The sequence below is a fragment of the Humulus lupulus genome, chromosome 7 (assembly GCF_963169125.1).
Source record: "Humulus lupulus chromosome 7, drHumLupu1.1, whole genome shotgun sequence".
NCBI lineage: Eukaryota > Viridiplantae > Streptophyta > Magnoliopsida > Rosales > Cannabaceae > Humulus > Humulus lupulus.
Window position 1 is genome coordinate 33073042 of NC_084799.1, and position 72089 is coordinate 33145130.

At 39.6% G+C, this 72089-nt stretch overlaps 2 protein-coding genes across 8 annotated transcripts; both read right to left on the reverse strand.

Annotated features, from left to right (window-relative positions):
- Positions 1–33859: 33859 nt before the first annotated feature.
- On the reverse strand, positions 33860–35598 carry LOC133791115 (zinc transporter 1). The gene is made up of 2 exons (XM_062229012.1): positions 34924–35598; positions 33860–34406 (listed from the first exon to the last, which is right to left on the reverse strand). Exons 1-2 carry the CDS (start codon positions 35582–35584, stop codon positions 34015–34017), a joined length of 1053 nt encoding a protein of 350 aa, XP_062084996.1. The 5' UTR covers positions 35585–35598; the 3' UTR covers positions 33860–34014.
- Positions 35599–36050: 452 nt separating this feature from the next.
- Positions 36051–42000, reverse strand: LOC133791117 (E3 ubiquitin-protein ligase SDIR1-like). Of its 7 annotated transcripts, XM_062229014.1 has the most exons (11): positions 41803–42000; positions 40872–40939; positions 40141–40204; positions 39860–40044; positions 39692–39746; positions 39547–39602; positions 39240–39468; positions 38981–39095; positions 38193–38241; positions 36660–36776; positions 36051–36556 (listed from the first exon to the last, which is right to left on the reverse strand). In XM_062229014.1, the coding sequence occupies exons 4-11, from the start codon at positions 39935–39937 to the stop codon at positions 36431–36433; spliced, it is 825 nt and encodes a 274-aa protein (XP_062084998.1). In that variant the 5' UTR covers positions 39938–40044; positions 40141–40204; positions 40872–40939; positions 41803–42000; the 3' UTR covers positions 36051–36430. The 7 variants fall into 7 exon arrangements, with proteins under 7 accessions (XP_062084998.1, XP_062084997.1, XP_062084999.1 ...); XM_062229013.1 differs by lacking the exon at positions 40141–40204; XM_062229015.1 differs by lacking the exon at positions 40141–40204 and having other exon boundaries at positions 40842–40939.
- Between the last annotated feature and the right edge of the window lie 30089 nt (positions 42001–72089).

Below are 72089 nucleotides of genomic sequence, written 5' to 3' on the forward strand. Positions count from 1 at the left end.
TGAACACGATCCGTCACCCGAGCCCTAGCTTTAACCTAGTAACAACCAAGATAAGGGATTCCATTAATATTCGAATAAAGGTTTATGGGTAAAGTTCTAGCTTCCAGGACATCGAATTCCACCAAGCACGGTGGTGGAATCGATCCCGAGCACCCTAGGTTAGGTTCCCACGCTTAAAACCTCCAAATAACCAAAAATGCCCTTAAGGGCCGCGGCCCTAAAGACATGCACCGCAGCCCGCCCCCTAAAACAGAGGGTAGGCCTCTCTGACCACAGACACGCGCCGCGGCTTTGCCCCGTGGTGCCGCAGCGCTCCCCTACTGCAGAGCCTCTTTGGCTCTTCTTTGCTTCGCAGGGCCCCGGCTCTGTTCTAGCCCTCGTGCCTAGAAAATCCACCATCCCTAACATCCCAACCTTGCTCAAAACCACCCCAAAGCACCCTAATTCCAAAATCCATTGATCACAAAACTTCTAACATGATTCTAGCAACAAAATCCAGCAGAAACCTAGCTTAAAATCTCATTGAAATCCCACTTTAATTTCTGAAACCCAGAAACTCAAGAACATAAAAACTAGCAATGAAACACCAGAATTCAACCATTAGATCATGGATTCAAGCTTACCTCCACTGCAGAATCAACTCCCTTACGATTTCTAAGCTAAAACTCAAGCTTTCTAGCTTCAATTCAGTCCTTAAATTTCAAATCCATAAACACTTTAAAGCCCAGCCAAAACACAAAATTCTAATGATCAAGAGTATGATTCAGTGCTGGTTGAATCCCTTAGTTAAGACTGAGCTAATCCCTCAAAACTTCAGCTCAAATCACAGAATTACAGTTGAATCTCCTTAGGTTTCAGTAGTTTTCTTGAGAGAGAGAAGAGAAGAAAGAAAGGAACAAAAATGGTCGGTTTTGGTTTTTGTTCTACTGTTTTCTATTTTAATTAGTCTAACCTTAGTTAATTAAGTCAATCCTGAGGCTCGGGGTACCGGAAACATCCTCGAGGGAAAAATGGTAAAATTTTCCAATATTCCCGCCTAAGCTTCATAACCTCAAATATATCTCCAATTATTTATTTTCATAACCCGATAACTCAAATAATCATCTAATACCTGAAATATCCCTTGTCTTGCCCCAAGTCAAGTATTAAGCCCCGTTGTGACTTTCCCGCTAACTAGCTCCCTAGGATTGCCTCAAGTCGCATGCTGCAGATTTACCCACATAATAATGTGGTTCTCACAAATATAACATATAATCACATTTACATTCATATAGCCATACAAGCATACTTATCTTATAATCACACCTTAAATTAATAAATACACACACATAAGCCACTTATGCCCTCCCGGCACACTAATCAAGGCCCTTAAGCCATATTAGTGATTTTGGGTCGTTACAAAGAGGGTCGACAACGACCAGTAGCTGATGGCCTTGCAAGATTTCATCTATTTAGGATCCCCGTTATGGGATGACCACCAGCGGAGAGGGTGTCGTAGGCTCGATGACATCATTCGTTGAGCACAAGAATATATTAACTGGGAAGATGCCCAGATCAGAGCATTTGGTGGACCTGCCACCTTTCACGCTCTAAAGACACCAAGCCCTGTAGCTTCGGGGACCCAATATCTGCCTTACAATCCTTTCCAACCGAGTGTGGCGGGTGCCTAGTTCAGTCCAATTTTCCTGCGAGCTGGATTTAGTGTAGTGCCAACCGCTGGTTTTAGTGACGCTCCGACAGGATATGAAGCAACACCCACTGGATACATTGCTTATTAGCCTGAATTCAGTGCTGGAGTTATTGCACCAACCCAGTCAGACCCCTAGCAGCAATAGACGTTAGGGCAGGGGCAAGGGCAGAAAGCCCAAAGGAAATGGGACAGTGCAGATAGGACAGGGAGTTGCCCCCGACGAGAAGTATGTCTCGCAGTACTCTGAGTACACTAACTTAGTGGACTCTCACGAAAACATCTTTTTTCCCACAGAACAACACATCCATTACCGGAAGCCACAGTCCATGCGGAGAGATAGGTAAAGGCGAGATCCTAGCAAATTTTTCCGTTTTCATAACGATGTGGGGCACCACACAAATGAGTGCCGCCAGCTAAAGGATGAGATCGAAAACCTCATCAAACTGGGACACCACCACCAATATGCTCGGGTTAGAGCACGCCAAGCTCAATCCCCGGCTGTGGGAGCACCCACATAGCCCGCAGCTCCCCATGCTCCGGTTATAATGTCCGCAGCTCCACAACAGCAGATCATCTACAGACCTCCCCCGTTGAATGGGCGAGTGGGGACTGTCTCTAGAAGACCCCACTTGGGGGGCATGTAACGCCCTGGATAGCCAAGACCATTACACTATGTATTTCAAATAGTGTTGGACTTGCTAATCAATTCATTTGGATATAAACGTGTAACTAAGCGTAACTGACGAATTAGGGTTTAAAATTTTGATCATAGGAATAGTGATTTTCATTTAAAAGTTTGAGTCTGTACATGGGATCCCTAAATAAGTGTTTACAAGGCATTTACAACTCTAAAAGTAATTACAACATAAGCTGGCCTAAGTGGAAAAACTAAAGTTTGGATATAGTCCTTGTTGAATCCTCGGTCATGGCAGTCGAGCGGCTGCAAATGTACAGGCCACCCCTAAAGTTCTCCAACTCATGGCTGGTCTAGTTTCCCCTTTCCCTTACATGCACCACATAGCACCCGTGAGCCAAGGCTCAGCAAGAAAAATTAAATCAACAAATTCAAATAAGTACCAGAATATAAACAACAAGTTTAGCAGTGGCAACCCTGCTCAAACAAACATGTAACGTCCCAAATTTCCTAATAAGACTTAGGGACTTGATTAGGGGGCCAGAACGACAATTTATGGAAATTATATGTTTATGTGATATATATATATATATGCGTGTAAGTATGTGATTATGTGAGTTATATGATAATATAACTAGATATTCATGTTTAGGTGTATTAAATATGCATGTGGGCTTGTTTCTTATTAGAAGGGAAATTTTTGTAATTTGGCATGTTATGGGTATATTTGGAATATATGTGCATATATATGATATATGTGTGAGACCACATTATTATGTGGATACATTTGGGTTACTTGGCACGAGGCGATCCTAGGGAGCAAGTTAGCGGCAAAGTCACAACGGGACTTAATACCCGACTCGGGGTGAGTCAATGAGTATTTTAGGAATCTAGTAAATTTCCGGGTTATCGGGTAATGGGAATAAATATTCGAGAATATATTTGGAGTTAGTGAAATTAGGAGGGAATATCAGAGATTTTGACCATTTTGCCCTTGAGGACGTTTTTGGTACCCCGAGCCTCGGGATTTGCTTAAGTTTACTTGAACCTTAAGTAAACCACACAAAATACAAACACTCAACTCTCTCTTTCTCTCCCAACTAAATCTCTCTATCTCTCTCTAAACTTTTGGTGTGGATTTCTTGAGGAAACTAAGGGGATTAAAGGCTGAAAACTTGGGAAATTGAAGGCTTGAATCTAGGATTGGATTGTTGCAGCTAGGAGATCATTTAAACACAGATGAGGTAAGCTTTAGTCCCCATTTAGTTGAATTCTGTCATGATTTTCTAGAGTTCTTGAGGTGTTCTTGAGCTTTGTGGCTCAATTGGTTGATTGTGAGTTTCAGTGAGTTTTTAGTCAAGTTTTAGGTTGGGTTTTGTTGCTGGTATTATGTTGATGTTGTTCTGGGGATGGTTTTGGTAGAATTTGGCTAAGGAGAAAACTGAGAATTCTGGTTTCATAGGGTCGTTCTGCGGCCCTGTTCTTGGGGCATCGTGACCCGTGTGAACCCAGGGCCCAGGAGGAGTTTATGTTTCATAGGCACGCCGCGACTATCATGAGCAAGTTGCGGCCCATGTCTCAAATTCCAGACAGGGGGCTTTTCTATTTTGGGAGGCGCACCACAACCCTTAGGGTCAAGTCGTGGCCCGCCTGGGAAACTTTGGCCAGGTTAGGTTTTGAGTAATGGGAACTCAAACCTAAGCGCTCGGGATCGATTCTACTACCCAGTTTAGTAGAATTCGAGGTCCCAAAGGCTAGGACTCAGTACAGAAGCCTTTATTTACTCGATATTGATGAATATCATTTATTTGGTTATGACTAGGGTACCGCTAGGGCTCGAGAAAGGATCATCCTCGATGTTCGTTCTTATTATTACATTGTACTTGGACCCGAGGTAAGAAAATTGCACCCAATACGTGATATATGTGACTAGGGCTTGGCCAGATTGTTGATTATAACTATCAATAGGGCTCGGCCCCTGAGAATGAACATGATTTAGATTATTCTTGAATGCTTTGTATCTGGATAATTATTTAATGAATGCTTGCCTTGTTTGCATAGGTAGGGCTCAGCCCCGTTAAGGAACATGGTTATTACTGTGTTTGTGTTTGATTGGTTAAGATACCATGATTTATATGTATGCATACTTGTATTGTCAGAAGTATGCTTATTTGTATCTGCATTTTTTTATCTGGTTATCTAAATGTCTGATCAAAGCCTTGACTTATTAGTCAAGGGCAGAAATAGCGCTGGTGCTGGTCGAGAGGCTTACGCCCAATCAGGGACGTACTATTACGTTGGCAGACCCTATGTTCGTTGGAAAACAAAAGCGCTTGGCTAGCTCTATGGCTAGTTACTCAGAGCTAAGGGCAAGGGCCCCAGGTGACTCTATGGTCACACAGCTAGGTCATAGGGCCCCTGGTTGACTCTATGGTCATCTATTCAGAGCAGCGGGCCCTAAAATGATCCAATGATCATTTATTTGTAATTGTATGCACGCATGAGTAGGTTATTACTGTTGCGCATGCTAGATATATATTTTGGAAATATGTATTTACTGTTCATGCACATGTTTAAGTTTTCTTGCTGAGCCTTGGCTCACGAGTGCTATGTAGTGCAGGTAAGGGGAAAGGAAAGCTAGACCAGCCATGAGATGGGGAGCTTCGGTGGTGGTGTGTACATATGCAGCTGCTCGTCCACCATGACCGAGGATATCTCAGAGGAACTAGGGTTGTACCCCTTATTTTGCCGCTTAGGTCGGGCTGGTTGTAACTTTTGATTTGCATTTACCCTTTTAAACATTTGTTTGTAACATTTTACGATCCCATGTATGTATGAAACTATTAAATGAAAAGTCAATGTTCCTTGACCAAATTTTTTAACCCTAACCCTTGACATTAACCTTAGTTACACGTTTATAACAAAACGACTTGATTAGCAAGTCTAACACTATTTAAAGTACACAGTGTAACGATCCAGGATTAGGAGGACATTACAAAACATATAGCTCAACATAAACAAGCAACGAGTTAGAAAAGTGCAGTAAGCACTTCTAATTATTTAGGTGGCATTCGAGCTAGCTAAGTACATATCGCACTCCCAAGTTGCCCTAACCAAATGGCCTGGTTCCGCATGCTTATTGTCGTCCCCGACGCCCTTAGATCAAGCTTTCAGATTAGATATAATTAAATATATAGATTTCATAACGCACAATCATATGGAGCATATACAAGGATGCCTAACCAGATAATCACAAGTACAATCATAGTCATATTCATTAATAGGGACCGAGCCATGATTACAACCAGGGTGCAGTTTTCTTACCTCGAGTACCGAGTAGATAATGTATGGCGATCCCAAGCGCGATCCCTACTTTTGAGGTATAACCTAGTCACAACGCAATAACGGTAATCATCAAGATCTAAAGTAATTAAAGCTTCGAAATTACTTACTAGCCTCCGGGATCTCGAATTCTACGAAAACGGGTAATAGAAATGTAACGCCCTGATTACTCCAAGACTGTTACTGTGGACTTTAAATTGTGCTTAACTCTCTAAACGATTCGTTAGGTTATAATCATTCATCTAGGTGTTATTAACAGGCCCGAGTAAAAATCTCGGTCAAAAGGAATGGATATATTTTAATTAAAAGCGTTAAACTGTACATGGGCCCATAAAAGTATTTACGAAGTTATTTACAATCCAAAATGGTCATTATAGTATAAAAGTTACAACCCGCAGACCTCAGCGGCCAAAATAGGGTTAAACCTTAGTTCCCCTGAGAAACACCTTGGTAGTGGTGGTCAAGCGACCGCATATGTACACATCACCACCTAAGCTCTCCACTCAAGGCTGGGTGAGCTTTTCTTTTCCTTCACCTGCACCACATAGCACCCGTGAGCCAAAGCTTAGCAAGAAAACTTATTATTGCATGTATGTAATATTTAATAAATGATCACGTAATCATTTTGGGGCTTGCAACCTTATTCAGATAGGTGACTAATGAGTCACACTCTGGATAGGTGACTAATGAGTCACACTCTGGGATCTGCACCCTAAGCCATGTGACGTTTCAGTCATCTGAGCCTTTTGGCCCCGCCTCTAAGTAACTAACCTTTATACTAGACCAGCGCTTTAGTTTACTTCGACCTATAGGTTAGTCAAGCATTTCATGCTCACTTTGATTAGATCTAATCATTTTGACCTGCGTTTAACACATTAATTCCTCTCTTGACTCATAAGCCAATACCATACGACCAGTGCTCAGTACTACTGCCGATCATGACTGATAAATCAATACTTCACGACCAGTACTAACACCAATGTCGTTTCTGACAAATAAGTAAGTACCATTCACAAATAAGCAAAGTTGCTAAGCATTTACAACGCAATCAATGTCCATATATAGAGCACTCAACATGCCTCATCAATAACCATGCATGTCACATACTGGGTGCAATTTTCTTACCTCAGGCTCGAGCGTAAAATTATTTAAGAACGACCCTTGAGTGTGGTCCTGACCTCAGGCACTTAGCGGTAACCTAATCATAACCAAATACAATAATCTCATAATATGCAATCCTTAAAAATAAACTCTGAGACCTATTCAAAGGAATGACTAAGAATAGAGCACGAAGTTATCAAGGAAAAAAAATAAAAAAGAGAATGGTCGGGAAGATACTCACCAACCCTGGAGAAGTCGAGGATCAAGGTCGTATTACGGGTTGAAAACCCGTTCGTGAAAAAGAAGGCATCCTTTGTTGGGGTTTCATGCCCTAATTAAAAGTCAATTTGTTTGTAATCTCATTTTAATTATCAATAAAAGAATAGAAATCATTTTTGACTTGGTAAATCACTTTGCTAACATGTTTTATTTTCATGATTATTTGTTTAATATAAACTTCTATTAATCATATAGCTAATCATATTTATAGTGATGTAATCACAGTGAAATATAAATATGATTATATGTTCAAAATAAGTTAGTCCTAAGATTAGTCAATGCAGAGGATTTACACTGACTTGTCAATCTACGATATGATCTACTTACACATTGCAATGTTATGTTCTTTCCAGAACATTAGCAAAGTAGATAAGATCATATGTATTTGTTACATAGGACTGGACCAATATTGACAGTATATAGAATAAGTAAACATACCATTATTATATATTCTAGTCATATCATATAGTTGACCATAGATCAATTCAATCTCAATTCTGAGTGGTTAGTATTCTAACTGATTGTATTATTTGAGTTCTTTGACTTGTTCGTTACCAGCATACCCTACGGACTAGCCCATACTTACATCGTGGGAACTCGGTAGTATAATTGAGTAGGAGTGTTAACCATAGATATTAACATCTATAGCTTCTGATGAAAAAGTAAAATGATGGTTTCCTTTTAGTTTGGTTCAAGGTGCTAAATGATAGAGAACTCATTTTAGTAATTAATATTAGTTTACTGGAATATCATTTACAAGGAACTAAGTGTTTTAAGGATAAAATACAATGAAGGGTAAAACGATATTTTAGTCTACTCTCATTGTAGACCGTCTATAGAGGATTGAGTGACAATTATGGTTGTAAGAATGGATAATTAATAACATATCTATATTTGTTATAGAGTGTTCTATGAATTCAATAGTGCAATTCTGAGTCTTTAGTGGAGTCACGATGAATTAATAAGTTAGTAAATTTATTTGTTAAAATTATGATAACTTATTGGAGCTTGATTTCATAGGCCCATGTTCCCCACTGTACCTTGGATAAAATCATCTAGATAGTCTCAATTAATTTATTTAAATATCAATTAGAATTATCAAAGTTGACCAGATCAATTTTGAATAGTTTCACAAAATTATAAAATTTAGAGAAGAAAAGAGATTTTAGGGCAGATTTACTAATTAAGACAAGTTGGTGTCTAAATTAATAAATAAGTTTGAATCATGGTTCAAATTATAAATGATTAATTTGATAAAGGATTTAATTAATTAATCAATAGAAAATAATACAAGCCTTTATTTTAAGTCCAATGGGCTTATAATTAAATGGGAAATTTCACGGGCCTAAAGTATTGGGGTTTTATGCCCTAATTAAAGCTCAAATTCTTTGTAATCTCATTTTATTATCAATAAAAGAATAGAAATCATTTTTTCACTTGGTTAATCACTTTGCTCACATGTTTTATTTTCATGATTATTTGTTTAATATAAACTTCTATTAAATCTCAATCATATAGCTAATCTTATTTATAGTGACGTAATCACAGTGGAATATAAATATTATTATATGTTCAAAATAAGTTAGTCCTAAGATTAGTCAGTGCATACGATTTACACTGACTTGCCAATCTATGATATGATCTACTTACACATTATAGTGTTATGTTCTTTCCAGAACATTAGCAAAGTAGATAAGATCAGATGTATTTGTTACATCAGACAGGACCGATATTGACAGTTGATAAGATAAGTAAACATATCGTTATTATCTATTCTAGTCATATCATATAGTTGACCATAGGTCAATTCAATCTCAATTCTGAGTGGTTAGTATTCTAACTGATTGTATTATTTGAGTTTTTTGACTTGTTCGTTACCAGCTTAACCTACGGACTAGCCCATACTTACATCTTGGGAATTCGGTAGTATAATTTAGTGGGAGTGCTAATCATAGATATGAACATCTATAGCTTCTGATGAAGAAGTAAAATGATGGTTTCCTTTTAGTTTGGTTCAAGGTGTTAAATGATAGAGATCTCATTTCAGTAATTAAATTAGTTTACTGAAATCTCATTTACAAGGAACTAAGTGTTTTAAGGATAAAATACGATGAGGGGTAAAACGGTATTTTAGTCCTATCTCATTGTAGACCGTCGATAGAGGATTGAGTAACAATTATGGTTGTAACACTGGATAATTAATAGCGTATCTATATTTGTTATAGAGCGTTCTATGAATTCAAGAGTGCAATTCCGAGTCTATAGTGGAGTCACGAGGAATTGATAAGTTAGTAAATTTATTTGTTAGATTTATGATAACTTATTGGAGCTTGACTTCATAGGCCCATGGTCCCCATTGTACCTTGGATAAAATCATCTAGATAGTCTCAATTAATTGATTTAATTATCAATTAGAATTATCAAAGTTGACCAGGTCAATTTTTGATAGTTTCACATAGTTGTGTAATTTTGAGAAGAAAAGAGAAATTATGACAGATTTATTAATTAAGATAAATTGGTATCTAAATTAATAAATAAGTTTAAATCAAGGTTCAAATTATAAATAATTAATTTGATAAAGGATTTAAATAATTATTTAATTAATTAAATCAATAGAAAATAATACATGCCTTGATTTTAAGTCCAATGGGCTTATCATCAAATGTGAAATTTCACAGGCCTAAAGCCCATGATAATTTTGACCTAGGGCTTCAAAATTGATATTATTTTATTGATTTTTTAATTAAATTAAATGGCCTAATTGAGTCTATAAAAGGGGTGCTTGGAGAGAAGTCAAAACATAAGTTTAATCACTGGTTTTCTGATAGTTTTAGATTCTATCTAAACACAAGTCTTTTTCTAAGCCTCTTTGTTATTTTCTCTTCTTCTCTCTATATCTATCTCATGTGTTGAGAATTGCCTACACTAGTCTAGGTGGTTCTAAGGATACATTGGAAGATTGTGAAGAAAATATAAGATCGGTTCAGTTTCTTGATAATACTTTGCAACAGAGAGGATACAAGAGTTAGAGAAACTAAAGGAATGACTCTTTAATTCCGCTGCGTATACTGTAAGTATTCTATTCTTTGTTTCTCTTTGAATTCAATTTTAGAAACATGTTTTAGGCTATCTCGTATTAATTTGTTTAATATTAGATATACATGAAAATAAATAAAGATCCTGTATAAGTTTCCCTAAAATAAAGCCCATGAGAATTTCGACCTAATGGCTGATATTATCTATTATTTTATTGATTTTTCATTTATTAAAATAAATGGCCTAAATGAGTCTATAAAATGAATGCTAAGTGAGAGTTGAAAACATATGATTGAGACAATCAGAATATCTATTTTGATGCTTTAGGGTTTTAGATTCTCTCTACAGCATAAGTCATTTTCTAAGCCTCAATATTCTCTTCTATTCTTCTTCTTTTTGTATCTATCTCATGTGTTTAGAATTGTCCACTCTAGTCTAGGTGATTCTAAGGATATTTTGGAAGACTGTGAAGAAATTTGAAGATCGGTTCAGTTTCTTGGTGATACCATGCAACAGAAAGGATTCAAGGGTTAGAGAAACTGAAGGAATGACTAATACATTCTGCGGTGTATAATGTAAGTGTTCTTATCATTATTTCAGTTTGAATTCAATTATAGAAACATGTTCTAGTTTGTCTTATATTAATGTGTTTAATATATGATTTATATGAAAATAAACAAGATCATGTATAAGTTTTCCCAACATCCTTGTAGTCCCGAGAATAATACTCGTTGTGGTGGGGAGCCTTGTAGTCGAGGGATGAATTGGCGTACTTTATCAAAGCGTAGTACCCACCATGATTGGCCTTCTTCCTCGGGGTGGTACAGAAGTTGTAGAAGTATAGGATCTCCACCGGAGAAGGTGCATGCCAGTTCCTCCTCCAATACAGAATGTACATCCCTGCAAGCACCTGATAGCCGTTGGGGGAGAGTTGAAAGGGATCTATCCCTACTAACTTTATGAAGTCCACAAAATATTGATGCAGGGGCAAGGTGGCCCCAGCCATCAGGTGGGCTTGGCTCCAGGCACAAAGACCATTCACTCTGCGGTGCGCTCTCTCAGATTCCCGACAAAGGCGCACTAGACTTATTTCCCTGATTGCGTAATGCATCATGATTGCCTCCAAGGCCTCGGAGTATCGAAGCAAGGTACAGTACTCCTCTGCTTCAAACCCATCAGCCTCATACAGTTGGGTGGGGTGTGGAACAGGGGCTCAGTTGACTTCGTCCCGCTCAACCCCCTTTGAACTGGTAGTGTTGGTCTCTCCGCTACCAAGCCACCAACATGGACAACCAGTGTCCTAGATGGTTCTCAGGCCTCTACCCTCGCGCCATCTTATTGTATGCAGTGTTTTGGGGACATGTTGAAGATATCCTAATTGAAGTGGTAAAAACCTTGTTCGTGTAGTAGTCATAGTTCCTCGGACATCTGAGACGAAAACCAAGCAGTTGGTATTTTGATCGAAGAAAAGAGGGCCAAAACACGAGAAACCCTAAGACTACTGCTCGGGGAGAAGAGAAGAGAATTTCTAAGGACTTTGGGTGTCCTCAGGGCCAAGAATTCGGCGTTAGAGAACACCACTAGAGATTGTGAACATTTTCGGAACCTGGGAATTTTTCAGATTCCAATCGATTGCCCATAAAGGAAAAAGTTGCATAAGGTGTGCAGTAAGCCATTTTGGCCACTTCTAACGTCAAAATATGCCTAGGAAGACCTATAGAAGGTCAAAATAGCCCCTCCAGTACCACAAAAGCACGTCCCTAAGCATGTACCTAAACTCTCAAACGAAACTCCACGCAAATGTAAAGCCAAACACAAAACCAATAAATACTTACTCGAGATATAGTGTCAGTAAGTGTTGAAGTCCAAACTTTGAAGAATCGCTTGCCGTTCACCCATAAAAAGACGATTCTCGCCAATCTTCCAGAATTGCAGAGAAACCCCAGAAATGGTTGAAGGTTTGGGAAGATTAAGAAAGAAGAGGGGGTTTTTGAGTTTGGAGATTTTGAATTTCGAATAGGTAAGGTGAATACTGAGGCGATTCTCGAGTTTTTATACTCATAGAACTTGGGGGGGGGGGGGGGGGGGTGAAGCAACCCCACTTCGATCGTAAACTCGCCTACAACATGGGTACTTGAGAACGATCCAGCAGTCAGGATTCAAAATGCATTAGCATTGGTAAATGACGCCTCAGGTACGGGGAGAAGGGACGCCTAGACTACGGAGTGGACGTTTTTGGTCATGGAGTTGACCCCTCATTAATTGCATGAATCGATGGCCCAGAAATAGGGGGTCAACACATGGTGTGACTTTCCATAGTGACGTCAGTGGAAGCCCAAACATCTCCCCCCGAAAACCTTTCAAATTACTCATCTCAATCTAAGTCTCCACAGCCAGAGGACGAGCGAAGACTTGGGGGGAAATTTTGTCCATATTTTCACCACAAGACACATGGCAATTAGGAGTAATTAAAGACAAGATAAGTCTTGAGTAGCTCGGAGTGTGAACTCCTCCAGGAAACCCAAACCGGCCAAGGCATGGATGTTTCCCGGTGAGGCCACACCTCGAGGTCTTTCCTCGAGGCGAGGATGTCTCACGGCGAGGCCACATCCCGAGGAGCTCTCTTCACTCGCCCATCTCCTAGGTTTAGTATTCTGGTCCTCGAACCAGAAGTAGCTGCCAGGTGTCAGTCACTGTAGGTATGGGCCACCACAAGATCATCTGACAACTTTTGGTAAGCCTCGGTTAGTGGTGTCGAGTTCGTACCCTCGACAATCACCATTTCTCACAACGTCGTCTGACATAGGCGAACGTGCACCAAACCCTGACAGTCAGAGACATGTTCCCCATAAATTTGGTATACAACTTTCTGCAATGGACCCCACGCAATCCGCCTAGGGCGTAGTCTCTATTTAGTGCAGCCCTTTTTGTATTAATTCAACATTAATACCCCATAATGGGAGAGTTTGTATTAATGATAGAAGATTAACATTAATGACCACAACCTCTATAAATAGGGTTGGGGTATCTCCTTGTAGAGGGTTGAAATTATAGAGAGATAAACTCTGTAACTTAGGGCAATATATACGCTGCCTGAGAACCACCATTGAAGTTTGCTCAAACAAGTTTCAAGCTCACTAAATACCAGAGACTTGTGGACTAGGGCTCCTTTATATCTTAAACTACTTAAATCCTTGTGTTATTTTCTATTATTTTCTTTAAACTCTCGGATTAGGTTGATAGCAAAAAAGGCAGTCAACGGTACTGTTTTTTTAAAATAGTGGGTCTCACCTGAAATAAATTTGATTGGTTAAATGAAACTGCCACGTCAATTGGTGTAATGTTTTGGTGCACATATCATACTCTTTCAAAATATATGATAAATGAGTCATTGTGGATGCTTTTAGAATTAAATTTTGTTATTATTTTTTGGTCTAACAAATTTTTTACTAATTGTTTTTTCTTACCCTTTATTTTTTACTTCAAGTTATTTTTCGAGCTAATTGTGGTTTTATTACTGGCATTTTATAATCTTGTATTTTATTTTAGCATCATTTTGTACCATTTATGTCGTTTAAATATCACTAGTTCACATGCTTCATGTTGTTTCCCAAAGTCCTTTTTCTTTTTCTTTTTTTCACAGTGAATGAACTTTCTTTGTCACTCGTATTGATCCGATGACCTCTTTTTTTTTTATAACTATTCAATTTGGGAAATTTGAGTTTTTATCCATATTGTGGACTCTAAAATCCAAAAAGTGCTACTATTCTAACATTACAAAATAATGTTATTATTTGCTTAGTTTCCAAAAATGTCCATTCTATTTTTTTAGCCTCTCTTTTCCTCTATCTTCTCTCTTCTTCATCTCTCTCTTGGTTCAGTCTCTCTTTCTCTTCGGAGAGCCACAGCAGTCACCACCACACCATCATCACCACCAAATTTCTTTAAAAAAAAAATCCACAACTTCGGCACCCTTTTCTATTTTTATTTTTCTCTCTTTCGTTTTCTCTCTTAAATTCTCCATGGAGACTAAAAAAAGTACCCCATGATAGATTTTTATGATTTAAAACTTAAACCCAATAAAATTTCAATTATGACACTAATTTATGTATTTTGAATAGATATGGACATGCCTTTTATTTTATTTTATTGCAAATATTTTAGTTTTTTTTTTCTCTCAATTTTCCATATCTGAAACGTAATAATTTGCAGAAAATTCGATGCACCTCAATGTGCATTGATGCCCAACTCAATGGACCCTTGAAAATCATGATTTTCATGAAGAAAAAAATGACCTGCCTCAATGAAATTCGATGCACCTCGATGCACATCGATGAAACTCGATGCAATTTCATTAAAAATGCATAACTTTTTATTCGGGTGTCCGTTTGAGCATAACTTTTTTAAGATGTGAACATACAAATTTAAAAAGTTTAAAGCTTGAAAATACCCCAAAGTTCAAAATAATATTCCAATTTTTTCAAAGTTGGGTATGGTCTTAACCTTTAAACTTTCCAAATGTGTATGTAGATATCTTAAATGTGTAGATATCAAAAACATATTCAAATTTTAAAAAAAAATCACCTCAAACGAACATCCAAGTGAAAAGTTAAGCATTTTCAATGAATTGCATCAAGGTGCATCGAGGTGTATCGAGGTGCATCGAGGCTTAGCTCGATGGGGCCTTAAATACATGATTTTCATGATAAAACTCGAAACACATTGATGTACCTCGATGTCCAGCTCAATGGGCCCTTAAAAATCATGATTTTCATGAAGAAAAAAAATGATATGTCTCGATGAAATTTGATGCACCTCGATACACATTGATGCACCTGGATGAAACTCGATGCAATCAATTAAAAATGAATAACTTTTCACTTTGGTGTCCGTTTGAAGTGATTTTTTTTAGATCTACACATTTGAGAAGTTTAAAGCTTGAAAACACCCCAAAGTTTAAAATAATATCCCAATTTTTACGAAGTTGGGTATGGTTTTAACATTTAAACTTCCCAAATGTGTATGTATACTTCTTAAATGTGTAGATCTCGAAAAAAAATAATCATATTAAAAAAAACTACCTCAAACAGACACTCAAGTGAAAAGTTATGAATTTTTAATGAATTGCATTGAGTTTCATCAAGATGCGTCAAATTTCATCGAGAAATATCATTTTTTCATTAAAATCATGATTTTTAAGGACCCATCGAGCTGGGTATCGAGGTGCATCAAGGTGCAATGAGTTTTATGCAAAATTTTACGTTTTAGATCTGAAAAATAAAATAAAAATCTAGAAATTTTTTTGCAAAAAAACTAAAAAAATCATGACTGGATCTCTTGGAAATGCATAAATTGGTGTCTTAATTGAACTTTTAGTGGATTTAAGTTTTAAATTATCATCATGGGGTATTTTTTTTAGTCTCCATGGATAATTTAAGAGAAAAAATAAAAATGGAGAATGGTGTCGAAGTTCTGGATGTTTTTTTCAAAGAAATTTGGTGGTGATGATGGTGTGGTGGTGGCTACCGTGGCTCTCCCAAGAGAAAGAGAGAGTGAACTAAGAGAGAGATGGAGAAGAGAAAAGATAGAGGAAGGGGTGTAGGAAATACATAATATATGATCTTTGTTTATTTTCATGCAACTTACATATTATCAAACAAACATGCAAATTCTTAGAACATGCTCCTATAAAATTGATACAAATACAAGGTAAAGTAAAAACTTACATTACGCAACGGAACTGAAACAACTTCTTCCTTCAATCTCTCTAACCATATTCCTTTCTGTAGCATAGTATTATCAAGAGATTGAACTACATCAGCAATACAATATTCCTCACCAAGCCTTTGATCAACTAGAACTAGTGTGGGCTAGTTCTCAACACATGAGATAGAGAAGAAGAAGAAGAAGAAGAAGAAAGTGAGTGGCTAAGAAAGGATTAGACTATCTAGGTTTTTACTTACCCTATGAATCAACTGAGACTAACTTGTGTAAACCCTAGATATCATATTCCTTATATAGGTAACTTAATGGGCTTTATTTAAACTTAAATTTAAATTTAAATTAATTAAAATTAATAAACAAAAAATAAAAGTCTTAGGCTCCCAAAAATAGACTTTGGCCCAATCTTTTTTTTTAATTTAAATCACAATTGGGCCTAAATTCAAAATATATATTTTTTTAATTAATGAATTAAATCCTTATTCAAATTAACTAATTATAATTTGAAACTTGATTTAATATTATTTATTTATATTGACACCAATTTATCAATATTAATAAATTTACCCAAAGATTCTCTTTTATTCTCTAAATCTCATATCTCTGTAAATTTTCCAAAATTGACCTAGTCAACTTTAAAAATCCTAATTGATAATTAAATCAATTAATTGAGACATTCTAGATAATTTACTCAAAGGTGATGCCGAGACCATGGATCCATGAAATCAAGCTCCTATAAGTTACCGTGAATTTATTTACAAATAATTTCACTACCTTATTAATTCCTCGTGACTCCACTATAGACTCGAAATTGAACTCTTGAATTCATAGAACGTATTTTCCAAACCATAAATACATTATCCATTGTTATAACCATTACAGTCAGTCAAACATCTATCGATGACTTACTAACGAGCTCGATGCAAATCACTGTTTTACCCCTCATTAGTATTTTATCCTTAACTTCCACTAAGATCCGTATAAATGATATTTTCGTGAATTTAATCACATAAATTATATCTCAATCATTTAACATTTTGAACAAAGCAATTAAGGAAATCATATTTTCACTTCTCATACAGAAGTTATAGATTTCATATCTATGAATAATACTTCTACTCAATTACACTACTAAATCTCTAAGATGTAAGTATGGGCTAAACTGTAGGGTAAGCTGGTAACGAACAAGTCAAAAGATTTAAATAATATAATTAGCAAAATATTATCACTCAGAATTAAGATCGACTTAACCTATGATCAATGTTGTGACATTGATTAGATTCGATAACAACGATACTTATTTATCAATCAATATTCAATATCGATCCTAGTCCGATGTACCCATATACATCCGATCTTATCTACTTGGTCAATGCCTTGGATAAGACATCACACCCCGAATGTGTAAGTAGATCATATCGTAGATTACCAGATCAGTGAAAATCCAATGCGGTGACTTAATCTTAGGACATGTTCTTTTGAACATATAATTACAACTATAATCCACTGTGACCTAGTCACTATAATTGTAACTATCCATGTGTTCGGGATTTTATAAATGTTTGTATTATTTCAACAATCATGTAATAAAAAAAGCAAGCAATACGGTTGTCAAACTAAATGAATTCTACTACTATTATTGACAATATAAAATCGAGTTACATGTTCAACATGGTTTTATAAGGGCATAAAAGCCAACAAGGGTGGTCTAAAAATGTAGAAGGGGCATTTTTGGAAGCTAAGCAAATAATAGCATTATTTTGTAATGTTAGAATAGGGTGACACTTTTTGGATTTAAGAATCCACAATATGAATAAAAACTCAAATTTCCTTTCAATTTTTCGATAGAAACATAATTAACAACGTTATCCATTTGCTATATATATATGTGGAAGACTTCTCCATGGTTACTACCCATAAATGGGTACTAACAATTATGATGATGTGGCAACATAGTGACTTGGTATAGCAAGTCACCAATAGGTAAATATTTTTTTCTACATTAATTTCGAATTTTGTTATTTTTTGCCATAATTAATTACAACCAATGAGAGACACTATAGAAATTGACATGCATTTGAAAAATGAAAAGTTTACAATATTATATTTTCATAATAAATACACGTTTTTCATCAGGTGACCCTTCCAAAAATTTGAAAAAATCAAAATTTATTTTTAGATTAACAACTATAAATATGAATCATTGATCTTAATCCAATGGTTAATATTAAAGTAACTATCCATGAGTAGTATCCATTAAGAGTGCACCCATATATATATTGTTATCCAAAAAATTAGCATTGATGACGTGGCAAGTGATCCCTGGACACGTGGCTGACACCTGGAAAAGTTCTGCTAAAGTATCGACCAGAAGACGCATTAGGAGCAGTAAGCAGCCTAGTCTTACCTGCGACCAGTCTGGTCGATAGTTCCGCATACAAAGCAACACTAATGAGAAGATCTTTGTAAATCCCAAATTTAACTCACGCAATCTCCTGAGTATCCGATTATTCAGGAAAGAATATCTGTAACAATCTTTTGTAATCCCCCTTGAGCCTATAAATAGCAAGAGATAGCTCAAGGAAGGGACTTTTGGCTTTTGAATCATTAGAGACCATAGTAATTCTCCTAGTGAAATTGTATTGTTCTTGAGAGGTTAGTGAAACTCATTGAACCCTTGTTCTTTGATCACTCCTTTGGTTCTCATATCAATAACAATCTAAGTGGACGTAGGTTATTACCAGATCCTGGGGCCGAACCACTATAAAAATATCGTGTTGTTATTATTTTTCGTCATTACGTTCTTCTCTACACATTCATTCATATCAAGCATATTCTGACTCCGTGTCAGTTGGCCAAATCCTGGGTCAACATTCTGGTGCTCTCGTTGAGAGCTTGATTAATCATTGCTGAGAAAACTAATGGCGAAAACTGGAAGGAAAGCTGGACAGGCGGCCGCTGCTGTGCCATCAAATCCACCTCCTCCTCCCCCTGCAAGCGTGGTGGAGGATGAGCCACATCTGGACTTTGAGGAGGAAGAAATGGATGATGCAATGCTGAAGAGTACCCTGGGCGCATTGCAGGAAGAGCTGGCTAACCTGAGAGCCAGTCAGGAGACTGCTGCCAGAGTTGTGGCACGGTAGCAGCAGAAGATTGAACGGCAACGCGCGGAACTAAGCGAAAGGCAGGCGGAGATGGACTGCCACCAGAGTGAATCCATGGCAGCCCTCGAGGCGGCCTTGCAGCTGGCAAGGAGTCAGGCCGCACCTGTTTTGCAACCTGACCAACCTGCGAATGGGCCACCCCAAAGGGGTCCTAATCCAAGCCCACCGATCCAGCCTTCAAGTCCACAGAGGCCCGAGCAGCCTCAAGCGCCCCATGACGACGTCCCGCTGGACCCTGAGGCGCAACCACCATCCCAAGCTGCTCGGGGTATTCCCCCGCAACAGAGGCAGAATAGGGCCGAGCATCAGCCTCGCAGTCCTAGGCGCCGTAGGGATGATGGGCCATGTAATGCCCCGAATTTCCTAATAAGGTCTGGGACCTTGATTAGGAGGCCGGGAGGGCCATAATTTATTTATTATAATATTTAATGATTATATGCATGTTTACGTGAATTATATTATTATAAGATGGTGAATGCATGCATATGGGCTCATATGTTAATTATGAGGGTAATTTGGTAATTCGGCCACTGTGGGCGTAATTGTATATTTTGGGTGCATGATTGTGATTGACTAATATAGCCACATTATAAGGTGGATTGGTTCGAGCTTTTCGACATGAGACGATCATGAGATGTAAGTGTTCGGTCTAGTCATAACGGGTTTAAGTTCGGGGCTCGGGGTGAGTCTCGGGGTGGATTTAATGATTAGGGCATTACCGGGAATTAAAGGGATAATGGGATATGATTTATTGGTATTTGGGAATATTGAGAATAGCGGGAATTGGAGAGCGTTAATTATGATTAACGGTATGGGTTGTAAAGGACGATTTTACCCTTGGGAGTGCTTAGAAGCCTTTAAATGACCTAGGGGCATTTAGGTCATTTGGATTTGATATACATGAGGTTTAGTAGGCTGTAGATTGATATTTAAAAAAAAAAAAACAGAGCCTATCCTCTCTTTCTCTCTTCCATCCCGTACAAGCTTTCTCCCTCACCTTTCTTTGAGTTTTGAGAGCTCAAATGGAGGTGTTGAGCTAGGGGATTAAAGGTGGCAGCTAGGGAACCTGTAACAATCATCAAAGGGGATTCAAAGCTGTGTTTGAGGTGAGTTTTAGCCTTTGAACTCAGGTGATACTCTGTTTTCTTCTTTGGTTTTGCAGCTTTGATTTCTTGTTGGAAGTTTGGATTCAAAGGGGTTTTGATGGGTGGTTAGATTGGGTTTTGATGAGGGGAGGTTATGGGTGGTGTCTAGAGGTTTGAATGAGTGTTTGGAAGGGGTTTTGGGCTAATTTGAGGGGCTGGCTCTAAGGGAAAACGCAGGGGCAAATTCTGAGTTCGCGTGCTGGTTTTTGCCTGGTCTGGGCTGGGTGCCGCGGCACAGCTTTAGCGTGCCGCGGCCCATGCGCGTGATGAAAATGGGGGCCTCTCTGTTTGGGGGCGTGCCGCGGCACAGCTTTTTGGGGCCGCGGCCCTTAAGGCCAATTTTGCTGAAAAGTGGTTTTTAGCTTAGGGATTCAAACCATAGGCCTCGGGGTTGGACCTAGTACCCGGTTGGGTAGTATTTGAGGTCTCGGGGGCTGGGATTTGGTTTGGGAACCCTCAGTTATCATTTTTATTAATGATACCTTATATTTGGTTATGACTAGGTGACCGCCAAAGGACTAAAAGTTGATTGTTCTCAATGGTCGTTCTTTTAATCGTTCTAGCTCGGCTTTGAGGTAAGAAAACTGCACCCTGTGTATATGGGACATGCATGGTTATTATTGGTGCATGTCGGTTGATTAATATGTATGACATGCATGGTTATTATGATGCATGTTGGTTGATTATTATGTATGACATGCATGGCTATTCTTGATGCATGTTGATTGACTGTTAAATGTGACATGCATGGCTGTTATTGGTGCATGTTGGATTACTGGATATATTGCATATGATGCATGAGAAACATGTGATTAGGACATGCTTTGTATACTGGGTGTGATATCGTTCAGAGCTTGAGCCTCTGTGTTTATGCATAGTCCTAATTGTACTAATACCTGTTAAGTAAGCATGCTGAATACCTTGTTTATGGATAATAGACATGTGATATATGTTTGGTGGCATGGCTTACCTGTGTATGGCGCTGACTATTTAGTCAGAATCGACAATGGTGTCAGATCCGTCTGTGAAGCTGTGACTTATTAGTTAAGTTCACCACGGGCTGGGCACTGGTCGTGTTTCACCGACTCAAGAGTCAGAGGTGGCAGTGCGTTGTGAACGCCGGGCCAAATAAAGATTGGATCCAATCAAGGTCGGCATTGAATGACTCATATGGGGTATTAATGCTGGACCGACCGGAAGGTCAAAGAGAACTATAAGCGCTTGCCTGGTCTACGACCAGATGACTATAGCCAAGGTATATGACCCCGGTGACCGTTTGTCACATGGTTAAGGGACGTTGTCCATAGTTTCGACTCTAGAGTCGTGAGGAAGGTTATGTTGGTGACTAATCACCATGCACCTGTCCTAATCAAACTTATGAAAGGATCACTTGTCAGTTAAGCCCTGGTGACCCTATCGTCACATGGCTAGAAGGAGCGATGCTCATTATTGTGACTTTTGGCTATTGTCACCTATTTGCTTGGACTGATAGTCCTGAATGGTTACTATGGTTATTGTTGATGTTATATCATGATATATTACGTTTTCTTGCTGGGCTTCGGTTCACGGGTGCTACGTGGTGCAGGTAAAGGCAAGAGGAAGTTGGACCATCCTTGAGTTGGAGAGCTTAGGTGATGACGTGTACATATGCAGCTGCTCGTCCGCCACGGCCGAGGTTTAAAGTGGAACTAGGGTTGAACCCTGTTTTGCCGCTTAGAACGGCCTGTTGTATATATTTTCTGTAATAAACTCTGAAACTTTATTTTCGAGATCCCAATGTGTATATATTAAACGTTCTAGTGAAACGTTACAACTTATCCAAAATGTTTAATCCCTAAATCGCTAATCATACTTAGTTCACAATTTTGGCCAAATGACTCGATTAGCGAGTTTAGCACTGTTTACAAGGCACACCGTAACAGTCCCTGGAGTTGGGGCGTTACAGGCCAAACCTACCGAACAGAGGTCAGTACCCTCCTGGTAACAGGAAGGACTCAGAGTTAGGTTCTGCGGTCCGGGGTCCCCCACGGCATGATGACGCACGGGGACACCACGACCAGCGCAGGCCGCCCTCTAGCGCTCGGGACGTTTCAGCCAGGAATGGAAATCGAGGGAACATTCGATCCCACCATAGCCAGTCGAGGTTCAGAGATGGCCATGGATATAATGAGGCTGACTCAGGCAAGGGGAATGCTGGCCGAAGGAATGAAGTAAGAGGTAAAGGCAGGAGCCAGGTACCTCAAGATGACCAACCCAATAGATGGGATGCCGGGGGACAGCCCAAACAAAATAATGTCTTCAACAGTCTCGGGGGTAGCGAGCAGCGGAGAAGAGATGAGGATTTGCGTGACGTACTCAACGATCGTCGTGAGCGGCATGGTGAGAACGTCCCCCCGCCAATAGAGGCCACAGCGATTCCTGCCGCTGTACAGGCCTAGATAGACGCCCTCAACCAGGCAGTGCAACAGCTGGTCGGGGGAAGGACATCTTACATCGACCACGATAGGAGGAAAGGCACTCCTTTCGTACAGAGGATAGCTAATGCCGAAACTCCAAGCAAGTTCAAAATGCCTACACTCCCAAACTTTGACGGGTATGGAGACCCAGTGTCTCATGTCAACAAGTTTGAAATTCAAATGGACATTCAGAAAGTGTCCGAAGACGCTCGGTGCAGGATCTTCCCTGCAACACTTTCTGAAGCTGCGCAGGAATGGTTTTTTAAGTTCCCTCCTGCAAGCATAGTCTCTTGGGAAATGTTCGTAAGGGAGTTTTACGGACAGTTCTATGCAGGTCGTGTACATCCAACCGAAGCAAACCAGCTGGTCGAAATTCACCAGCAGGATGGGGAGTCAGTAAAGGACTACATCCAACGCTTTATGCGAGCGGCGACTGGAGCAAAAACGGTGGGGGACGAAGGAAAAATGATGGCCATTACCGCAGGGGTAAAACGCCGTTCTCCCCTCTGGAAAAGTCTCCAAAAGGAAGGAGTGAGAACTACCCAAGAATTTTTAGACCGAGCTGATCGCTACATCAAGCTCGAAGAAGCCATTGTTGATGATGGAAAGCCCTCAAGCAAGGATAAGAAGGCTTCCGAACCCGCCAAAGCCGCCAATGGTTCCAAACCCAATGGCAACGGCAAAGGCAACGAAAACGGTAACGGCAATGGCAAGAATGGTGGAAAACGGCCGTATAACGAGCCTTCCACCTCCGACAACAAACGAGCCAAGGGTAATCGTTATGAACCTCAGTTCACTAACTACACTGCCCTCATTGAGTCTCGGGGAGAGGTTTATCAGGCCACAAGTTCTAGTGCCTTACAAAAAACGTGACCCCATTCGGAAGGATATTTCGAAGAGAGACACTACCAAGTTCTGTCGTTATCATAACGACTACGGACATGACACAAATGAATGCAACCAGTTGAAAGACGAAATCGAGTTCCTTATTAGACAAGGACACTTGAGAAGATACGTACGGGCCTCGGGAAATTCCCAACGAGAAGCTCCGGGTGGCAACGAGCAAGCGCCCACACGCCAACACTCGCCACCCTTACAGCCTGCCCCCGTGACTGGCACACTCTTAACCATCTGTGGAGGCCCGCACCTCGCGGGAAATAGCGGAAAGGCCAGGGAACGATATGCTCAGACTCTGCGCCATGACCAGGACATCGAGATGATGACTGTGGAGGACTGTGCACCAAAAAAGGCTCGATCAGAGGAAGGTGAGATAACCTTCTCTGATGGCGACGCCCAACACGTCAGGTTCCCACATTCCGATCCGCTGGTCGTAGACATCCAGATGGCCAACATGATGGTGAAGAGAGTAATGGTCGATACAAGAAGTTCAGTGAATATCCTGTATAAATCAACACTGGAACGCATGAAATTGTACGTTAAGGACTTGGAGTCCTGCAACCAAACGATATACGGCTTCTCTGGAGAAGGACTCGCCCCCGCCGGATTGATCAAACTCCCAGTAACGAAGGGTACAGCGCCTGCAACAAGGACATTACTCGCCACCTTTGTAGTGGTCGATTGTCCCTCGGCGTACAATGCCGTTATTGGAAGGCCCGTAATGGTTGACCTGCGGGCCGTCATCTCTATGTGGCACTTGGCCATGAAGTTCCCAACAGACGCGGGGGTAGGACGCGTGTTGGGAAACCAGAGGGAAGCCAGGGAGTGCTACAACGCCTCAACCACAAAGGCGAGGAGTGGAACGTCGAAGAGCGCTACTTCAAATAGGTCGCAGATAGCAGTTGATACACAAGCCCAATCCGGTGATGAAGTCACCAAATAGGGTGTTGCCCAAAGTGACGATAGAGATTTGGATCCTCGCTTTGGGGATTTTGAAGAGAATGTTGGACCCGTCGAGGACCTGGAGGAGGTCCAACTCGACAAAGAAGACCCGACCAGAGTCGTAAAAGTTGGGAAAAACTTAGAGCCTACCACGAAGAACGCACTGGTAGAATTTTTACGAAAGAACTAGGAGGTTTTCGCCTGGTCGCATAAAGACATGGCTGGGATAGATCCCGCAGTTATCAGCCATGTCCTGAATATAGACAAGACCTTTCCACCCGTGCAACAAAAGAGAAGGCTGCTCGATAAAGATCGATCAAGAGCCTTAAAAGAAGAATTCGAGAGACTAAAGGAGAATGGGTTCATAAGGGTGGCATTTTATCCATCGTGGGTCTCCAATCCAGTGCTGGTTCCCAAGCCTAACGGCAAGTGGCGGACCTGTGTGGATTTTACAAACCTCAATAAAGCCTGCCCAAAAGACTGCTTCCCACTCCCAAGAATCGACCAACTAGTCGATGCAACTGCAGGACACGAGATCCTCTCGTTCATGGATGCATATTCGGGCTACAACCAGATTAGCATGCACCCCCCTAACGAGGATCACACCAGCTTTCGGACTGATACAGGCTTATACTGTTACAAAGTGATGCCCTTCGGACTGAAAAACGCAGGTGCGACTTACCAACGGCTAGTCAACCACATGTTTAAGGAACTAATCGGAGTAAACATGGAGGTATACGTGGACGACATGCTGGTAAAGTCTAAGAGGGAAGAAGGACATGTGGGGATTTACAAGAGTGCTTTAGTGTATTGAACAAATACCAGATGAAGTTAAACCCCCTCAAATGTTCCTTCGGAGTTGGATCAGGGAAGTTTTTGGGGTTCATTTTAAATTCAAGAGGAATCGAGGCCAACCCTGACAAGATAAAAGCCCTGATCGACATGAAGTCGCCAGAAAGGATCAAGAATGTACAAAGTTTAACCGGAAGAATCGCAGCCCTAAGTAGATTCATTTCAAAATCAACAGACAAGTGTGTCCCTTTTTTCAATCTACTTAGAGGAAATAAGAAGTTTGAATGGACGGGAGACTGCGAGCAAGCATTCCAGGCCTTGAAAGCCCATATGGCACAGCCTCCCATCTTATCAAAGCCAATTGAAGGAGAAAATTTGTTTATTTACCTGGCGATTACTGGAGTTGCTGCTAGCGCGGTACTAGTGCGAGAGGAGGAAGGCATACAAAAGGCAGTCTACTATGTTAGCAAAAGGTTGATCGGGGCAGAATTAAGATATCCACCAATCGAGAGGCTAGCATATTGCTTAATCCTAGCCTCTAGAAAATTGTGCCCCTACTTTCAAGCCCATCCTATTACAGTTCTAACTGACCAGCCCCTTCGGCAAGTCCTCCAAAAACCAGAAGCGGCTGGACGATTATTAAAATGGGCAGTCGAACTGGGGCAGTTCGATATAACCTATTCACCGTGAGCAGCAGTCAAGGGACAAGTCTTGGCCGACCTTATTGCAGAGTTCACCGAACTCCCAGACAACGAGCAGTGCGAACAGCCTGAAGCACCTGAGCCTCAAGACAAAGCTCCTTCGTGGAAGTTATTCACGGATGGTCCTCCAATGAATCCCACGCTGGAGCGGGAGTGATATTGATAACGCCGGAAGGGCATCGATTTCACTGCGCCATCAGGTTCGACTTCACCACGTCAAATAATGAAGCAGAATACGAAGCACTCCTCGCTGGATTGAGGATGGCAAAGGATATGAGCATAAAGACGCTTGATATCTATAGTGACTCACAGCTGGTGGTGAATCAGGTCCTAGGACAATATCAAGCGCGAGGCTTGAAAATGATGGCCTGCTTAAATAAAACAAAAGACCTGCTAGCCCAGTTCACGAAGTACACCCTCCAGCAAATCCCGCGAGATCAGAATTCAAACGCAGATGCCTTAGCCAAACTCGCGAGCGCAAAGGATGCTGACACCTTGAACATTGTGCCAGTAGAAAGACTGAGTAAGCCGAGCATACAAGCAGCTGAATCTAGTATGGAGATACGGATGGAAGATACATGGATGGCACCTTATTTGGAGTATCAGACAAATGGTATGCTACCAACAGATAGAAACAAAGCCAGAACTCTACAAAGGCGAGCTGCTAGGTACATACTGGTCGATGGTGTTATGTACCGAAGAGGATATTCAATGCCACTACTCAGGTGTGTTACACCAGAAAAAGCTAAGGAACTCATGAAAGAGGTGCATGAAGGCTTCTGCGGGGATCACGCTGGGGGGCAGAGTTTGGCAAAGAAGATTCTAAGGCAAGGCTACTTCTGGCCAACTATGAACGAGGATTCGATGGAGTTTGTACGAAGATGTGATAAATGTCAAAGATTCTCCAAGATTCCACGAGCAGCTTCAAACGAATTAAAACAGATGCAAAGTCTGTGGCCTTTTGCAGTATGGGGAATAGATTTGATTGGATCCCTACCTACAGGGAAAGGCGGAGTAAAGTACGCAGTCGTAGCAGTCGATTACTTCACCAAATGGGCCGAAGTTGAACTGCTCGCTACCATCACGACCAAGAAAATCCTTGATTTCGTTATCAAGAACATTGTCTGTCGATATGGTTTTCCTAGGAAGATAGTTTCAGACAACGGAACCCAGTTTGACAGCGACTTATTCACCGATTTCTGTGAAAGACATGGAGTCATTAAAAGCTTTTCTTCAGTTGCACACCCCCAGGCGAATGGGCAGGTCGAAGCCGTGAATAAAACTCTTAAAGACACCCTGAAGAAGAGGCTCGAAGAAGCTAAGGGAGCGTGGCCAGAGCAATTGCCTGAAGTCCTTTGGTCATATAGGACGTCTCACCGAACAGAGATAGGACATACCCCATTTTCCTTAGCCTATGGATATGAAGCGATGTTGCCTGTCGAATTAGATCCCCCCTCACATCGACGTCTAACATACGACCAGGACCAGAACAGCCAACTGATGATGGAATCCCTAGACTCGATTGATGAAATATGGGAGAAGGCTCAACTCCGAGTTGCTGCATACCAACAAAAAGTCGCTCGGTACTTTAACTCCAAAGTTAAAGAAAGAAAATTCAACGTCGGAGACTTGGTGCTACGACGAATTTTCTTAAATACCCGCGACCCTACTGCTGGAGTGCTCGGACCTAATTGGGAAGGACCTTACAAAATTGAAGAAGTCCTTCATCCGGGCACCTACAAACTTGCACGCTTAAACGGAGATCTCGTTCCGCGTTATTGGAATGGAGAACACCTCCGCAAGTATTATCAGTGAACAGTTCTTCTTAAAGGACTGGCTTGTATTAATTTTTCTTTTTACAAGTTTAGCAAAGAGGGTTAGCCACGCTATATGGCTGATCGCTCGTATATGTAAGATTCTATTTCAGAATCACTCGTAAAGACATGTTTAGTCCATTTTTAATACGAGATTATAAGGGACTGTGCGCAGCCAGTCATTCTTGCCAACCTTTTTGAATTTATATTTACAAGTATTTGTTTATTACATGTGTTGTTTTGCTGTATTACAAGTATTATTTTTGCACACGAACAGGAATGCTCGAACAGGTCATGGTCAAGGCAAGTGACCAAGGACCTAAAGCTCCTCGATCACTTGGGGGGCATATAAGGCACATCGATAGCAAAGCATACCATGAGGTATGTAAACACATGAACAAAATGAGTGAAAGCATGCTAAGGTACTTAGAGTATTTTTCAAAATTTATATTTTGTTAAATCATGCCAAAGTACTATGCTAAGTTCGGTCATACGGACAAATGTTATAATAAATGAAAATATTATAGCATCATGCAACCTTTTACACCACAAGCATCACTGCTTGGATGTAACTGTTCAAATAAAAGAAAAAGATTTACTGCCCGTGCAACAAAGTTTAAAATAAAAATATTGTCTTTACATCACGACCCGTGGGTCGTGTAATCAAAAGGAAAGAAAAAATAATGGAAAAGCTCAAGAGGCATTTGGGGCCGGAGGGTCATTAGCAGCATTCTGGTTGACAGCATCCTCAACAACCCCTTCTTCTTCAGCACCAGCCAGACTTGGGGAAGCAGGGATCCTCGCTCTTGCCCCCTCTTCAGCCAATTGGGCAGTGCAGTGAGCCAGCTCGGCAGCCCTTATATCCTCTGAAAGATAGCTGAAGTCGGCTCCCTGATTGTGTTTCCAGAAGTTGTAGAAACATCAGAGCGTCGTCCTCTTATACCTTTCCAGATTTTTGGAGTTGTCGAGCTCCAACTACTTTACTTTGCCCTCGAGAGTGGCGATGGCCTCGTCCTTGGGTTTGAGCACCTCTTCCAATCTTCTGATTTCGCGAAGGTGGGTGCGGCTGGCATCCTGATAATCCTGCCTCGAATTTATCGCAGCTTCCTTCACAGCTTCAGCCTCCGACAACTTTGTCACCGCAGTGTCCCTCTGTTGGACCATCGCCTCCAACTCCTTGGCGTGCCTGGCCTCTGCAGCCGAAAGCTCCTCGGCTGCCTTCACTTGGTACCCCTCAATGGCCTTTGCCCTAGCCTGCTCGATGGTGGCCTAGGTGCGGGTACGAGCAGTGGTGGCGGACAGCAAAGCCTGAAGACAAAGGATAAGAGTTAGAACTTGTGGCAAAGACTAAAAGACTAAGGCCAAAAGGATTAAAGAAGTACTTACGCTAGCTATTTCGTTCAAGGTCCTGTTCAGGATCAGGTCGACCGTCATATTTTCTGCCTCAACCATAGCATCCTTGACGCGGTCATTTTTCCTGATGAACGCAATGCGGTCTTTTGCTACTCGTACGGCACGGCTCGAGAGTTTGGCCCCAAGGGTCTCTTCCCGCCTGTCTTGCTCCCTGCTGGGCGCAGCCGGAGGAGGGATCTTTGGAACGGGAGGAGTCTCTTTCTCGGCAGGGGCCGGAGGATGAATAGTAGTTTGCCCAGCTAGTACGTCCCTGGGAGGGTCCTCTGTTTGACTTTCCTTGGCCGGTCTCTGGCTTGTTTCGCCAGTTTGTCTCTGCAACGACTTCCTGCGGAGCTGAGGAACTTCTTCTTCCTCCTCAGCATTGTATAGATCGAAGACGTTGGGAGTGGCCATATCTGCACACGAGAAAAAGCATGCAAAAGGGTAAAGATAAAAGCAGATGAAGACTATCTATCAAAACGAAAAAAAAAAGGTCACAAAGTTAGTACCCGAGCTACAACTACTGGTCGGTATACTATTGACTCTATTAGTCACACACTCATTATCTGGCATGAAGAACTCTGGCCCTAAATTTGGAGTATATGTAAAGTTGCCCTCCCCGTCAAACAAATGACAGGGAATTGGCAAGCTACTTAAAAGCAAAATAACTTTACCATTTTCATCAGAGGATTCCCCCAGGTCCACAACTGGCTCTTTGGCCTTTTGTTTCCCCTTGCCTTGGGGAGCAGAAGGCCTTTCTGCGGAAGGATTGCCCGTGGGCTCCCTGATTGTAACCCCCGTTGGCCTCCTTCGAGGAGGGGACGCGGGAGGTTGCTGCTCGGGAACCCCCTCGGTAGTGGCATCGTCTACCACGGACCCTCTTGTTTCATGGCGAGGAGCCAGGAGGCCAGACAGCCTCAAGTTTTCATCGGTAACCAGGGACTTGACGCTTTTTTCTACGTCTGTCATCCTGGCCAGTCTATTGAACCTCAACACCATGTCTAGTGTTGGGGTCGGACGTAACCATGGGCCTGAAAGACAGAATACAGTTTGAGAAAAATGAAAGGAGACACCTTGATTAAAAGTATCGACCAGTCAAAGGCAAGCACTTACCTCCTCGAGCGAAGGCCAGGTTGTTGCTGGTTATGTCCGGTGTAAGGAAGTACTCCTTATTGTACTGCCCCACGTTCGATATATGCGTGGTGTCACTCAGGAACGTCCGGTTGGTCTCTTGGTGACAGAAGTGGAAGAAACCCGTTCCATATTGTTGTGGGTTGGATTTAAGGTCAAAAAGATAGTTGACCTCATGAGGGGTAGGTCCTGGCCATTTCTTGAGTTTATACAGGATATAGAGTGCGACCAGCATTCTATATCCGTTTGGAGTAATTTGGAAGGGGGCGACACCGAAATAATTGGCCACCCCCTCATAAAAAGGATGTAGAGGGAGGTAAGCCCCCGCCTCTAAGTGATACCGAGACCAGGCACTATATACGCCCCTAGGGAGGTTAGCCCTCTGGTCTGCGGCAGGAATTGTAATGGAAACCCCTGTAAGAGGGTATTTCCTGAAGTAGTTAGCAACCATCCGCATGGTCACTGAGTTGGTCGGAGAAGTATATCACTCGACATCAGGCAAATTCTGATGGCGAGGGCGGGCCCTGGTTTGGATATCAGGGTCAGGAATAGGATTTTCTCGACCAATGTCCGAGGGAGCCCTAGCCTGCGAATCAGGCTGGGGAGGAGGGTTTGGACTGTTTTCAGACTCAGGTCTTTTCTTGCCTACGGATTTGGAACGGGCCATTTGAGGAGAAGAAGGACGAGGTCTAGTGGAGGATCGTGAGAAGGGAATATCGTGGACTCGGTCGGCCGGTTGTTCTTCACCCTCGACCAGCTAGGCGAGAAGGTCGTCGTCGATGGGCCGTTCACCTCCCCACAAATCTGGCATCAATGTCTGCAAACAGAAGAATGGGGAGGTGAGGATAAGGAATTTTTAAAAGCTTTTTAGAATAACGCTGGTCGAGTATGAAAGCCAAGCTTTTATACAACAGCATTCTAACAAAAAGCTAAATGTTCCATACGAACAGTTTGAAAGACGGATCAAAGGGTGAAAGTAAAAAGTTTTTCAAAAAAGCTTTTTCAACTCCCCTTAGGGCGGGAAAAACCTATTTTCCAACTAGCCTAAAGATCGAATTTTTACTTCGATCTTACGTCCTAAAAGTATGATCCTGACTATTAAACTAACTCGTAACCCTTTTTTGCCTACAAAACATTCTACTCACAAGCATCTCGAACCAGAAACAGATAAACTCATACAGTCAACATACAGAAGCATGCACCACGAAAATTTGAAGCATAAGAATTCGAAAACTTACCAAGAAAATGATCGTGGAGATGGAAAAATGGGCCTTCGGAGATCAAGGAACTCTCGGTCTGAGCCTTGGAAGTAGAGAAGAAACAGTCTCCGGGGACGATTAAAGCTCTGGCTTTTAGGGTTTCTTGTGAAGACAATGGCGTGCGTAAAAAGAAAAGGAAGATTTCGAAGGTACTATATAAGTTTGTCTGAGGCATTAAAAAGGTGTAATCATCAGTTTCCCTTTTTCGAAGTATGGGGAAGCGGAATGGCCGTCGAATTATTTCTGGGGAACCGAAAAGACGTGATTAGACGGAAGCAGGTTACTTTTTCCAAGAACACACGAAGGGTTTTGACACGTAAGGCGGGGTTACCGAAGAGTCGCTCGTTCAAAAGTTTATTTATTGCTCATGATAAATAAACTTGGGGGCAAATGTTATCCAAAAAATTAGCATTGATGACGTGACAAGTGATCCCTGGACATGTGGCTGACACCTGAAAAAGTTCTGCTAAAGTATCGACCAGAAGACGCATTAGGAGCAGTAAGCAGCCTAGTCTTACCTGCGACCAGTCTGGTCGATAGTTCCGCATACAAAGCAACATTAATGAGAAGATCTTTGTAAATCCCGAATTTAACTCACGCAATCTCCTGAGTATCTGATTATTCAGGAAAGAATATCTGTAACAATCTTTTGTAATCCCCCTTGAGCCTATAAATAGCAAGAGATAGCTCAAGGAATGGACTTTTGGCTTTTGAATCATTAGAGACCATAATAATTCTCCTAGTGAAATTGTATTGTTCTTGAGAGGTTAGTGAAACTCATTGAACCCTTGTTCTTTGATCATTCATTTGGTTCTCATATCAATAATAATCTAAGTGGATGTAGGTTATTACCAGATCCTGGGGCCGAACCACTATAAAAATATCGTGTTGTTATTATTTTTCGTCATTACGTTCTTCTCTACACATTCATTCATATCAAGCATATTCTAACTCCGTGTCAGTTGGCCAAATCCTGGGTCAACATATATATATATATATATATCTTCTTCTATTTAATAAGTCTTCTATTTAATAAGTGTGTAGATAACAGAAATTCTTGGTTTTAACAGTTTTTTATTTTTTTAATGTTAATTTTAACGGAATATTCTTATATTTAACAGAATATTTGTATACTTAACGATAGTTTGTAAATACTTAAACTTAAATAAAATAAAATAAATAATTAAAAAAATTAAAATATGATATTTTTGTGATATTTTATAATGATAATTATTTAAAAAGAATAAATAATTAAACAAATTAAAATAGGATATTTTTATGATATTTTACAATAATAATTATTTTAAAATAATAAATAATTAAACAAATTAAAATATGATATTTTTGAGATATTTTACAATAATAATTATTTAAAAATAATAAAATCATACATTTTATAACTTAAATAAAATTTAATTAAATTTAAACTTAAACTCACTTATTAGAATAATATCATATTAAACATATAATATAATCTATTGTGAATTAGCAACAAATTACTTTATTTTTTTAAACTAGCAAGAATCTTAAATTTAAAATCTGCCTATAATATTTAATATTACATTAAACATATAATACATAATCTCTTGTTATCACTCCCAAATTCAAAATCTAGAACAAACATAAACTTAAACAAAAATAAATAAATTATTTAATTAAAATAGAATATTTATTTCAAAATTTATATGACATTAATATAAATTTTATAAATAAAATTAACTAAACGTGATATTGCACGTTGCTTGTATCTAGTTATTTATAATGCGGTAACATGCATTTTCTCCTCATCGGTTGGAATGTTTTTAATTTGGCACGTGAAAATATTATAATCCAAATTTTTTTATATGACATTGTACAATATAGTTATTTAGGACCTCACACCAGTTTTTAGAAAATTACGAATAATTTTTTGTGCCCAAAACATGTTACAAAACAAATTATTTCATGCACGTATGAAACTAGCTTCAAAATAATATGTTTCATATTTTTAATACCGTAAATTATTCAGAATTTCACAAAAATTTATGAGATGTTTAAAATAACTACATTGTACACTGTTATATAAAATAAAATTAGATTATAACATATTTATGTGCGGAAAACACAAAAACAAATTGTTTTGAAGCTTATTTTATACATGCGTGAAACAAATAGTTTTAAAATCAGTTTTTGGCACCATAAATTATTCAGAATTTCATAATATATATAAATATTTACGTCATATCCAATTTTTATGCCGTTGTACAAGTTACTAATCTTTCTGTCAGTCATTTCCGATTCAGTAATATGTCTCATCGTTTTTTTTCTACGTTCTTACGTAGTTGTCGTTTGTCCAAAGTGTGGACAATAAAAGGAAAACGATGTGGTGGATAATTTCAAAAACCATATTCATACATAAGACTCACTATATATATAAAGTTACACACACACATATATATATACAGCAAGAAATTTAAGAACAAATTAGAAGAAAACAAAAGTGGATATATCATTGTATGATGAGATAATGATCAATCAATCAATCCCAGATCATAACAACAGCAATAACTCCAACCCCAGCAAGCACAGAGAGAAACTTGAAGAAAGGAGTGTCAAAATAATTAGGAGATTCGGGTCTAAAGCCTTTGGCTATAAGATGGTTTATGGCAACATAGATGAAGACCCCACAAGCCAAGCCCATGGAGATTGCATATGTCCAATCTGCAGCGGTTCCTTCGGTTGTGGCGTCAATGGCAATGCCTATGCCTACTCCAATCGGACTCGAAATGGCGAATGCAAAAGAGTAAGCCACGGTCAGCAGCAATGGCCTCTTCGGCAGCATCTTCAGCAGCGCTATGCCCATGGCTACGGCTGCAAATATTTTGTGTAGTGATATTGTCCACAAATTCCTCCATGCATCTCCCTTATTATCTGACCCCACAAAAAATATGTTTAGTATGAGTTGATGATCATGAAGGAGAGAAATCTTACATTAAAGACTAAGTAAAGTCATCTCATCAATTTAGTAATAATGCAAAAGTAGTTGTCGTTTATGATAAAGGAAAAGGCCAATTTGTATCAATAAACTAAACTCTTTTTATTTGGTCAGCCAACCAAGAAGTAGGGACAAATGACAAGGCCGTTTGGGTGATGTAACACATTACATATAGTATTGACACTTGGAAGAGATAAGCTCAAATCAATTATATTAGTTGAGAAAGGATCCTATAGTAGTTACTTAGAAGATTATTAATCTATTTGAAAAATCTATAAATATATGTAGTTGATCGTGCAATAATGTTTGAATAAATTATTTTACAATTATCACTTTACTAGTCCATACATAAAGGAACAAGACTAATCAGAGAAGAGATCTTGGTTTGCACTTAAATATACATATCACATGACTGTAACATCAAGAATAAATAATTAATATGGTATTTCTTACCTGCAATTCCAACGGCAATACCCTCAAAAACTGAATGAAAACACAGTGCTAGGATGAGAAGTATGGTGTCTCCTAACGACGTCGTTTTCAAGAAAGCAGGGTTGACTTTTTCCAAGTCAACGTGATCATGATCACGATCATCCTTATTAGCAGCCTGCTCCGGAGTCCTCCTTCGTCCTTCTTCAACTTCCACTCTAGCTTCTCTCTGATTAGACTTTGTAACGAAATGAATGATACTATCTCCAAACATGGTCAAAAGGTAACCAGCCGATGCCAACATGAACGCAAAAGGGTACGTTTTTGGGGTGAGGTCACCAAACGTTTCATTTGAATCGCTCAAGAAATGCATTAGAGAAGTCCCTAGGAAAACCCCACCTGCAAATTGTGTCCCCAAGAGAAGAAAGCTCTCATTCCACCGGTAAAAGTAAGGCGATACGCCGCCAGCGAAGGTGCTCACCAGAAGAATTATCAGGCACCATATTTTGACCAAGACCAACCCTTTGGAGTGCAAGTCAGCGTGGTGGTCACCGGCCGCAGCGTCCTCATCATCGTCTCCGCCACCTCCGTGACCGTTGACTCTGAAGACTTGAAGCAACAGAATCGATGAAATGAGTAGAGATGATGACTTGAGAGTAGTCATGGTGGAAGGAGTGGAAGCCATTAATGATGAATGATGTGTTATGAGGTCTTGTGATTATTGTTAGTTTATTTATTTGGCTTAAATTAGTTAAGTCTGTTAGTTGATTGAGAGTACAACTATTAATCAGGAGTTGTATTGCATCTTCCATTTTCTCTCTTTGCAGTACAACTTTGACTTTTGCGCAAGTTTATTTATTTGTACCACACAACCAGTTTAATTAGGGAAGAGAAAGCTTATTAATCGGCTTTCGTTGCTTTCAATATAAAATATTTTTATTTTAGTAGATAAATATTCGTGAGTATATGTTGGTGTGTGTCTAGTATATTTTCGATTCCTTTCTGTACAGATGAGACAATAAGTTGTCGGTCTTGTTAATCATTATATAATCAATTGAAAGCGAATGATACGATTACGAAGAACTATTTGATTAAATTAGTGTTATAAATAAATTAAAATAGATGATAAAAGCATAATTCGGCCGCAAGGAAAGGTGGAATGACATAAGTACATATTAAAAAGTAGAAAGTTTTACAAGAACAATATCAGTCTTACAAACGGAAATCTTGAGCTCTAGAATGGCCGAGGCAATATGGCTGGCAAGCGGCAAGCAAACGCTCCAATCAATCAACATAATGAATTACAGTGGACAAATAGAAACATTCTCTCACATTTCAATCCACAATTATTAAAAAAAAATCCGAGCAAAAAGAACGATATAGCAATTAGGATAGGATAAGTCCATATGAACTTGAGGCTATACACATGCACACGGGAGACGTATAACTTGATTCAGCAGCTATACAATTGACAATATGATAGGTAAATAGGATATTGAATATACAAAATATGTTACACTTGAAATGATGATTAAACCATATCTAACCCATCTGACTCGCTCTCCCTGCTTTCGTGCCATCCTGAACCCACCCTGTATTTACACACAGGGCACGAACCTTGTTGACGCAGCCACGGGTCAATGCAATTGGTATGGAACTGCAAAAGAAAATATTACTACCATTTAAAACAAACCCAACTTCAAATTAAGCAAGGTTTTGAATTTAATCTGAAAAACAGTATAGACAAATGTGGGATGAACCTGATGCAAACACGGCAAGCTGCGAATGAGCTCCCCTCTACTGACTTGCTCCAAGCAAATGCTACATGTCAATTCATCTTCTGTAGCCTTCAATTTCCCGTCATCCTTTCGGGAGTCCTGCTTTGTCAGTTTACAAGACAATTGTATAATTAGTATAAGGAAAAAGGGGAATGAAACAGTATGCGTGAGTGATAAGATTTATTACACCATCTACTCCAAACAAAGGGACAAAAATATTAAAGAGTACTGAATATCAAGGTTTCAACTAAATATCTTGTATTGTTATATTTGATTATTATGTATTCCCCTGCTGGGAAAGGACGAGTAAGCGGGTGCAAAAGTTGAATCAATCAATTAATAGGGACCAGGACGAGTTTAGGTTAGTTTATTTAGTCATGCAACAGTCTACAATTATTATGCCAAGCCACATTTCATAACAAGTATCGCGTGTTTTGTACGAGCTAGAGCAACTGTTGGGAACATGTAATATGTTATTGTGGGACTCTTCACTTTTTGGCAGCATTCCTTCACTTAATAATGCATAATTTAATGACGCTGGAAATGATCTGATACCAAAATTATGAAAATGACTCTTGATACTTGATAGGCAATCAAACCAACTATTGACGTAGGAGCTTACATCAGCTGAGCCTTGCACCTTCATACGTGGATAGCTGACCAAGTCAAAAATTTACTTTTGCTCAAGTGTACATATCAGGCAAAGCATTTAAAACTAGCCAAAAAAATTTAAGCATTTCCAATTCATTGTTTAACATGTTCGTACACCTACCATAACAACTTGGATTAGTGAACCTATTGGTCCCTATAACTATGAAAAAAGTGTACTATTGCACTTAAAGTTTACATTTTATCATTTTAGTCCTCAAACTATTAAAAGCACTCCTGTTAATATTATGTTTGATTCTTAATAATTATCTTTTCTTCAGAACAAAATATCACTTGTAGGAGAAGGTGTAAGATGCGTTCACGTGATCTTGTCTAAATCTACAATCACTAGAAATTATATGCATAATTAATTCTCACTTTTCAACTGCTCTATTTCATACTCAAATCTATTGATCATGCTTCCTATGCAAGTGAGTCTGAATTAAATAATATAAAAGACGTCCCATTTCTTGTGTTGTTAAGAATCAGGAACATATAGCAAAAAAGGAGTAAATAAAAAATAATTAATTATGGACCAAATGGAGAGTTCCTAAATAGTTTAAGGACAAACAAAAATCCTAACAACCTTTCACCTGTAACATCCAAAGGCAAAATAATTAACTGCATGCCATGCCACTATCCATCAGTCTTGATGTCCTAAGTCAACCATATATAAATTATAATATTCAGCGGTAATTCTTTATGTTTTCATTTTCTTCCTGGCCAGATAACACAACTCTCAATCAATATAATAACCAACCAATTTGCAACATGACCTTCAAAGAATCTTGAAAAAATCTCAAACATTAGCTTGCTTTGTCTAATTGTCTTATTAGACATACAATCAAAATTTAGATAATTGATTACCTCAGGAGCGGCTGAAGAAGTTGATGCCTGCTGCAATGATGAGACATCCCTGTTAAAAGGAAAGAACCCTCTTTTGTTAAAATATATAAATGAATATGTCAAACACAACTAAGAAAAAAGTGTAATACAAGAGAGACATATTAGTCATTACCAGATGACAGAAATATAACCTTTTTTTTTTCTTTTTTTCTAATGCTATGATTTTGAACATCTGTCCAACACTACCAGACTGTTTTCCTAGAAAGTTATGCATACAAGTGAGGCCAATAGAAGGGTCTTTCCATGTAAAGAACAGCTACATGCTCACATTTTTCATATTTCATTAATTTCAAAAAAGTTGGTTTATTATTGGTCTATCACCCACCAAAACAATACTATTGCCCTTTCTATCGTTGAAACTCTGAGTGAAGAGTGAAAGGAAGTTTTTTTCATCGGTACCCTCAGGTGACTTTCCTCGTAAACATGAGGGATTACGCAAGTTTCTAAATGAAACTCATGTTCGGTACCTTTATTAAAAAAAAAATTACCTGTATTGCAACTAAAATATATGCAGCTAAATAAGACCTTTACAATCTACCGTTCCTACAGTTTGACAGGTCATCATATGCATGCACGACAGTTTTTTCTTCCTCTTCCTATATAGTCTGACAAATTTGTTAGTGAAAAATTAATATTTAGATGCCATTCTCAAATCGTTTTCAAACATATTTTGTTTAGCTTTCAAATTAAAGTCTTAAAATTAGACCACGTGACATTCAAGGTATGTTCACAGAAATACTAAAGCTTACTTCTCTTGGCCAACAACTTTGTACTTGTGAACAGGTAAAGCATTTATCTCTTCCTCAGACATTGATTGAGTTGTAGACGTATTGTCAGTGTCCAATGCTCTCAAAGTATCATAATCTATTTGAATAAAATGAGAGCAAAAATATTGTTATCTTCCCAATACATTCGTATTCACGCTGCATGGATGTATGTGGAATTGTCAGTGCACAATCTGTTTCTATTAGTTAATTATTGAACTATAATACTTATCCAAAGCTTTACCGAGATCATCAAGTTCACGATCAAGAAGCGCAAGTTGGAGCCTTAGTCCTTGTAACCTCCCTCGTGTTGCAAAAGCAATCGATGGTGGCATGTGCAGCCGCAATTCTGTATGACCAAGCAAACCGCTGGCAGCTGCAGCATGTGCACGAGCCTGCGCTTGTAGTTGCTGACAAGTTGCATACATCCTCAGGCTTGTTGCCATCAAAAAGACACCTACGACTAGCCATAGCTGCATGTACAATACCCAGGATTACCTTCATGACTGTTTCAGACTTTAGATTCACAATAAATATGAAAGAAAACATACCAGAAAGTTTGGTGACATCTGATGTGAATTCAATATCATGAATAGCAAGAGAACTGCTGAACACAAATGTTAAGATAAGGATTAAAAATGTTCTGCACAAAAATGGCACATGTTCGAAAGAATGTAACAGAACCAAAAACATTACCTGTGACTAAAAAAGCCAGAGAGTTAGTATTTACTGGCCGAGCTGTATGAATACGCTAAGAAAAAACAAATGAAGTCAGCATTATATTACAGCCATTAAATTTATTGTTGAATAATCAAGAGACCTCATATAAAAGTGAATATACTGCCATACAAATAAAAGACATACCACAGAAGGTTGTTCAGGTACAAATCCTGGAAATCCACTTTCAATATCTGCCCTAGTCCCTCGGAAAACAAAACTCATTTCCGCAAAAAGTTTAAACTTCTGCCTTTCTGCAGCAATACTATAGACAGTGTCGTAATGCACTCAACTAGTCAAGAATAACAAACTTTCCCTCGAAACTTAAAAACCTGTCAATGCAGCCAAGAAGCCAACCAGTCACAACATAGTGTTGTAATACACTCAACTAGTCAAGAATAACAAACTTTCCCTCAAAACTTAAAAACCTGTCAATGCAGCCAGGCAGCCAACCAGTCACAACTAAGGACTTAGCAAATTAACCATCCAGTGCTGTAGTAATCAACCACATGAAAGTAAATTTTCATGAAGAAAAGGTTCAACAAGTTTTGTTTTTCACATTAGATAAATCAATGATTAAGCACAACTCACACTTCAGTGAGTGTTAGAATTAGCATGGTCCAGTCTCATAGTGTAATAATCAGAGAAAAAGAAGCAAGTCAACAAGCACTCATCTTAACTCAAGTGCATGACAAAAGGGTGTAAAATTTAGTTGTTCATTAGCCTTTATTACAGACATATGCAAAACTACCCCAGAAATGAATGCCAAAGCAGTAAGATATTTGTTTCCAGCCAATTACCAAGCCTGATGCAACCATGAATTTTTAAATTATATATTAAGATAATGACCTTAGATTTGAAGCATTGTTAAAGTTAAAATATATTACAGCTCCTCATCCAAGCCTTAAAAGTGAAACTCAAATTCCACAAATACAAACATTCTTGATAAAAGCCAACGTCCAGGGACCCAGTAATTAATTATGGCAGCAAAAGCTAATATTACTAAAGATCAAGCTTGATCACACCGACCCATGTTCATGGAAGATTAAAAAATGTGGTCAAAATGCAATGATATTCCAAAAATGTAGACTAGAAATTATCGGCCACAATCTAGATTGCCATGTCATGCCTTAAAAAGTGTCTTCAAAGATTCGCTCACCACATTTAAAAAAAATCTTCCCAGCACTGGAATCAACACAATAGTGTCTACACCATGAGAAAGAGTACCTAGAACAAAGCAAGGTTACATTATGCTGATTCACAGATGAAAAATAATTTAACTAATTTGGCAAAGTAATATAAAAATTCTTATATGAAATTTGTAAAGTTGCCTTGTTATTTCACCAAGTAAGCACACAAAAAAAAAATAATTCCAATCACAGCTTCAAAAGAATATAATAACCATATATAATTATAATGCCGAACAAAAGAAGGAAAAAGCATAATTTTGAGATTACATTGTAAAGTAGTCATTGATTCATAGGCATATTCCCTGTATAGAATCTAATATTGCCATCTGAGTCCCACCCGCACCCAACTATGAACTATTTAGTCAATTACATTATATAAACAAAAAAAAAAATTAAACACGTATTTATGCATATAAAATTACAACCAGGGTGCTCAGCCGGTCAGTCCAGTTATCACAAAAATAACCCTTTGTTTAAGGAAAACCCCCATTTCTCTGTTCCAGGCACAAAATCATCAAAATTTCCCATTTCCCAAATAAAATATATCTTTGACCATTCAGCATGTGATTTTTGTCAGCATAAACAAAGATCTAAAATCTCAAAATGGGAAAGGAAAAAAAAATATTGAGAATTTTGAACACACATGAATAAAATAAAAGATAAAAGAAAATCCCTGATCCTAATTGGCATCATAATAATAAACAAATCGAATAAATAACTAAATAAAAGCACAGAAAACCAGCATTGTTGAGCAAGCAAAATAAGTCATGATCTCTTTTCCAAATATATATATATATATAAAAAAAAAAAAAGACCGAAAGTGTGTAGGTGTTTTCATAAGTTTTCTAGACAGATTTTCTGGGGAACCAAACAGAATTGAGTGGCGAGAAAAGAACTTACAAGATAATAAAATCGGTGGAGAGAGAGAGTGAGAGAGAGAGTTGCGAATGTAGGAGTAAGAAAGAGGTGAAGGAAGGTGAAGAGATCCAATCGAAGGTGAAGAGATCCAATCGAAGGTGAAGCTAAGATACCCCTTTCTTCTCTCTGGTCTGGTGCCCTTACCCACCAACACCAACACCAACTCCAACACCAACACCATTTTTTTTCTTATTTTTTATTTATTTAATATTTTGGAAAATAGCTTGTATATTCGAGACGACTCCACAGACTGCCACGTCATATTAGTTATTTACACCTCTGCCACGTTTTCAAAGAGCATGAGATCATTTTTTATTTTTTATTTATTTGCGAAAGTTATCTAATCTTAACCTTAATGATAATATTAAGATTTGGATAACACTGCATAATTAAAACTCATCACACGTGTATAGTCATCAAATTATCTTTAGCACACATGGTATGATTTGTATGTAAATTCCTGTAAGTTAACAAAATTTGTCTCTTCTTTCAAAAGAAAAAACAAACAAACAAAATTTGTCTCGTATAATGTAGAAAATAGAAAAGTTGTTCTAATTTATTAGGTAAATGGGGCATCTTAATTATTTTTATAATAAAATATATATTTAAAGTGAAGAAATTATGAGAAAATGATAATAAATGAGTTTATTTGATAATATAAAAAAAATGATGAAAATATGTTATAAGGATGTAGGTAATCTACATTTTATTTTACATGAGAATTTTTGTTTAGGGGAATGAGAAAATATTATTTAGAAATAAAAAACACGACCGTGATTAAAATAAAAATATATATAAGCTCAAAAAATATATTATCCACGATAGATGGACGCGTTTGTTTTTCTATCACTTTATCTTATTTGTTTATTGGGATATTTCAAAAGAGAAATTTGATTATTTATGCATTATAAGTGTCTTAAATCAAAAATATATTAAGTTATATACACATGAGAATTTTTTGTCATTATTCTTCTTGTCTCAAAAAATACCCCTAATATAATTTGTCATTTATTATTCTCTCTCTTTCTCACATTCTCTCCAACCTCTTTTCCTCCTACTCCCTCGTGACCGATGCATCCATCACCATTCACTCATTTCCATTTTTTTCTTAGTTTTTCTTTCTCTTTCTCTCTTTTCCCCTCCATTTCTTTTTTTTCTTAAGTTATCCATGAATACTAAAAAAATACTCGTGATAATTTTTTATGATTTCGAACTTAAACTTATTAAAAGTTTAATTAAGACACCAATATATGCATTTCGAACAGATCTGTGCATGACTTTTTAGTTTTTTTTTTACAATTTTTTAGATCTGAAGGGTAAAAAATCACAGTAAACACAATATACATTGATATACATCAATGTATCCCGATGCACAGCTCGATGGGCCCTTAAAAATCATGATTTTCATGAAGAAAAAAAACTATATGCATCGACACACCTCGATGTCATTCTGACACACCTCGATAGAACTCAATGCAATTCATAGAAAGTGCATAAATTTTCATTCGGGTATCCGTTTGAGGTGATTTTTTTTTAATTTGGATGTTTTTTTTAGATCTACACATCATAGATGTGTACACACACATATGAGAAATTGAAAGTTTGAAAACACCTCAAAGTTCAAAATAATACCCCTATATTTTCAAAGTTGTGTATGTTTTTAAACTTTGAACTTCCTAAATGTGTGTGTACACATCTTAGATGTGTAGATCACAAAAAATACCCCTATTAAAAAAAATCACCTCAAACGAGCACCCGAGTTAAAAGTTATGCACTTTCTATGAATTGCATTGAGTTCCATCGATGTATGTCGAGGCAGATGATTTTTTTCATGATTTTCTTGATATATCTCGATGCCCAGCTCGATGGGCCCTTAAAAATCATGATTTTCATGAAGAAAAAAAACCATCTGCCTCGACACAGCTCGATGCCATCTCGATGGAATTCGATGCAATTCATAGAAAGTGCATAACTTTTAACCCGAGAGTTTGTTTGAGTTGATTTTTTTTTAAATTTGGGTATTGTTTTTAGATCTACACGTCTGAGATGTGTACACACATATTCGGGAAGTTAAAAGCTTGAAAACACCCCAAAGTTCAAAACAATACTCCTATATTTTCAAAGTTGGGTATGTTTTTAAACTTTGAACTTCCCAAATGTGTGTGCACGCATCTCAGACGTGTAGGTCACAAAAAATACTCAAATTCAAATAAAAATCACCTCAAACGGACATACGAGTGAAAAGTTATACACTTTCTATGAATTGCATCGAGTTCCATCGAGGTGTGTCGAGGCAGATGGTTTTTTCATGAAAATCATGATTTTCTTGATATACCTCGATGCACCTGGATGCCTAGCTCGATGGGCCCTTAAAAATCATGATTTTCATGATAAAAAAAAACAACCTCGACACACCTCGATGCCACCTCGACACACCTCGATGAAACTCGATGCAATTCATAGAAAGTGCATAAATTTTCACCCGGGTGTCCATTTAAGGTGATTTTTTTTTTTAGATTTTGGGTATTTTTTTAGATCTACACATCTAAGATATGTACACACACATTTGGGAAGTTGAAAGCTTGAAAACACCCCAAAGTTCAAAACAATACCCCTATATTTTCAAAGTGGGGTATGTTTTTAAATTTTTAACTTCTCAAATGTGTGTGTACATATCTCAGACGTGTAGATCACAAAAAATACCCAAATTCAAAAAAAATATCACCTTAAACGGACACCCGAGTAAAAATTTATGCACTTCTATGAATTGCATCGAGTTCCATTGAGGTGTGTCAAGGTGGCATCGAGGTGTGTCAAGATAGATGGTTTTTTTGTTCATAAAAATCATGATTTTTAAGGGCACATCGAGCTGGTCATCGAGGTACATTGAGGTATATCGAAGTATATCGTGTTTTCTGTAAATTTTTATGTTTCTAATCTAAAAAATTGTGAAATTTTTTTAAAAAAAATCTAAAAATTGAACTTTTAGTAAGTTTAAGTTCGAAATCATCAAAAACTATCATGGATATATTTTTTTTTGTCTCCATGGATACTTTAAAGAGAGAATAAGAAAGAGATAGAAGAAAAAAAAAAGGAGGATGCCAAAGTTGTGGACGTTTTTTTCAAAGAAATTTGGTGGTGATGACAGTTTGCTGGTGGCTTCCATGGCTCTCCAAAGAATCAAAAAATGAACCAAGAGAGAGAGAGAAGAGAGATGGAGGCTAAAAAAATGAAAGGGGTGTATTTGGAAACAAAGAAATAGTAGCATTATTTTGTAATGTTAATATAAGATGACATTTTTGGATATATGAACCCACAATATGGATAAATACCCAAATTTCCCTTTCAAAATGAATTGATGTATAATATGTTGTTTGAAGAAGGGTTGGTTGATCCATTCAAAAAAAGAAAAGGTGGTTGACCAGGTCAAACAAAATGAGAAACTTCAAGAAAAAAATTGTAGGAATTTTTGGATTGTTTTCATGATTTGAGAATAGATTTGAAAAGTATATATATGACAAAGAATAATGTGTAACTAATTATATTGTATAATTGTTAGAGAATATAATGTTACTTTAATGGAAATGGTAAAAATAAAATACAATTATATGCAAAAAGTTACAATAGACAAGATGATAGATAAATAAGTGTTACAACTTTATTGCAAAAATATAAGTAAATAGATAAAGATGATGTGAATAAAAAGATAGATACAACTCTATTTGCAAAAGATACAAATAAACTAGAGAGGTGTAGAATAAAAAAAGTAAATAGAAAATACAACTCTAAGCACAACAATACAAATAAATATATGATGAAGAAGCAAGAAGTAGAAACAAAAGAAATAAAAGAACAAAATAAGAATAAGAACAATAGAAAGAACTCTCACACTCCCACAACCAAAGTGTAGAGTAGTGGGGATCACCAATTTGAACAAGGTTCGAGACCTTTGCCCAAAAGTTTATTTCCCTTTATTCTTTAAGCACTAAAGGAACTTACAAATGGAAATAGCTCTCTGGAATAATCAAGCATTTTTTGTGTATTTCTAGCCAAGTACTCTAATGGATAGAAAGTTTTGAGATACTCTTTGAATTTCCAATTCCCCCAACTCCTTGGTTGTTACCAATGTTTAATTGGATGTTTATGTAATTAAAATTAAGATTTGAGAGTTACTTGGGTTGTTGAAAACATTCAAATTTAAAGAAAGAAAAAAAGAGCAAAATGGAATTTGGCTGCTAACACTCCAGGCCGCGACCTGGACATTCAGATCGCGACCATTAGCCTCTAACTCCCAAGTCGCGGACAGCCTCCTAATTTTACACTTTTTTTCTCAAAACGTCACAATACATTTCCCACATGATTTTGTAACATCAATACACATAATGAGAGTTAAAACATATCTTCAACAGCCCTATTACATTATGGCTCAATCTCAAAATGTGTAACTCTCAATCTAAACAATATTGGGTGATTTTGAAAGTTACAAGTTTGTACTGATTTTGTAACTCCAAAATATGTTACACAATTGGATATACACATTGTCCAATTTCGTAACTCTCAACATTATGTTACAATATGTGACAAACACATTTTTCACATTATTTAATCTAAACATTTTATAGTATAAAATAATGTAGCATTCCCCCACTAGATTAAATAATCCATCTTTTGTAGCATTTATTTAATCAATCAAATATTATATTTAAAATATAACATTTCCCCTGCTTGATTTAATGATTATTCTCTCTTATAGAAGCCATTGCATTAGTGCATAAAGTAAAGTGTCTTTCAACTTGAACTTTACTATAGTATAATTACCACAAAGTTTGTTGAAAATTTGGTTGCACTAGGCACTGACCAACTTTCCTTAGTAACAAACTGGTGATAACACACACATTTGCTATGTTCACATGAGACCTCCATGTATCACTTAGCACCGTTAATGGCCATGTGCACTTCTCATTCATAGATATTCTCAAGAATAACTCCCAATTCTCATGAGGGGCGGCACCACCCCTAGGTCTATGTAGGTAGAACTCTTACAGTATTTTGTTACCCTAAAATACTTGTATTCTCAAGACTGAGTTCTATTGAAAAACATCTCGGGTTTATCCCTCAATTTGGTAACTCACAAGTACTTATATCTTAGATGGGACTATTTTGAGTACTACTAATATTCACTTGATTGAATTGTTATTACCTATTGAACCTAACACTAGTTAAGTAACTAGTATTAAGATATGTTACCATCAATCGTGAATCTCTTTAGGGAGTTTAAGTCTCTTTCCTCGAGATGAGGCAGCCACCAAATCTCTTGTTAGTGGCTTAGTGAAAGGATCCGCCAAGTTTTCACTTGTTCTAACATAGGAAATTGAGATGACTCATCTTTGAATCAACTCTCTTACATATCCGTGTCTTAGACTAATATGTCTAGACTTCCCATTATACACTCCATTGTATGCCTGAGCCAATGTTGCTGGGCTATCGCAATGTATCGATATGATGGATACATTCTCTTTGATGAGAGAAATCTGTATCAAGAGATCTCTTAACCATTCAGCCTCTTTACCGGTGATAGCTAGAGTTATGAACTCTGCTTCCATAGTAGAGTGAGATATACAGGTTTGTTTCTTGGAACCTCAAGAAATTTCACCCCCACCAAGTGTAAATACCCAAGTAGTGGTGGACAAATTGTCCCCGAGATTAGATATCCAACTTGCATCTGTATACCCTTAAGATTGAAGGAAATTTGGAGTAATGAAGGCTTAGTCCATTGGTTTTCTTAAGATAACCTAGGACTTTCCCAATTGCCTTCCAATGATCCACACTAAGATCACTTGTAAACCTACTAAGTTTACTTATCGAAAAATGATATATCAGGTCTAGTACACTAGGCAGCATACATAAGACTCTCTATAGCACTTGCGTACTCCAATTGAGCCACCGCTCTTCCTTCATTTTTCTATAGTTTTACACTATGGTCGAATGGAGTGTTGACTTCTTTAACCTTAAGATGGTTAAATTTGTTCAATACTTTCTCAATATAGTGGGCTTGTCCTAAAGTAAAACCCCCACTATTTTTACTCACTTTGATACCTAATATGCTATCAACTTCTCCAAGATCTTTCATCTTGAAGGTTGATGATAAAATCCTCTTTATTTCTACTATCCCTTTCATGCTATCACTTAAGATAAACATGTCATCCACATATAGTCAGACAATGATCATATATCATTTACAAGTTTTTGAATACAAACACTTGTCTCCATTGTTATATCTAAATCCATTAGACAGAATGTCTTGATTGAATTTCCCATGTTATTGCCTTGGAGCTTGTTTTAATTCATATAAGGATTTTACAAGTCTACACACATTATGTTCATTATTTAGTAGGACAAACTCTTTGGGTTGTTCCATGTAGACCTCCTCATTGAGTTCACCATTAAGGAATGTCATTTTGACATCCATTTAATGAACATACAAGTTGTGTATAGAAGCCAATGCGAACAAAATCCTTATTGAAGTTGTTCTTTCAACAGGCGCATAGGTATCAAAATAATCAATACCCTAATTTTTCATAAATCCTTTAGCTACTAATCTAGCCTTAAAGGTTTGGATAATGCCATCGGTATGGTATTTCTTTCTAAATACCCACTTACACCCAATTGACTTTGACCCCGGTGGGAGGTCTACCAATTTCCAAGTGTTATTGGAAAGAATAGAATCCATCTCATCACTGATGACTTCTTTCCAAAATGCATTATCTCTTGATTGCATGACCTCTCTATAAGTCTTATGATCATCGACCTCTCTACAAGTCTTAGGATCATCCTCAACAAGAAGTACAATTGGAATTTTCCTAATGACTTATTCTCTATTTCCTTCTACCATGTAAAAAGAAATTCGTTGAGAATCTATCTCGTCCAATCCTAGACTTTTTTCTTTTCTAACCTGTTGTCTGTGTTTTCTCCACTCGATACGTGGCCAAGTCATGGATGTCTCCAAGTGAGGCCACACCCCGAGGTCTGTCCTCGAGGCAAGGATGTCTCTAGGTGAGGCCACGTCTTGAGCACGTCCTGAATCAATCTTCAAGTCATGGATGTCTCCAAGTGAGGCCACGCCCCGAGGCTTGTCCTCGTGGCGAGGATTTCTCCATATGAGGCCACGTCCCGAGAGGCTCTCTTCACACGCCCATCTGTCAGGTCTAGGATTTTGGTCCTCAGACCTGAAGTAGATGTCAGGTGTTAGTCACTGCAAGTATGGGCCACCAGAAGATCATCTGACAACTTTAGGTGAGCCTTGATTAGTGGTATCGAGCCGTACAATCGACAATCGACATTTCCCACTACCACTACACCGCCTAACATGGGGAAAACGTGCATCCGCACCCTGACACCATCAGGGGCATGTTTCCCATAAAGTTGGTAGACAACTTTCTGCAATGGGCCTCGTGCAATTTGCCTGGGTCGTAGTCTCTATTTAGTATGCCCCTTTTGTATTAATTCAAGTGAATACCCCAACAATGGGGGGATTTTGTATTAATGATATATGATTAATATTAATGACCCCAACCTCTATAAATAGGGCTAGGGTATCTTGTAAAGGTTCAGATTTTTAGAGAGAGAAACTCTATAACTCAGTGCAATATATACGCTGCCTGAGAACCACCATTGAAGCCTGCTCAAACAAGCTTCAAACTCACCAAATACCAGAGAGTTGTGGACTAGGGCTCTTTTATAGCCTAAACCACGTAAATTCCATGTGTTATTTTCCATTATTTTCTTTAAACTCTCGGATCAGGTTGATAGCAAAAAAGACAGTCAACATTTTGGTGCTTTCATTGAGAGCTTGAAGAAAGCTTGAAGACCATAGTCATGGTGACCACTTGAAGAAACACACCAGATGATGCAGCTCCTCCCGCTGGAGTTAAGGGAGGAGAAACTAGCCTCCCACCATCGCAAGACCTCCCTGAGATGGTGGAAGACTACGACGAAAACACTTAATACGACTGCATGGACGACGAAGGCGACGACAAGTATTATGAAGAGGAATATCCTCAGCCCATGGACACGGAGGAGATGCCAGAAGTGGTGGCGCTCCGCGGCAAGGTGGCCACTCAGCAGCAGAAACTCTACACCCAAGAGGGTAATATCCCTGCCCTACAAGAGATGATTAACGCCATGAGGGCTACTGATTATGGGTCAAAATGCACATTTATTGATTTTTATTGTCAAAATAAATTAAGTTTTAATTAATATTTTCATGGAATTAATGTGATATATTTTATAAATGAAAATATTTAAAAAAAAATTCATTTTGTAGGAAAATGATACAATTTTGGTTGAATAAAATAAAACAAAAAGAAAAGGAAGTAAAAGTGGAAGAAAATGAACAATGTTGGCATTTTGAAGAAGTCAAGCCCAAATTGAAAAAACACAATCCAATTTATGAAGATGCCATGTCACTAATACATGAAATTTTTTCTCCACCAATAAGAGATGTCAATTACAACTCATTCCAACATAAACATTGGCAATTGATGTGCTTCATTTTTAACCACTATAAGTGTCTTCTTTTCAACAAAAGTTAGTAATCCACGTGCTTCCCTCTCAGCCATTGGTATCTTGCCACATGTTATTTCCACCATAGTTTATTTGTATTCTACACCTATAAATAGGATGTAGTTTTCATTTGTAAAACACACATTTTCTACACACTTCTCTCCCTACAATATTTTCTCTCTATTTCCTCTTCTCCATTTTATCTCTAAGTCTAGTCTTCTCACATTTTCAATGGAAAATGTGAGAATAACTTTTAACTTAGGCTAGAGTTTTCTTTTGGTAAGGATAGGGGTGAATCTTTGTATTTTGTAATCTTTTTAGTTTGAATTTATAAAAGTGCTTTAATGTTCAAATATTTGACTTTATTATTTCTATGATTATTTATGCAATAAGTATTTATTATTAATTTTATACAAATTTAGTCAAGCTTTTTCTATGTAATTTTACCAAAAGTAATTTATATTAATTTTATTATTTTATGAAAAGTCATTTACTGTATTATCGCCAAAATAATATGGTGTCGATTAAGGATTTCTCATAACAATAATATTAGCATGAGATCTTAGTTTGTTTTTTTATGAGTAGTCTTTTACTGCACATTACGAACGGTATTATGTCGATTCTAGGTTTATCATAACAATAACATGTGCATGTACTTCAAGTATGGAATTTCATTACTTAAATACATTTGCAAATTATCAAAATAAATAGGTGACTAAAATATATTGTGGAACTCTGATGCCTCACCAGGCCTTTTATTATCTATTGTCTTTTATTTTAATCCTTCAAACAAAGAAATCCACAAAAATATTGTTTCTTTTTTATGTTCTTATATTACTCACCTTCTAACAGTTTTACTTGTCTCTTTGTTTCTTTACCTCCTTGTGGAATCGACCGTCCATCTATACCACGACTACCGCTTAGTGGAAGTCGCATTAATCAGCTACTCTGGCAGCCCAAGGGTTGCAAGTGGACCCCCATGGTGAAGTACCAACTAGGTAGCTTGTTGGTGTGCAACATGTGCACCCAGCTGGAGTGCCACCTGTCAACCTAACTGGTGTTTCTCCCGGGCACCCGACTGATGTGGCACAAGATCTGCCAGCTGGAGTGCCCCTCGTGCACCCAGCTGGAGTTGGAGCCCCACCTGTGCCACAAGATTTTGGCAAGGGTAAGATTGTTGACAACCCTGCTCCTAATCAAAAGAAGGCTCGTCGGAAACCCGAAGACAACCAGGCCCCGAGACTAGCTAGTACGGGTAAAGGTCTAGGTGCCCGAGGACACCGCCAGGCCGTCAGCCATGAAGCCTAGGGCGTTACGCCTACGTGTGCCAATACGGATGGCGCGAGGCCTGGAGGTGGTGTCCCCACAGCACCTCGCCATCACTACAGGAACAACAACCAAGGAGCCAACAGGCAAAACACCTTCGTTAACTGAGAGTGTGGCATCAACATCTTGGTTAATAATGAAAACGTTGAGTCTGGTGGAGAAATGGAAGTAGCATACCCCGGGGGCAGTGGTGCATTTCGAGGCCAAACTGACCTACGAGACGGTCTAAATGCTCGTAGGTGTAACAAGGCTTTTAAGCGTGAACCCGAGAGGAAGGACCAATCAGACCTCCGGGACAACTTCAACGCCCGAAAAAGGGATAACCCAGCACAAAGTGCCAACCAAGATTGCGACCCCCTCTGCGCGGAGTTAAAGAGCTTGAAGAGTATAATGCTCAGAATGGTCTGATGGCAGTGCCATGACTCCGACTCGGAGGATGAGGATAGGAAGCCATGTTCTCCTCACATTGTAGAAGCCCTGTTATCGCGAGGCTTTAAGATATCTATCATCATGTCCTATGGTGGCAGTAGGGATCCCACAGAACACCTTTTGAAGCTCAATAGGTTGATGTCGGTGCATCGCGTCTCTGAAGACGCCAAGTGTCATGTGTTCCCGATAACCTTGACATGACCGGCAGATGAATGGTTCAAGAAGCACAAGCTGAGATCCATTCATTCGTGGCACGAACTACCATCTTCATTCCGAAGACAATTCATAGATGCTCAGAAGGTAAGCTTCGAGGTCAACGCTTTGGCGAACATAAAGCATGGACCCTTCAAAACCCTCAAAGCTTACATCGAGCACTTTAAGGAGGAAGTTGCGAGGACCAAGAGGGTCGACGACGACCGGTAGCTAATGGCCTTACAGGGCGGCATCCGTGCGAGGTCCCCGTTGTGGGATGACCTCCAGTGGAGAGGATGCAGAAGGCTCGATGACTTCATTCGTCGAGCACAAGAGTATATCAGTTGGCAAGACGCCCAGATCAGAGCATTTGACGGGGGGCGTCAGCTTTCCCGCTTCGAAGACGCCAGGGCTTGTGGCCTCGGGGACCCAGTATCCACCCTATGCTCTTGTCCAACCGTGTGTGTCGGGAGCCCAGTCTTGTCCAATTGTCCTGCCAGTTGGCTTTAGTGTCGTGCCACCCGTTGGTTTCAGTGCAGCTCCAACAGGATATGGAGCAGCGCCCACTAGATACAGTGCTTATCAGCCTGCATTCAGTGCTGGAGTTGCTGCTCCATCCCAGTCTGCCGGAATCCCAGCAGTAGTAGACGCGAAGACAAAGGCAAGGGCAAAAAGCCCAAGGGAAATAGGACAGTGCAGATAGGACAGGGAACTGCCCCAGACGAGAAGTACGTCTCGCAGTATTCTGAGTACACTGACTTAGTGGACTCTCGGGAGAACATCTTTGTGGCCACAAAACAGCACGCTCATTACTGGAAGCCACAGCCCATTCGGAGAGACAAGGAAATGCGAGATCCCAACAAGTTTTATTGTTTTCATAACGATGTTGGGCACCATACAAATGAGTGTTGCCAATTCAAGGATGAGAACAAAAACCTCATCAAACTGGGATACCTTCGCCAATATTCTCGGGATGGAGCACACCAGACTCAAGCCCGAGCCGCGGTAATACCAGCACAACTCGCAGCCCCCAAGCTCCGGGTACTGTAGATCTCAAAAAAATACCCAAAATCAAAAAACAAATCACCACAAACGAACACCCGAGTGAACAATTATGTCTCTTACAAGAATTGCATCGAACCACCATCGAGCAATGTTGACTTTGCTCAATGGGGTTCGATGCCAACTAGATGGGGCCTTCAAAATCAAGATTTTCATGAAAAAATCGACGTTGCTCGATGGTGGTTTGATGCAATTCTTGTAATAAACATAATTTTTTACTCGGGTGTCTGTTTGGGATGATTTTTTTTTATTTCGGGTATTTTTGAGATATGCACGTTTTACATGTTCACATACACATTTTCAAAGTTTAGAACTTGAAAACATACCAAAACATATCTTGAACATGAGGTATGTTTTGCATTTTTCATTTTTTTTTTCAAGATTTACATTTACCAAATGTGTTTATACGCATCTCAAACGTGTAGATCTTGAAAAAAATACCAAAAATAAAAAAATGCCCCAAACAGACACCCAAGTGAAAAATTACGTATCTTGCAAGAATCGCATCGAACCACATCAATTTTTTCATGAAAATATTGATTTTGAATGCCTCATCGAGCTCGCATCGAGCACCATCAAACCACGTCGATTTTTTTGTAGATTTCAAAGTTTCAAATCTGAAAAAAAAAATTGCAAAAAAAACCCAAAAACCATCCACAGATCTGTTCGAAATGCAGTATTTTAGTATCCTATGTGAGGAAGACTTGCCATTACTTTGAGTTTTCTTATATTTTACCTTACTCATAATTTTTTTTTCTAGAGATAAGAGGAAGTGGATGAGAAAAATTATGGGAGGGGTATTTCAGGTATTTTCAAAAGATTTGACATTTTTTTTATTTAGGACACGTCATTAAGCATAAAAGCTCAAATTTCCCTTTACAAACTATTGTGGTGTTATACTTTTAGGGTATATATAAAGTATTATTCATTCATTTTAATTTATAATATGTCTAAATTAGTATTTTTTTTTTCTTATATAGGTGACCGATTCAACTCAATCTTGCTAAATAACTTTTTATATCTATATAAAGAGAACTACAAAGAGATTATGTAGCAATTTAAAATTTCTTAAAATCATTCTATCTATTTTCTAAATTATAAAGTATCATTCATTCATTTTGATTTGTAATATGTCCAAATAATTAGTATTTTTTTTCTTATATAATCTTGCTAAATAATTTTTTATATTTATATAAAGGAGAACTACAAGTAGATTATGTGACACTTTAAAATTTCTTAAAATCACTCTATCTATTTTCTAATTTTTTTCATATTTTTTTAAACTATTTTACTCTAAAAATTTGTTGTGGCACTCTAAAATTATCTCTTTTAACCACTCTATATATTTTTTTGAAATAGAATTTTCATATTAAACATTATTTAGATTCTATTTTTATTTTCCCTTAAAATATCTCGCTGGCAATAAAAGGATCACGCTCTCTCCTCTTGTGTTATGGTCTTGTATTTCTCAACTTTTTATAAAATATAATTTCAGTTTTTCACTGTAACTGATTTTTCAGACCTGAATCTTCTTCAATTTATGATATTCCTGTTTTTCATGGGCCAATATAAACGTTGAGCCAATCAACATGGGATGATGCCCAATCGGAAATGAAACAAGTGAGGGCTTAACTTCTTGGCATCAGAACTATACCACTACTGAGCTACTCTCTGCCTTAATGCCACCATCCTCATTGATTCCTTCTCCTATTAATAAGGTGATCATCTACTCATCAATATGATAAAAAAAATTATGTGAAAGAAATGTTAAAGAGTAACATGAACCTTGGTGTTTTGTAGAATGGAATTCCAACAGGCTTACCTCATATGATAAACGAATATCCGGTAGAGGCTACACCAAACTGCCCCCAGATGTCGACCAGTGGTGAAGAGGCAAATTACAAGAGCAATTCAGTTGGAACCATAGATTGAAGAAGACACTTAATTATGCTTGGTTTTAAGAGTAAGTAGCTTGAGCCAATTGCCCATATGGTTTGAACAAAATGTAATATTAATTTATACACATGTTCATTATGTATTAATATTCTTTATTAGCAATAACCAAAGTCATCAATGGGCTAAATTATCTGACACTGGGGATGTATGATTGGTCAAATATTTTATTGTTGTTTTTCCTGTGTATTTGATGAGGTGTGTCTCATCCTTTTGATTCAATAGGCCACAAGTACCCAAAAAAACAAAATTTGTTACTTCAATATATAATGGCAATTTGAGATACTCTTTTATACGTAGTAAAAGCTGAATCTAAATCAAGTATATAATATATCATGTCATCTCCCAAGAACTAACAATATTAATGATATCCATAGTGTTTTTGCCGTATCTCTTTTTCCCAAAATACCCAACTAATTACTTCTATTGCTATATCTTATTAATTAAAGAATTACTTAAGTATATTCTTTCAAGGTAAATTACACATTCAATACCTCTCATTTTTTTACTCTAATTTAAAAATTGATTTGAATTTAGAGAAAATATTTATTAATAATTAATTTTCTAATAATTATAATAAAAAAAATCAACATTTGTCTTCAAGATTTTCCATTCCATCTTTTTATTGTTTTGATATTTCAAAAACAAATGTTAAAATATCTTGATTTATTTATGAATAATATATTTATTAATTACTAATTTTACAATAGTTATAAGAATAAATTAATCGTATATAATTGGCATTTATCTTCAAAAAATTTCATTTCATATTTATTTATTTTGATATTTCAAATTCAAATTTAATATTTAAATGAGATATTTAGCACTAACTAATTATCTAATAATTATAATAATAAATCAATCAAATATAAATTCACATCTTAATTTATATGACATCATTAATTAAAAAAAGTATTTCAAAATGTTCACTTATCAAACAACTGTTATTTCTAGAAAATGTTATAATCTTCTTATATATCCTTATCAATTATATATATATATATATATTTAAGTTGCATGTGTTTATTGTATTGTAAATTATCATGCCAACTTCATTGCATAAAGATAGTAGTAAAAAATAAATAAAAAGTATTAAGTAATTTTAATCATATTCCTTAAGAAGAGCACCAAGGAAGTGAGGTGACACTCTAAAATCTCTCCAAATTACTCTATCTGTTTTCTCTTTTTTTTATTCTACATTTTCTTATTTCTTGTATTTAATCTAAAAAAAATATCAAGAATTGCAATGTCCTGGATAACCAAGATCATTACACTGTGAATTTTAAATAGTGCTGGACTTGTTAATCAAGTCATTTGGACATAAACATGTTACTAAGGTTAGTTAACGGATTAGGGTTAAAATATTTTGATCATGAAAATAGTTGTTTTCATTAAAAGGTTTGAGTCTACACATGGGATCCCAAAAAAAAAAAAGTGTTTACAAGGCATTTACAACTCTCAAACTAATTACAACTTAAGCTAGCCTAAGGGGCAAAATAAATTTTGGCTCTAGTCCATGTTGATCCCTCGGCTATGGCAGTCGAGCAGCTGTAAATGTACATGCCGCCCCTAAAGCTCTCCAACTCACGGCTGGTCCAACTTTCCATTTCCTCTACCTGCACCACATAGCACCCGTGAACCAAGGCTCAGCAAGAAAACTGTAACGCCCTACTACCTTAGAGTCGTTACCATGTGATTTTAAAATGTGTCATTAGCTCGCTAATCTAGGTTTTAGACTGAAAAGTGTGATTAAATCGGAATAAAAACTAATTTAATGAAAATTAAGTATAAAAGGTTTGGACATCCATTAAAGTTATAAAAGTGATACATTGAGATCCCAAAATATTGTTTCAAAATATATTTACAACTCAAAAGTTAGAGTACAGTTGGCCTAAGCGACAAAACCAAATATTTATAACGTGTCCTTCAAAACAACACCAGTCATGGCAGCCAGGTGGGCCAAACATGTATGCGTCGTTCCATGCCCTCCAACTCATGCTTGGTCAGCCTTGCCCATGCCCTTCCCTGCACCATAGAGCACCCGTGAGCCAAGCCACAGTAAGAAAACTCACGCATATAGCATACAACAATTCGTTCCATTAAATACATAACTTTAAACAGATAACATATTGTTCACATAATGGCTTATGGCGACCTAGGTGCATTACCAGTCATTGGGTTCATGGTCTTCATCAAACCGGCGAGTTCAACACCCTAGATGGCCATGCCATAGCGACCTGCATTCAGCGTGCTTGTTGCCGTTCGACCTGCATTCAACATGCTTATTGCCGTTCTTGGCCTTCGCCAATCCCGACCTTTGCTGATCCCGACCTTCGCCGATTAGTTATAATCATACAAACATACATAACAATTATGAACATTCACGCATAGCATTAAACATAGAAAATCGAGCCATGCCCTACTCTATAAGCACAAAAAGTTTTCTTACCTGTGTCCCGAGCATACTGACTAGTGCGATCTCGAGCACGATCCCCTAAACCCGACCCTTGGTGGTAAAACCTAGTCACAACGCAATAATAATAATAATCCATCAAGCCCTAAACCGATTAAAAACTTTGGGATACTATTCTAGCCTCCGGGACCTCGAATTCTACTAAACCAGGTAGTAGAACCCTTCCCGAGCCCTTAATTTAGGTTCCCAAGCTTAAAACCTTATATTGGTCATTTCCCTTAATTTGAGCTGCGACCCACCCTTTAGGTCTGTTGGGAATTATGCCCTGAAAGCATAAGTATTAGACATTGTTTTAAGAAATAAATAAATAAATTGAATTTGTTATGCATATATTTTATGGACTATATTATTCTATGATAATATTATGTAAATATCAGAAAAATTCATAAGTTCATATATGTAATCTCAAACACGTATTGGTACGGGAGGATTGTGTTTGAGATAAATGAACTTGAATAGTTCACAGTAAAATAAAGTTATGGAATCTTTAGATTAATTACCACAAGTACGATCCACTAATATTATAAATATATGTGATCTAGATCTGGATCACTAATGTAGTATGACACTTTAGTGAAGGTACTTTATATATTAGAGAATATATAGAACTGAACCAGATATGTTTAATAATACTTAGTTGAATACCGTTTCAAAGTATTAATTAAATATATCAACTGATGATCATATACAAATAGATCTTAATCCTGAAATTACTATGAACTCCTGTTTATGTTATATGAGATCTTTGATTCACTCGTTAGGGTCTGTCAGAATGATCAGGCTAGAAACTTTTGTTTTGGGAACTCGTTAATGTAAATGGTTGGGGACATAGTATACAAATATGGAATCTAAACCTTCTCATAAGGGATTGAATAATAGTTCTCTCAAGAGTTGACTTTTGGGACTGAAATGTTATTGAGCTCAAATTCATAATTTAGTTATGACTTAATCTTCACTAGTAAAGTCAATGGTACTTCAGAAAATAAGATATAATTAAAAGGGTAAAATGGTAATTTTATTCCTGATTAATTATGAACTATTATTAGAGGGTTAATTTGTATGTAATGATTATATCAATGAACGCTTTATTTTATAAAGTACTTAGTAAATGAAATGCCTATAATTACAAGAGTGCAATCTCATATTTATAGTGGAATAATCATGAGATTAATAAATTAAGATTATTTAATTAAAGAGTTTAATTAGTGATCTCAAATTTATTGCAGCTTGGAATTATAGGTCCATAGGTTCCCAATGCAGCTCTATCAACACTATTCAAGACAAGAGTTGATATAAAGGGAAAAATGGTTAAAGGACATATTTAAGAAGAACTTTTTTCTTCGGGCCAAATATGCAATTATATGATAATAGTGATTAATTAATTAATTACAAATTAGTTGTAATTAACAAAATTAATTAATATGTAATTTTTGAAATTATATTATATAATTAAATTAATCTCAAAATTATATTAAATAATTAATTAATTATAATTTTCAAAATTATAATAAATTAAATATTTAATTTTAAAATTTATATTGGTTTTAATTAATTAGTATAATTAATTAAATATCTTTATTTGAGTAGGAAATAATAATCTGATAAGTTCAAATTGGATTTGAATTTAAAAGATTGATATTTATTCAAATAATTAATTATATTTGATAATTAGTTAAAAATATATTTAATTTAAATTTGAATTCAAATTTGAATTAATTATCAGGTTGTTAGATTTTTATCTAACGAGGTAGTTTGAATAAATAATTAAATAAAAATAGTTTAACCAAATATCCCTAAAATATAGGGTGGTACACGATGACACACAATCCATGGACTGTGTGTGGCGTGTACTACATAATTTGCAGGGATAGATTTTTCAATTATTTAATTAATTAATTAATGGATAATTCAAAAATTAGTTTTTGGATATTTTCATTAATAAGATAATTAATTAATTAAAAGATCAATTGTAAATTAGTTACAGATTTATTTTTTAAATTTGAATATTTTCTTTTTAAGTAAGACTTATAAGAAAATATACAGATTAATTCAAGACACTCAAGTCATTCGCTCTGTGAAAAAGAACGATATTTTTCTGTCTCTCCCTGAAAAGATACAGAACCAATTTCAGGCTTTATTCTCTTGATCTCATGTGTTGAGTACATTAAGTAGAATCAGAAATTAACCATCATTTATTCTCTATGTGCCCTCACACTTCTTGAGATGTAGAGAACGTTGTGGAAGATCTTGGTCTGAGTACCTAGGAGCAGCTTGGATAGGAAGTTCGTTCAAATTACGAAAAGATAGCAATGACACTTGATAGACATCAAGAGGTATGTTTTCTATTTACTTATTTATGATTAATGTATGTATATTAATGGATCCGCATATTTAAAGTTAGTTTAAATATGTTACAAAATTTTTGTTGTACACTGGGCCAACCTGTAACGCCCTACTTCCTTAGAATCGTTACTAAGTGAATTTAAAATGTGTAATTAACTCCCTAATCGAGATTTTAAGATAAAAGTGTAGCTAATCATAAACGAAGTAACATAATTTAAAATTATATCCATTCATTGAAAATTATAAAGCGTTTAACATTTGGGATCCCAAAATACTGTTTAGAAATATTTACAACTCAAAAATATAATTAAAGTCGACTAAATGACAAAACGTAGGTATTGTAATACCCCAAGTTGCTAATAAGGTTTAGGACCTTGATTAGCGTGCCTGGAGGGCAATAAGTGAATTAACATGATAATATATGAATTTAAATGAGTATGTGATTTGTACCACGTGAGTGTGGTGATATTAATGTGATGCACATGCCGAGACGGTCTTAGGGAGCTAGTTAACTTAGAAGTCACAACGGGATTTCATACCCGGCTCGGGAGGAGCCTAGGGGCACTTTGGGAATTTCGTAATTAGTGGTTAATGGTTATTGGTGACTGAGTAACTTGAGTAACCATTGGTAACTGCTGAGAGTAACAAGTTTAGATAAAAAAAATGGTAGAATTGTAATATAGGTGAAAGGACAAGAGTGCCCTTGAGGTTTAGTTAGGAGAGGATAATTATGGGAGGATAGAATAGTAATTTGGCAGGGATTTAGATCACTTCAGCTGAGGGAAAAGGATCATTTACGTTATTCACTTGGGCATGTTTTGTTTATGCTGAAAATTGGGAGAAACCTAGAGGAAAAGAGAAGAAAAGGAAGAAAGTTGAATTTGAAACCTAGGAGGAGGAATCACAGTGGTTTGAAGTAATTAAAGCCAAGAAGGGATCAAGATTTGGTCAGAGGTAAGTTTCATCTCTGAAATTTCTGTGTTTAGTAAGTTTCTATAGAATTTAGGTTGAAATTGAAAGATGGTTTGTGGCTGGTTTGTTTGGGAATTCAGCTTGTAAAATTAGAAGGCTTAGCTTGGAGCTGGAATCAAGGGAGCTTAAGGTTGAATGCTCCACTTAAGGTAAGGATTCTGTGCAATTATAAGGTTTATCTCTGTTATGGTTTAAGGAATTTGAAGTATGGTTTAGGTTTTGGTCTAAGTTTCTAACTTTCTGGTTTGAACTATTGAGGCATGGAACCAAAGTGTGATTTATGGGAGTGATTGTGTAATTGAGCCGGTTTATGATGTTTATAGGTGTTGACGCGGTTCTTCGCCAACAGGTAATTAAGAGAAGAAGAGAAAGGGATTAGTGCTGAAAGTAGAACACAGATGAAATCTTAGAGAATGAACTAGGTGACTCAAGACACGTTTTTAAGTGGTACAAAGGTTAAAATCCTTCTACTCCACTAGTCAATATTATTGATATATTCTGGGTTTGTGGTTACAAAGTGCATATCTCTTCTGAGATTATTTTTTCCAACCCTTATCAACTCCCAGGGTCTCCATATTTATAGGAGAAGGCACCTGGAAGTTGGTAAGGAGGTCATGACCTTCTTATTTGTCATATCAACTCTGTGACATTCATGATTAATTCCTAAACCTGACACATGAGTATGGTCAAATCGATAGATAAGGAGATAATGGGCCGCACGGCCCAACCCCGCCGTGGGTGTCTAAACACGCACGTTCCTGCTGCGTGTCCGAGAAGTCAGGGAGATATCAGACACGTGATGTCAGATATAGGCACGTTTATCTTGCGTGTGTTGACTTTACAAAGGGTAAGAGATCTTAGGAGGAGGAGCTCGTGGCACGAGCTGCTTCCCTGACCCGACCTTCGGCCTCAAGGATTCCTTCTCCTAGTCTTGGGCAGCCTTGGCAAGTTCTTGGGGATACCTCGAGCTAAGGGGGTTCGACCTGGAAAACAGGATCTCCAACCTGGGGAAGTTTACGGACTAACCTTGATTAGTTCGAGGCTCGACCTGCTAATCAGCCCGTGGGAAAACTAGGGCGTACATCTGCCCCCCAAGCTCCTGCTCGTGGTATATGACGTCATATATAGAAAATCACAGTAAGGGCTTTTAGACTTCCCCACAATCCTTCGCATTCCACTTTTTGTGCAGGCGTCTGATACGTGGAACGCCATGGGTGGTGACGGTACGCTTTACGAGAATCGCATTTAATGACCTAGTCTAAGCCCAGCCGTCGCTTCGTATTTCGAGTGGAAGGCCTCGGATCCCTCACTAGGGTCATCCAAGAGCCTTCTACACGTGATACTTCATGTATATATAAAAAGGGGGTGGCCACCCTACGCACGGGCCACCCCTTCATTCAAAATTTCCCAAATTTCTCTCATTCTTCCCACTCTAACTTTCAGAAAAATGAAACCCTCGCCTTCGCTGCTGCCATTCTCATTGTTCAAGAAGCTTAGGCGCACGAGTTTCTCCGAAGCATTGGAAGTTATCTCACTGACGAAGCTCCTATCAACGCAGCATTCTCTTCGACCTTCCAGCCATATACTGTAAGTTTCTTGACCCTGTTCATCTTGAAAACATGCTACTGTAGCTTAGGTAAAAAATTTTTTTACTGTAGCCGCATGCAAGGGTTTTTTAGGTTGCGTGAATAGGGAGGGTGACAGCCCTCTTTAGGCTAGGACATATTGGTTGTAGGAAATCGCCTTAGAGTCTGGGCTTCAGGATGCTTTTTCTGGGACATTTTCTGGGTAGGAGTTTTGGGGAATTTTGGGTGCAAAACCGGGTAGCTTAGGGAACACGCCTCATGGGCGGTTTTGCAATTCCTGCCTACTGAAACTTTCCTCCCAAGGCAAATTTCACCCTAAACCTCCTGACACGCTAATTCCGAGTAATCTGGGATCTGTTGGGAGCATACGCGCGTGTTCACTGAACCGCGTGGTTCCACTTTCCACGAGCTGGGCTTTCATCAGCTCGTGTAAATAATAATTATTCTTCCTCCCGCTTGGGTCGCCTTTTCTAAAATGTTTTCTTGTGTTCACTAGGCGACCAGATGGCTCCAAAAAAGAACCTCCCTCAGAAGAACGTTGGAAGCTCGACCTCCCGGCAGGAGAAGGGAAAGGCGGTGATGCCCAGCTCGCCGATCCCCCACTTTGGGCCGGCCGTGGAGAAACAAGTCGAGGTGGCCCCCGATGCATTCTTTGAGGCGGAGAGAATCGTCTCAAAGGTGACCGATCAGGTGAAGATCAACAAACTTTTCCTCACCCACAAGATCCCACTGGGGAAAGCCTCAGTCATAGCCCGACCTGCTGCGGAGGGCGAGCGAAGCTGCACGCCGCTGAACGAATCGTTTGCGGCCTGGAGTGGTGAACACTTCAAGGCAGGGGCCTTCCTCCCCCTGGATCAGTACTTCGTTGACTTTCTGAACTACGTGGGGTTGGCCCCTTTTCAGCTCCCCCCCAACTCCTACCGTCTGCTGGCAGGGTTGAGGTACTTGTTCAAGAAGCAGGATATTTCTTTTGCCTCAAAGCCAGCCCGGATCAGCGGGGGCGAGGTGACGGGTTTTACTATTTAACCCGCTTTCCTAATACGGCGGCGTTCATCGAGCTGCCAAGCCATCCAAATGACTTCAAGGACCAGTTCTTCATGTCAACTGGGTTCCGGAACTGTGAGCACCACTACTTCAACTGTCCTTGTAAGTGAACCCTGACCTTAGCTCGCCTTTTAAGTGTTGTTTAATTTTAGCTCCTCCCGTATTCCATTATGATTCCAGCCCAATCTTGCAGCCATCTACGCGAGGACCAAGAAGTCTGCGACCCTCGGGGGTCAATATGAAACACTGGCGGGCTTGCCCCCCAGTGAAAAGGACTATCGCGTGCTCGTGATGGACGAGACGATGGTGTTCTGCAAACTGATTTTTCCAAATCAGACTTTGAACCTGAAGAGGCCACGGGGGCCGCCCCCAGCTCGCACAAGCAGAACTATCACCGTGGAGGAGGTCGCGGAAGAGGAGGACGAAACAGCTGAAGTTCCGCTCGTGAGGAATAGGAAGAGGAACTTGGAGGTCGCCCAAGGGATGGACGAGGAGAGGATCCAATCCGGAGCAGCCGCGGGTCCTTCCGGCCAAGGTAACCCTTTCGTGCTTAGGAATGTAGATAGGGCCACTGCGGACCCCCGGCTAGTTAGGTTCAATCCTAGGCAGATCGTCCATCGCCACCAAAGGAACCCGAACCTGAACACACTCCTGCTCCATTGTGTTGACCGGCTCGTGCTGGATGACCAGGATAGTCGGCCTAGGGGTACCATAGTAGTAAATAACACCCTAGCTTTTAGGTCGATCATTTTTGAGGAGTTTGAGACCAATTTACGTACATGGCCATCACTCCAGAGAGGCATCTATGCTCCGGGGCTTAGGCAGTATGTAGAAGAGTCTAGTCCCGAGTCAGAACCGGACCCCGAACTTGCGCCTATTCGGGAAATAATCATCTTAGGTTCTTCCAGCTCGGGGGGTAGGGCTCCTCTAGTATTCGTATACTTTTTGCCTTTAACCTTTTGCTTTTATTTCTGCCTGATTACTAACTTGTAATAACTATGTTTTTTGTTTTCGCAGAAGAGATGTCTCAGCCCGAGGATAGTCTGCGGGACATAGACTTCGGGGGGAGTCCCCCGGCAGGGCCAAGATTGAAAAGGCTCCGAGGGTCCAAGAGCACGGCTGGGGGCTCCACAAAATCCCCGGCAAAGGAGAAGGAAAAAACCCCACCATCACAGGTCGGGGGATCAATTCTTATTTCAGGCGGAGCAGGACACATGCCCCCGCCGACCCCGCGATCTCCCCCAGCCGCGCAGGACGTGGGACTGGAGGTTGTTCCCCCGGCTGTAGTGGCCCCCGGGGTACGCATCACGGTTGACGCCCCGGATCTGGAGAAGATCCCAGAAGCCTTCCGGGGGACGGTATATGAGTCGGCGAGCTACGCCGTCAAACATTTCTACAAGTTCAAGGAGAAGGAGCTCCGGGCTATTGAGACATTGAGCCCGGTCCACGTGATAGAGTCATCGATGGACATGGCCCTAATGGTAAGCTGCCCCATTCTTTTAAGGCTTTATCCCTCACACACACCGCCTTATTTTTCCACTTAGCCGATTTTTCTCCCGTTTCTCGCAGGGCATCGCTGCCATACACCGAGGCATTGCCAGGACCAGAGCTCAGCTCGAGGAGATGAAGGCTGGTCGCCAGGCCGCCCTTCAGGAGGCTCACGTGGCGAAGGATGCGCTGGCGACCTCGAAGGCCGAGTTAGAGAGGACCCGCTCGAAGTTCAAAGAGCTTGAGACATCCCTGGCCACCTCGTGAACTGACCTCGAGGCAGCGAAGACCGAGGCCCAGGCCGCCCAAGCCGCCCAGGCCGCCCTTGAAGCTGAACGGGCCACCTCAGAACGGTCCATGCAGGAACTGTTCTATCATTGCTGGGCCCAAAATCGGGAGGCTGACTTCTCCTTCATGTCGTCGGGTCTCTGGGCGCGCATGTTGGTGAAGTTCCAGGCCCGTTTTGACAAAGAGGTGCCGCCTTCGGAGACTGGGGAAGCCTCTAGTGCGGCGGAGCAGGATGAGACTGCGACCTCCAAGGGGCCGAACGATGGGGCTTAGAGCGTTTCTTTTTTTTTCTTTTTATTTTGAAGTATTTCATGTAATCTTTAGCACGAGGTATTCTTTCCTCGAGACAATTTGCCTTGCAATTTTAACTTGGGTATTTCTTCATGCTTTCGGCTATAATATGCATATTTTGTTGTTTAATAAACTTAGTTCGTGTTAACCGTTATTTATATCCCGGGCCCTTTAAGAAGAACCACGATCAATAAATTTAAGTTAACTTCTAAGTTTTATGACCCGGTTAAAACCAGGAACTTATTTTGAAAACTTAGTTCGTATTAACTTTTTATCCATATCTCGTGCTCTTTAAGAAGAACCACGATCAATAAATTTAAGTTAACTTCTAAGTTTTAAGATCCGGTTAAAACCAGGAGCTTATTTTGAAAACTTAGTTCGTGTTAACTTTTTATCCATATCGCGTGCTCTTTAAGAAGAACCACGATCAATAAATTTAAGTTAACTTCTAAGTTTTAAGACCCGGTTAAAACCAGGAGCTTATTTTGAAAACTTAGTTCGTGTTAACTTTTTATCCATATCTCGTGCTCTTTAAGAAGAACCACGATCAATAAATTTAATTTAACTTCTAAGTTTTAAGACCCGGTTAAAACCAGGAACTTATTTTGAAAACTTAGTTCGTGTTAACTTTTTATCCATATCTCGTGCTCTTTAAGAAGAACCACGATCAATAAATTTAAGTTAACTTCTAAGTTTTAAGACCTGGTTAAAACCAGGATAGGACTTAGTTCGCGTTAACCCTTATACACTGATAAGAATCAACACCTAAGTCGTTAAGGAGACCTGGTTATATCCAGGTACCATATGCCCCCCAAGTAACTGGGAAAGGGTCTTTCGTGGTTACTTTAAGATTGTACTTGCAAAAAAGAAAAACTTGATTCTTATTTATACATAAAAAGTGGCCTTCCAGGCCTTACAAGTGGATCATTGATAATATTTCTTCAAATGGATGGCGTTCCAAGTCCGTGGGACTGCCCCTCCATTAAGTCGAGCTAACTTATAAGTTCCTTCCTTGATGACTTCAATGATCTGATATGGTCCTTCCCAGTTCGGTCCTAAGACTCCATCCTTGGGATCTTTTCCGGCCAGGAAGACTCTTCTTAGGACCAAGTCGCCGACGCTAAAGGTACGTTTTTTGACTTTAGCGTTGAAGTAGCGAGCGATCTTTTGCTGGTAATGGGCGAGCTGGAGTTGCGAATCCTCTCGCCTTTCATCAATAAGGTCCAGGGAATGGCATAGGAGCTCGTGGTTCCTATCCTGGTCGTAAGACTGGACCCTATGCGACAGAACTTTAATTTCCACGGGGAGGACTGCTTCACTCCCAAAGGTTAGGGAGAAAGGAGTGTGACCCGTAGGAGTTCGATGTGAGGTCCGGTATGCCCAAAGGACCTGGGGGAGCTGTTCTGGCCAGATCCCCTTTGCCTCATCTAGCCTCTTCTTGAGGCTCTCCTTTAGAGTTTTGTTGACAGCCTCGACTTGGCCGTTTGCCTGAGGATAGGCCACAGAGGAGAAGCTCTTCACAATCCCGTGTCTTTCGCAAAACTCAGTGAACAGGTCGCTGTCGAACTGAGTGCCGTTGTCGAAGACAATCTTCGTCGGCAGGCCGAACCGACAGATGATGTTTTTAACCACAAAGTCGAGTACCTTCTTCGATGTTATTGTTGCCAACGGCTCTGCCTCGGCCCATTTAGTAAAGTAGTCGATGGCTACCACGGCGTAGCGGACCCCGCCCTTTCCGGTAGGCAGGGCACCTACTAAATCTATCCCCCAAACGGTGAATGGCCAAAGGGCTGAGATCATTTTCAGTTCGACTGGAGGAGCTCGGGCAACTGCAGCGAAGCGCTGGCACTTGTCGCACTTTTTCACATATGAAATCGAGTCTTTGGACAGAGTTGGACAGAGTTGGCCAGAAATAACCTTGCCTGAGAACCTTCAAGGCCAGGCTTTGCCCCCTAGCATGATCTCCGCAGAATCCTTCGTGAATGTCTTGCAAGATGGCCTGTGCCTCATCTGGATGAACGCACCGGAGGAGAGGTAGGGAATGCCCACGTCGGTACAACACACCATCGACCAGCGTGTACCTCGGAGCTTGATACAAGACTCGTCGTGCATCTCTACGCTCTTCAGGCAGCTTACCTTCGACGAGATACTCAAGAATGGGGGTCATCCAGGTCGGCCTGGCATCAATCATCTCGACCTCTGCCCGATCTCCCTCTATACTTGGTTCTTTCAAGAATTCTATTGGCACTAACCCCAGGGTTTCTGTCTCTCCCAAGGTGGCGAGTTTGGCGAGAGCATCTGCGTTGGCGTTCTATTCTCGAGGTATCTGTTCAATCGATCCTCGCTCAAATGTGGACAGCTCAGTTTTTACCTTCGCCAAATAGGCGGCCATCTTGGCTCCCCGCACCTGATATTCACCCAGAACCTGGTTTACCACGAGCTGGGAGTCACTGAAGCACTGGATGGAGGTCGCCTTTAACTCCTGAGCTACCCTTAGCCCAGCCAACAAAGCTTCGTACTCTGCCTCATTGTTGGACGCCTTGAACCCGAATCTTAGCGTTGAGTGGAACCTATGTCCCTTGGGAGATATTAGGATGATTCCAGCCCCGGAGCCGCCCTCGTTAGATGAACCATCAACAAAGATCTTCCACGACGAATGCGGCGAGGCGACTTGAGGTAGGCCTGGAATCCTGTGCACTCCGCCACGAAGTCAGCCAACGCTTGACTTTTTATGGCAGTTCGTGGAGTATAGAAAATCTCGAACTGACTGAGCTCGACCGCCCACTTTAACAAACGTCCCGATGCTTCAGGCTTTTGCAAAACCTACCTTAGAGGCTGATCGGTCATGACGTGTATCGAGTGGGACTGGAAATACGGTCTGAGCTTTCGCGAGGCTGTGATTAGGCAAAACGCCAATTTTTCCATCAGTGGGTACCGTGACTCTGCTCCGAGGAGTTTCTTGCTGATGTAGTAGACTGGATTTTGAACTTGGTCCTCTTCTCGTACTAGCACGGCGCTAGCTGCATCCTCCGTGACGGCCATGTAAAGGAAAAGAGGTTTTCTTGCCTTGGGCTTGGACAGCACGGGCGGTTCAGCCAGATGCGCCTTCATATCGAGGAATGCGCTTTTGCACTCCACTGTCCACTCAAATTTCTTGTTTCCCCGGAGCAGGTTGTAAAAGGGCAAACACTTGTCGGTCGATTTGGAAATGAACCGGTTGAGTGCTGCCACTCTTCCTATGAGGCCTTGGACGTCTTTCCGCGACCTGGGGGAAGGAAGCTCGATCAGTGACCTGATTTTGTCGGGGTTTGCCTCGATTCCTCGGGTATTGACTATGAACCCCAGGAATTTCCCTGATGCAACACCGAACGTGCATTTATGAGGATTAAGCCTCATGCCGTATTCCCGTAGTATTTTAAAACATTCTTCCAGGTCGGAAACATGGTTGCCGGCAGTCTTTGACTTGACGAGCATGTCATCAACATACACCTCCATGTTCTTTCCGATCTGGTCCGCGAACATCCTGTTTACTAGCCTCTGGTAGGTAGCTCCGGCATTCTTCAGACCAAACGGCATAACATTATAGCAATAGACATTCGTTGGGGTCATGAAGTTGGTATGCTCCTGGTCCGCCGGGTTCATCGCGATCTGATTGTAGCCTGAGTACGCGTCCATGAAGGACATGAGCTCGTGCCCTGCCGTAGCATCTACCAGCTGATCGATTCTAGGCAATGGAAAGCAATCCTTGGGGCAAGCTTTATTCAGGTCGGAGAAATCAATGCAAGTCCGCCATTTCCCGTTGGGCTTTGGAACTAGCACGGGGTTGGCGATCCAAATTGGAAATTTGGCTTCGCGGATAAAGCCACACTTTTTGAGCCGGGCCACTTCTTCTTCTAGGGCTTCAGCTCGGGTTGTTCCTAAACGCCTTTGCTTTTGAGACTTGGCAGGAACGCTTTTATCCAGATGGAGCGTGTGCATGATGACACTCGGACTAATCCCCACCATGTCCTCGTGGGACCATGCGAATACGTCCAAGCTATTCTTCAGAAACGCAATTAGCTCCGCCTTTCTCTTGTCGCAGAGGTTCTTCCCAAGCTTAACCGTCCGTGACAGATTTTGTTCATCAATGTTCACCTCCTCGAGCTCCTCAATAGCCTGGAGCTCGGATCTGTCCTCGCCTACTCGGGGGTCAATGTCCTCGCTCAAGGCGATCTTTTCCTCTTCGGTATTCTGAGGTTTTTCAATCTCAGGGGCCACTAAGGGTCCCTGAGATTCCTCCTCGCCCTGAATGGTCATTGCCAGCTACCCGGGTTTAGACTTTCCCTTCGTGGAAATGCTGTAGCATTCCCTGGCAGCGAGCTGATCGCCCTTGATGGTACAGATTCCTATTGAAGTAGGGAACTTCATGGCGAGGTGTCGAACAGAAGTGATGGCCTCAAAAGCTATGAGCGTCGGTCGGCCCAAAATGGCATTGTAGGCAGCGGAGCAGTCAATGACCACGAACTCAAGTAGCTTGGAGACTGTCCGAGACTCTTCTCCTAGGGTGATCACCAGCTCGATCGTCCCTATCGTTGGCGATCCTTCTCCCGAAAAGCCATATAGCATCATGGAGTTCGCCTTTAGCTCTGCGACGGTTAGACCCATCTTTTCTAATGTGGATCGGAATAAAAGGTTCACCGAGCTTCCGTTGTCCACCAACACTCTCCTCACTTTCAGGTTGGCGAGCTGGACTGCTACGACCAATGAATCATTATGGGGGAATTGGACGTGACCTGCGTCTTCCTCCGTAAAAGTAATCGGTTGCTTCTCTAACCGCTGCTGTTTTGACTGACGCTGCTCTGGGACGAACTCCGCTCCGTTGTGGGCTTTTAACTCATTCACATACCTCTTCTGGGCACCTCTGCTCGTGCCAGCCATGTGCGGTCCTCCAGAGATGGTGGATATCTCTCCCTCGATCACGGGAGGAGGGACGTCCTGATCTTCCCGAGGCCCGGGCTGGCTGGGACTTCTGGAGTTGGTCGACCCGTTGGGACCCTGTTTCGCGAATATTGCGCCAAGGGGCCTGCTCGGATGAGAGTCTCGATTTCATCTTTTAGATGCCTGCAATCGTCGGTATTGTGGCCGACGTCGTTATGGAAACGGCAGAATTTTGAAGTGTCTCTCTTTCCCTTGTGGTGTTTCAATGGCTCCGGCCTCTTCCAGGGGACCCGAGTAGAGTTGGCTAGGAAGATGCTTTCCCTGGACTGGGTGAGCTTGGTATATGCTGTGAACACGGGCTTGAATTTATCCACGGACTTATTCTTTTTTTGACCGTGCTGCCTGTTTTCACCATTTCCCTTTCTTTTGCCACCACTGGGCTGGTTGTTCTGCGCGTCGCCGGGGATCGCCATCACGATCTCCGTCCCCGCTCCAGCGGGCTTCTCGGGAACCTGGCTGGTCCCCGCGGCTGAAGCTTCAGCTTCTTCTAAGTTTATCCACTCTTGGGCTCTGTTAAGGAATTCGTTAACCGAGCTGACTCCCTTCCTCTGAATATCTTTCCACAGGTCTCCCCCGACCAGGATTCCGCTTCTCATGGCCATGAGCTTAGAGCTATCGTCAGCGTCTCGGGCTCGAGCAGCGACATTCGCGAATCTGCTCAAGTAGGCTTTTAGCGTTTCACCGGGCTGCTGTCTTACGTTAGCTAGGGAATCGACTTGGACTCGGGCGGCCTGGGAGGCGCGGAATGCCCTTTTGAAGTCAGCAGAAAAAGTCTTCCAAGAGCTGATTGACTGTCTTTTACTTTGCTTGAACCACTGCCTGGCAGGTCCGATCAGTGTGGAAGGGAAGATCAAGCAACGCAGCTCCGGGCCAATGTTATGAGCCATCATTAGGGTGTTGAACATCCCCAAATGATCCGACGGGTCCCCATCCCCGTTGAACTTTGACAAGTGGGGCATACGGAAACCGGATGGGTATGCCGTCGCTGCTATATTGGGGGCGAAGAGTTCCATTTAGTCGCCCGAATCATACTCGTCTTTTTCTTTTTCTGTTAGGAGCTTCCTCATCAGCTCCTCCATCTGAGTTAGACGCTCGAGGGTTTGGTCCTGAGATCCTGGGTTATTCCGGGGCTGTTCCACAGCTCCGGACCCATTGTACATATTAGGTGGGTTGTCGCCCCTCCTATCTTGAGATAGGTTATTTGGGACATTCCCTCTGTTACGTACTTTGGATCGGACTCCCGCCGAGCGGGCCTGACTACCATCCCTAGCCCTGTCCTCTCT

What these genes read in the sequence shown, in the direction of transcription:
- LOC133791115 (XM_062229012.1), bottom strand. Translation starts at nt 35,584, where the DNA reads ATGGCTTCCACTCCTTCCACCATGACTACTCTCAAGTCATCATCTCTA. An exon ending in TATTGCCGTTGGAATTGCAG is followed by an intron (nt 34,407 to 34,923) that starts GTAAGAAATACC and finishes TTGTGGGGTCAG; the next exon opens with ATAATAAGGGAGATGCATGG.
- LOC133791117 (XM_062229018.1), bottom strand. Translation starts at nt 39,937, where the DNA reads ATGAGTTTTGTTTTCCGAGGGACTAGGGCAGATATTGAAAGTGGATTT. An exon ending in AAAGTTGTTGGCCAAGAGAA is followed by an intron (nt 38,242 to 38,980) that starts GTAAGCTTTAGT and finishes TCCTTTTAACAG; the next exon opens with GGATGTCTCATCATTGCAGC. An exon ending in CTTCTTCAGCCGCTCCTGAG is followed by an intron (nt 36,777 to 38,192) that starts GTAATCAATTAT and finishes CTGACAAAGCAG; the next exon opens with GACTCCCGAAAGGATGACGG.